Source organism: Carcharhinus amblyrhynchos, chromosome 12, assembly GCF_965287045.1.
Source record: "Carcharhinus amblyrhynchos chromosome 12, sCarAmb.v2.hapA, whole genome shotgun sequence".
Lineage (NCBI taxonomy): Eukaryota > Metazoa > Chordata > Chondrichthyes > Carcharhiniformes > Carcharhinidae > Carcharhinus > Carcharhinus amblyrhynchos.
Genome location: NC_137335.1, coordinates 85,219,909 through 85,291,650, shown reverse-complemented (window position 1 = coordinate 85,291,650; position 71,742 = coordinate 85,219,909). Strand labels below are relative to the sequence as shown.

Below are 71,742 nucleotides of genomic sequence, written 5' to 3'. Positions count from 1 at the left end.
ATTTTGTAATGCAGCTGTGAAGTGTCTCAGGCTGTTTAATTGTGTCAAAAGGAGCTACGTAAATGTTGTTGATTGAACTCTTCCAATCAGTGTTGGCGTGAAGCAGAAAAGTAAATTAAGGAGCAGTACAGTGGCACGGTGGTTAGCATTGCTGTTTCACAGCTCCAGGGACCCAGGTTCAATTCCGGCCTCAGGTGACTGTCTGTGCGGAGTTTGCACATTCTCCCCACGTCTGCGTGGGTTTCCTATGGGTGCCGTGAATTCAATAAAAAAAATCTGGAATTAAGAATCTACTGATGACCATGGAACAATTGTCAGAAAAAAACCATCTGGTTCACTCATGTCCTTCAGGGAAGGAAATCTGCCGTCCTTATCAGGTCTGGCCTACATGTGACTCCAGAGCCGTGGCAACGTGGTTGACTTTCAACTGCCCTTGGGCAACTAGGGATGGGCAACAAATGCTGGCCAGCCAGTGACGCCCGTGTCCCACGAGTGAATTAAAGAAAAGATTAAGATCCTTATTAAATGCAGATAGTTGTTGCTGCTTTTTTCTCCCCAACTCCATTCACCCTCCATGTTCTCCTGCGCAATAGTGAAGTTCAACAGTGACTTGCGGACGAAGGCAAGAAAGGTAATTTCAATCAATATCTTGTCCTCTGTGTCAATGTCTCTTTTGTGCTGATGAAGGGTTTTCTCGTTCCAGTCTCTCTGCCCGGAAAGAAGAAAGAGAGGAGACGGCGGGAAGACCTACAGAAGAAACGAAGATGGAAACTACCGTGGAGACGATTGAATCTACTGAAGAGAGGTCAGTCCAATGTCTTCCATCATGTTTTTTAAAGTGATCCTCATTTTTGACTCAGAGCAGCCTGCAGCTGAACCCAAAGGATAGCCCTAGTTACTGTCCATCCAACCAATCCCTAATTGTCCACAAGCCTAATTAACTTACTCTTATTAATGGAAGACTTAACTCACCCACAGAAAATCCCCTGTGCACAATATTAATGAGTTGTTGGCCTGTTATACTTGCCGGCTTTCCCTAATTAACCCGCATTTGCTCAAGCGAATATTAATTTTGTCCCAAGTCATTGTTTTCTAGAAGCTTCCACACCGCCGAGGTTAAAGTGACTGTGGCCTGTAGTTGCTGGGCTTCCCTTTACGCTATCTCCTGAACAAAGGATCATAGGAATAAGAGCAGGAGTAGGCCACTCAGCCCCTGGAACCTGCTCCACCATTCAATGAGATCTTGGCTGATTTTCTACTTCAACACAATTTTCCTGCACTATCCCCATGTCCCTCTGATATTTTTAGTACCTAGAAAGCAATCAGTCTCTATCTGGAATGTACTCCGGAGCCCTCTGGGGCAGAGAATTCCAAAGATTCATCGCCCCCTGATTGAAGAAATTCCTCCTCAGTCCTAAATGGCCCATCTTTTATTCCGAGACTGTGTCCCCTGGTTCGAGACATCTATGATGTGGAGATGCTGGCGTTGGACTGAGGTAAAAACGGTAAGAAGTCTCACAATACCAGTTTGGTATAGGTCTCTATATGCCCTGTTTGTGAATAGAATTCCTACTCACCTGACAAAGGGGCAGCAAGCGTTCTGAAAGCTAGTGGCTTTTGCTACCAAAATAAACCTGTTGGATTTTAACCTGGTGTTGTGAGACATCTTACTGTCGAGACACCCAGCCAGGGAACAGGGATGCAATGTTGGCAATTCTCCAGTCACCTGGAACTGCACTACCCCCCACTCCTTTCTCCCTCACTCCCTTAACCACACTCCCCTCGCCCCCACTCCGTTCTCCCCCCAACTCCCTTCCTCCCCCACTCACTTCACAAACACTCCCCCCTCCCCCCCCACCCCCCAGTCTCTCCGGCACCTCCAAGTATTTCCATTTTCACTTCCTTCAGTATCCTCGCATGTACCTCACCCGGTCCTGGGACCTTATCAGTTTTAAGTACAGGCAGCCTAACCAATATGTCTTTCCGATCAATTTTAAACACTCCAAGTGTTCACTTTACCCCCTGTTTCACCAGGATCTGTACAGCATATTCAGCCTTGGTAAAGACCGATGCAAAGTATTTATTTAATACCTCAGCCGTGCCCTCTGCTTACATATGTAAATCCGCTTTTCGGTTCCTGATCAGCCCCAAGCCTTCGTTTATCATCAAGTTACTATTTATGTGCCTGTAGAAGACTTTTGGATTCCCTTTTATGTTGGCTGCCAGTCTCTTCTCATATTATTTCTTTGTTTCTCTTATTTGCTTTTTCGCTCCCCCTCTGAACCTTTTACATTCAGCCTGGTTCTTGGCTGTATCCCACTGACATCTTTTAAAAGACAACTTATTCCTTAACCCATTCCCTATATCCAGACAGCCCTGGTCTTGGTTGCTCTACCTTTCCTCTTTGTGAAAATACACTTTGGTCCCGACAGAACTATCTCTTCTTTAAAGGAGCTCCAGTTTCGTCTGGCAATCTTTGGTTCCAGTTTATCTTGGTGAGATGCATCCTAATCGCATTGAAGCTGGCAGGGAGACACTGAGCGGAATCATTCAGTCAGTGGGCTGTGAAGACAGGAATGTCAGATAGCTCCTGAGGGAGCAGCAGATGTGTCAGCATCTCGGTGTTTAAAAAATGACAAAAAGTGGATTCATTTCACTCACTGAGCACAGCTGCTTCCAGCTGTTAATGATTTCCCGGTGTTTTGTTACATAAGCTCACTGGAACAGAAAAAGAAATCCCCAAAAGGTTTACAAGAATCGTTTTTGAAAAGCATCCTCTCTCTGCGCACTTTCTCTCCCTTACTCTTGTCCTTCTGTTCCCCCTTATCTCTCCCCTCTCTCTCTTATTCACAGTCTCATTCTCTCCTGTCATTCTGTCACTCATCGCAGCTTCTCTCCCATCTGTTTTTAGTCCTTTATCTCTCAATTTTCTCCCTTATCAATCCCTAATCCTTTCCTCTCTCTTCCTTCCTCCACGACCACTCCTATTTTTTTGTCCTCTTATTCCATCCCTTCTCATGCGAGCAAGCATGAGAGTGTGGCGACTAGGGGATTTTCACAATGGCTTCATTGCAGTGTTAACGTAAACCTACTTGTGACACAGGGCGGCATGGTAGCAGAGTGGTCAGAACTACTGCTTCAGAGCTCCAGGGACCCAGGTTCAGTTCCCTGCTTGGGTCACTGTCTGTGTGGAGTTTGCATGTTCTCCCCATGTCTGCATGGGTTTCCCCCACGTGCTCCGGTCTCCTCCCACATTCTGAAAGACGTGCTGGTTAAGTGCACCGACCTGAACAGGCGCCAGGCTGTGGTGACTATGGGAATTTCACAGTAACTTCATTGCAGTGTTAATGTAAACCTTACTTGCGACTCACAAGTAATAAATAAACTTTGACCTTTAAAACCTCAGTGTTGCCTGAAGCTTAGTGGATTGAACTATGGCCTCTAAATCCAAAAGTTGAGGGTCCAAGCAGCAGAGACATGGTCATATAACCTATGCAGACATTCCAGTGCGGTACGGAGAGAGTGCTGCACTGGTGGGTGGTGCTGGCTTTGCGATAAATTAAACAAGGTCCCATTGGCCCTCTCAGACAGATATAAAAGCTTGCTCAACCACTATTCAAAGAGTCCTTCCAGTGTTCTGGGCAATATTTACCCCTCAGCTCATATAACTGCCAGATGTGGCAGTATCTTCAAAGCTTCAGGTCTACAATCGATCATTAGAAGCTTACCTGAAACGTGATTCACTCTTCACAAATGCTGCCAGACATGCTGAGTATTTCCAGTATTTGCAGTTTTTATTTCTGATTCCCAGCAAACTGTATTTTGTTTTTGTATCACCAACGCATGATTTGATGATATTCTTGTTTTCCATTTGCACTGTTAGCCCCGATGGTTCTGAGATGTGATAGGTTGCTTAATAAGTGCACTATTAAATATAAAAATCTTCTGTGGTAATGACTGAGAATTGAAGTGCGACTTGGTGGATCATTGATTTGTCAGGCCATTATTAATACGGTGGATCACTCACTCTCTCCGCACACAGTGCCAGACGCTTAACCCATATTTTACAGTCACTTGTTCTGATCCAGAATGTACTGCCTGGAATGTGGTTGGAAACAATCTCTTCCAAAGGGAATTAGAAATAGGGCTGAAGAGGAGAAATTTTTGGCGCTATGGGGAAGCGAACAAGGGACTAATTGGATCATGTTTTTAAAGGTCCAGCACAGCCTGAGTGGATTAAACAAAGCCAAATGCTCTCCCGCACTGTGTTCTTGCCACTTTTAGGGATTTCTATTCTGTTGGTCAGCATTTTATTTTTTATTGATTCAGGGGATGTGGGTGTTGCTGGCCAGTCCAGTATTTATTGCCCAGGAGAAGATGGTGGTGGGCCACTTTCTTGAATCCATGTGGTGTAGGCACACCCACAATGCTGTTAGGGAGGGAGTTCCAGGAATTTGACCCAGTGAAGGAATGGTGGTATATTTTCAAGTTAGGATGGTGAGTGGCCTGGAGGGGAACTCAAAATTTGGCCTCAAAATAAAGGGGAGCAGATTTAGGACTGAGTCGAGGAGGAACTTCTTCACACAAAGGATTGTGAATCTGTGGAATTCCCTGCCTAGTGAAGCAGTTGATGCTACCTCATTGAATGGTTTTAAGGCAAGGATAGATACATTTTTGAACAATAAAGGAATTAAGAGTTACGGTGAGCGGGCAGGTAAGTGGAGCTAAGTCCACAAAAAGGTCAATCATGATCTTATTGAATGGCGGAGCAGGCTCGAGAGACCAGATGGCCTACTCCTGCTCCTAGTTCTTATGTTCTTATGAACTTGCAAGTGGTAGCATTCCCATGTGTCTGCTTCCTTTGTCTTTCCATGTGACAGAGGTTGAAGGTGCTGTCAAAGGAGCCTTGATGAGTTCCTGCATTGCATCTTGTGTACCTCACTGTGTTGGTGGTGAAGGAAGTGAATGTTTAAGGTGGTGGATGGGGTGCCAATCAAGTGGGGTTGTTTTGCTTGATTGGCAATGGTGTTGAGCTTTTTGGCTGTTGTTGGGGTTGCACTCATCCAGGCAATTGGAAAATATTCCATTGCATTCCTAATTTATGCCTTGTGAACAGACTTTGGGGAGTGAGGAGGTGGGTTACTGGCTTCAGAATTCTGAGCTTCTGACATGCTCTTGTAGCCACAGAACTGGTTCAGTTCAATTTCTAGTCAACTGTAACCGCCAGGATGTTGGTAGCGGGGGATTCAGTTATGGTAATGTCATTGAATATCATGGGGAGATGGTTAAATTCTCTCTTGTTGGAGATGGTTATTCCTGGCTTCCATGTCGTGTAACTTGTACTCGTTAGAGTTTAGAAGAATGAGGGGAGATCTCATTGAGACGTATAAGATGATGAATGGGATGGATAGAATAGAGGTGGAGAGACTCTTCCCGCTCAGAAAGGACAGTAGGACTAGGGGGCACAGCCTCAAGATAAAGGGGGGGCGGTTTAGAACGGAGTTGAGGAGGAACTTCTTCACTCAAAGGGTGGTGAATCTCTGGAATTCTCTGCCCGTTGAAGTGGTGGAGGCTGCCTCGCTAAATGTATTTAAGACGCGGGTTGATGGGTTTTTGATAAGCGAGGGGATTAAGGGTTATGGGGAGAGGGCGGGAATGTGGAACTGAACCACGACAGATCAGCCATGATCTTATTGAATGGCGGGGCAGGCTCGAAGGGCTAGATGGCCTACTCCTGCTCCTATTTCTTATGTTCTTATGTTCTTATGTAACGGTTACTTACAAGGCAATGACCATTTACTTAACAGGCCAAGCCCAAATATTGTCCTGTCTTTCTGCATGCTGTTTTAGTATCTGAGGAGTTACAAATGTTACTGAACACTGTGTGTAATCATCAGCGAACACTCTAAATCCTGACATATTGTTGGATAGAAGGTTTATTTATGAAGCAGTTGTAAATGATTGGGTCTTTAGAACACTCCCTGAGGAACTCCTGCTGTGAAGTCCTGGCACTGAGATGACTGATCCTCCAAAAACCACAACCATCCTCCTTTATGCCAAGCATGACTCCAACCAGTGGAGAGTTTACCCCCTGATTCCCATTGACTCCAGTGTTGCTCAGGCTCCTTGATGCAATACTTGTTCAAATGCTGCCTTGATGCACAAGGCCTCACCACTGGGGTTCAACCCTTTTGTCCATGTTTGGACCAAGGCTGCAATGAAGTCAGCCAGCTTCTGGGAGGGGGCTAGGAGGTAGGGCCTAGGGGCAGGGCCTAGGGTCGGGGCCTAAGGTGCAGGGCCTAGAGGGTGAGGCCTAGGGGCAGGGCATAGGGGGCAGGGCCTGGTGGGGCAATTGGTGGGGGTGAGGGAGTCTCACTGCCACATTGCATAGGAATCTGTGGGGGACAGAGGGAGGGAGGCCAGTGATTGAGATGGGCCATCAAAGTAGGGGGAGGGGTCAGCCTGCTGAGTGGGGCCGGGGATGCCGGGGGTGTGAGTTGTCGGGACTTCTTGGAGCGGGGTGAGGTAAGGGAACTGTGGGGGTGGGGTGGAAGCTGGGCAGGGGGCCAGTGATCGGGCAGCGGGGGCTGGAGGGCCAGCTTTGCAGGGGTCATTGAGCTGGCTAGCAATCGGGAGGCCAGCAATGCAGGCCCATTGTCCATGCACCAATCTCAGTGCTAGCAGATCGCCACACGCGCAGTGGCTCACTCAGCGCTATGCTGCTGGTCTCTCCATTGGGGATAGGCCCTGTCCACAGAATTCTGGAGTGAATCACACTAGTGCACTCTGCATTTTGAATCTCCTGCTGAGAAAACCAGCTTGATTTACTCCAGTTATCACACAAATTCGATACTTAGAATTGTTTGGGGAGAATATCGACCTGCGCCTTCACCCTGAGCCTGCATGGGTTTCCTGTAGGTTCTCCGGTTTTCTCCCGTGGTCCAAAGATGTGCTGATTAGATGGATTGGTCATGCTAAATTGTCCCTTACTGTCCCAAGATATGTAGATTCGGGGGATTGGCAGGATAAATACAGGATTGGGAGCTGGGTGGGATTGTTGTTGCAGTAAGCTCGATGGGCCAAATGGCCTCCTTCTGCACTGTGGGGATTCTATGGATGCTATGAAATTGACTGGAAGTTTCCGTTGCCCTCAATGTAATTACAGGTCAGTTCATGGGCAGCGAGGGCTGGTCACCATCTTGTCTTTTCATTTTCTCATCAAGAGTGGGGTGAATGGGGGATTGGAGCATTGACTGTGTGAGTTACCGGGAGTTCAGCTGAGAGTTTGCGGTGGCTTTGGTTTGGAGATTTCAGACCTAATGCTCTGTTTTCTTCCAAAGCATTTGCTTTGTTAGCTTTCCTCTGAGGACTCTCGTGTCTTGTGGCCCATGGGGCAGTGCCATCTGCACCTCAGCAGATGGGGATTGTGTACTCTGCTGGGGGGACCTTCTCCGAGGAGGAAGAGCGGGGCTGAAGGGAGAGGAGGCCAGGCGTCCACGCGCAGTGTTGACAGGGAGAGCCTGTGGGAGGAGGGACGTAGGCACAATGGGTGCACAGCCAGCAAATTCCCAGATTCTGCCATATTCCCAATTGCCAAGACTGTAGCTCAGCTGGATGGTTGGCTGCTGAATGATAAAGGATATCCCTTGAAGAGGTGGCTCACAATGCCAATCCAGCACCCTGGCACAGAGGTGGAGGAGAGATACAATTGGTGTCACACCTCCACAAGGGTGGTGGTTGAGAGGACATCAGGGCTGCTGAAGATGAGGTTCTGTTGCCTGGCCCATTTCTGGGGGTGCCCTGCAAAACCTTCCAGAGCAATTGTCGATTATTATTGTAGTCCGCTGCATCTGCACAACCTGAGTATAGGGAAGCAGTCAAGGAAACTGAGGCAGCGCTTCGGAGGAAAACTCCACAGATGAATATGATGAGGAGGCCAGACAGGTACAGTGTGAGGGTGAAGAGGCAGAATTGAACCCTCAGTGAGGCAGGGAAATCAGGGAGACTTGGATTCAATGCTTCTTCAGCTAGGCTACCAAGGCTTGCCTTCCATTTCAGTTGCCTCCTTTGCACTCATTTTTGACAATACCCCAAAGCCACCTCCACAACATTTTAAATAAAACGTGCTGCCCTGCAGTCTATCAGAAGGCACTGGTGAGGCCTAGCTACACCTATGGAAAACATGAAGAGCATTAGAGTGCACAGGCACTCATCCGAAAAATGGGAAGCAGAGGGCTCATCATCATTGCCCTCTCACCAGGCATGCCCAATAGGTAGTGAGACCAAAGCTGATGCCAATTTTTGTAGTCTCTCCTGGACAACTCGCTGAGTCTCCTTACCAATCATTGGCAGTTTTCTGAGATCTGCCTCTGCTGAATGTGACTCCCTCACCATGCCCCCATGGACCCAGTGCCTACTGTGCCCCCATGGACCAAGTGCCCACTATGCCCGCATAGATGCAGTGCCCACCATGCCCCCATGGACTCAGCACTCACCACACCCCCATGGACCCAGTGCTCACTGTGTCCCCATGGACTCAGCACTCAACACGCCCCCATGGACCCAGTGCTCACCGTGTCCCCATGGACTCAGCACTCAACATGCCCCCATGGACCCAGTGCCCACCATGTCTCCATGGACCCAGCACCCATTGTGTCCCCTGGACCCAGCGCCCACCGTGCCCCCATGAACCCAGCACCTGCCGTGCCTCCATGGACCCAACTGTGCCCCCACAGCTGCCAGCAGCACTGCGCCAATGTCTGGTTGCCTTTCACTCTGATCTAATTGACTAGCCTCTGTGAAATTACATTCAGGTTCTAACTGCGGCTCGAAGTGGCATTTGTGGCCACTGCCAATCATGTTGGCACAGTGTGGGCAAAGTTCAGGCCAAAGAAACACAGGAAGTGCTTGGAGTAGGTGTGAATGACAGAATGATGAAAAGCTGTTCTTCAAATGCAAAACACGAATACAACTTTGAAACATGCATAGCGGGGATGGTGGGACTGATGAATGAGGAGAGATTGACTAGGTTAGAATCGTTTTCACTGGAGTTCAAACGAACGAGGGGGGATTCTTATAAAATCCTGATAGGACTAGACAGGATAGATACAGGGAGGATATTCCCAATGGTGGGGCAGTCCAGAACCAGGGGTCACAGTCTGAGGATTCAGGGTAGACCATTTAGTATGAAGATGAGGAGACGAGAGGGGATTAAGGGTTATGGGGAGAGGGCGGGAAAGTGGAACTGAGCCACGACAGATCAGCCATGATCTTATTGAATGGCGGGGCAGGCTCGAAGGGCTAGATGGCCTACTCCTGCTCCTATTTCTTATGTTCTTATGTTCTTCACCCAAAGGGTGGTGAGCCTGTGGAATTCATTACCATAGGAAGTAGTTGATGCCAAAATATTGAATGTATTCAAGAGGCGGCTGGATATAGCACTTGGGGTGAGTGGGATCAAAGGCTATGGGGAGAAAGCAGGATTAGGCTATTGAGTTGGATGATGAGCCATGATTGTGATGAATGATGGAGCAGGCTTGAAGGGACGAATGGCCTCTTCCTCTTCCTATCTCCTATGTTCCTACGTTTCCATGTAAAAGGAAAAAAAAATGGGGTCGGAGATTAGGGTTTGGAACTGTTAAGTTGAGTTCAAAAGACTGTCACATGCCAAGTAAAAAGATGAGGTGCTGTTCAGTGAGCTAACGTTGAGCTGTGCAGGAGGCCGAGGTCAGAGTGGGGGAAGGTGAAGAATTAAAATGGCAGCTTGCTGACTGAATGGAGGTGTTCCACAAAGTGCTAACCCAATCCGTTCAGTATAGAGGAGCTCTGTGTTCACTGTGAGCAGCAAATCCAGTCAACTGAAAACAGTACATGTAAATCTCTGTTTCACCCGTTAAAATATCTGGGGCATTGCAAACTGAAGAGAAAAAGGGTAAAAGGGAAGATGTTGCACCTTATGCACTTGTCTGGAAAGCTGCCGTGCAAATGTGTTCCTTAGTGGTAATAACACTGGTCTAAGAATTCAGAGGCCCAGGCTAGATCTGTGAGGATATGTGTTCAAATTCCCTCATAACAGCTCATGGAATTTAAATTGAATTAATAAAAATAAATCTGGAATGTAAAGCTGGCTGTGATTATGAAATGATCATAGAATCATAGAATCCCTACAAGTGCAGAAGGCCATTCGGCCCATCGAGTTGCACTGACCACAATCCTACCCAGCCCCTATCTCCATAACCCCATATATTTACCCTGCTAGCGCCCCCCCCACCCCCCTGACACTAAGTGGCAATTTAACATGGACATTCAAACTAACCCAAACATCTTTGGATCAGCAATTGGCATAAAAACCATCTGGTTCACTAATGCCCGTTCAGGGAAGGAAATCTGCCATCCTTACCTGGTCTGGCCGACATGTGACTCTAGACCCACAGCAATGTGATTGACTTTAAATGCCCTGTAAAATCAAGGACAATTAGGGGTGGATAATATATGTGGAGAAAGTTAGTATATGAAACAAAGTCTCCCCATCCATTCCGTTAATAAGGTGGTTAGATCATTTATTTGGAATGGCTTCATATTCTGTTTATGCACCAATACCAGAGATTACAGGCTCAAACCCTGCCGCGCAAATTGTAAAACCAAATTCAATAAACCTACGATGGTTCCAAATCAAATTGGATGTCACAAAAATCACACTTAATTCCTTCAGGTCGGGGAGTCTGCTGCCACAACCCAACCATATACAACATACACAACCATGCACAATACCATGTTAATTCTTAGTGCGAACTGGCCAAACAATCCTTTCCATTGTGTTAACGATCGCTGCGCAGAAGGCCCACCAGCCTTCCAAGGCAATGAGGCACAGCCAAGCCCGCCAATGATGGCTACATCCCAGGAGGAAATAAGGTATAAACACAGAGGCATTACTTCACCTGTTATTAGAATCTTACAGCACGGGGGGGAAACCATTCTGCCGATTGTTGTGGGGCTTGAATCAATAGGCCACACTGCTTAAAGAGCCACAGTGAGCCAGGTGGGTCTCCCGGAATTTGAGTTTCATGGTCACTTTTACTGTAACAAATTTTTAATTCCAGATTTTTAATGAAACTGAATGCAAATTCTCAATCTGCTACAGTGAAATTTAGAATCATAGAATCCTACAGTCCAGCAGGAGGCCATTCGGCCCAGCGAGTCTGCACTGACCACAATCCCACCTTGCCCTCTCCCCATAACCCATGCACTGACCCAGCTAGTCCTCCTGACACGTAGGGACAATTTAGCATGGCCAATCTACCTACCCCACACATCTTTGGACTGTGAAAGGAAACCCACGCAGACATGGGGAGAATGTGCAGACTCCACACAGACAGTGACCCAAGCCGAGAATCGAACCCGAGACCCTAGCACTGTGAGGCAACAGTGCTAATCACTGTGCCATGAAGCCATGTCCTCGGATTATTGATCGAGTAACATAATCACAACACTACCATTGCTCATTTAAATACACAAGATTGCAACTTACAATGATTAGATGGGAGTACCAAATGATTTAATCAAATATTTGGGGAACATAATGTCTTCAGAGTTCCTTGGGAGAATGAAAATGGCTTAGCTAGAGAAAGAATCCAACAATAATGGAGTGTAATATGGAGTATAGATCAGACAACAGGTGAAAATCTAAGCGAACCCCTTCAGTTAATGAAATGTATTAAGTACCATCAACAACAGTAACTACCTCGGGGTCCTTGTGCATGAGTCGCAAAAACCCAGCTTGCAGGTGCAGCAGGTGGTCAGGAAGGCGAATGGGATGCTGGCCTTCATAGCGAGGGGGATTGAATATAAAAGTAGGGAGGTCTTGCTGCAGCTGTATAGGGCATTGGTGAGGCCACAGCTGGAGTACTGTGTGCAGTTTTGGGCGCCGTACTTACGCAAGGATATTTTGGCCTTGGAGGGAGTGCAGAGGAGGTTTACTAGGCTGATGCCGGAGTTGAGGGGGTTGAGCTATGAGGAGAGGCTGAATAAATTAGGCTTGTACTCGTTAGAGTTTAGAAGAATGAGGGGAGATCTCATTGAGACGTATAAGATGATGAATGGGATGGATAGGATAGAGGTGGAGAGACTCTTCCCGCTCAGAAAGGATAGTAGGACTAGGGGGCACAGCTTCAAGATAAAGCGGGGGGACGGTTTAGAACGGAGTTGAGGAGGAACTTCTTCACTCAAAGGGTGGTGAATCTCTGGAATTCTCTGCCCGTTGAAGTGGTAGAGGCTACCTCGCTAAATATTTTTACGACGCGGGTTGATAGGTTTTTGATAAGAGAGGGGATTAAGGGTTATGGGGAGAGGGCGGGAATGTGGAACTGAGCCACGACAGATCAGCCATGATCTTATTGAATGGCGGAGCAGGCTCGAAGGGCTAGATGGCCTACTCCTGCTCCTATTTCTTATGTTCTTATGTTCTTAGAGGACCCCTAACCTCGTCAAACCTCCCCAGGTCCTTTACAGGAGCATCAGCAAATACAATTGGAAACTGAGGCACAATAGGAGGTATTTAGGACAGATGGTCCAAGAGTGAAGTTCTGAGGAAAATCTTCAAGGAGGAGTAAGAGGTGAGGATGTTTCAGGAGGGCTTGCTGCATTATTAGTCTAGTGACATTACCAGCAAGTCACTGTGTCTTCCCCCGTAGTGGAAGGATAAGCATTTAAACTGGGTGTCGCTGGGCCGCCGGCCATTGTAAGTCAGTGAGTGGGGGGATAGGGGCAGGTAAAAGAGACTTGGTGAGAATCAGGGACACAGCCAGCAGATTTTGGATGGCCTTCAGGTTTTGGGGGATGGGAGATAGATGATCAGCCTGGAGAGAATTGGAATTGTCAAAGTGACAAAGGCCTGGCTGACAGAATGGGCAGTGGATAGACTGAGGCAGGGGTAGATTTGGGTGGTCTTAGGATGACCAAATGGATTTGTACATGGTCTGTGGAATGAATTACTGTGTGTGGTCTGTGTTTTCTAATACTGGCCTGTTCTACTTTATTAATCATGACCCCAATAGAAAAGGTAAGCTGTCTGGTAATAGAAGAGCAAAGTTTCTGACTCCTGGGTCATGGAGTGAGTGCCAGGAGGAAATACATGAGCGTTCGATAGATGCTGCTGATATACGGCAAGTAACTGAGCAGAGAATGGAAAGGGCTTTGCATTCTGTTGAGTACGTCCTTCTGTTAACTAGTTAAAGTGACTCAGTGATCCACATTGCTGTCCAGTCCAGCAGAAACACTTTTATGAGGACATTTATGAGGATATTTACTGCTTTTGGCAAAGTTGAGATCTTTCAGCTGTGTTTATTTTCCAGACTTTCAGAGTTTCACATTTTTATCCCCCTCCCTCCCAACCCCCTGCTCCCACTGAAATATTTGGTTTTCCTCAACCGCGGTCATCACTCCGTAAACATCTCTCAGTGTTGCTGTCCATTGTTAACCCTGAATGGTCGGGGCATGAAGTCCCCTATAAAAGGGCATGTTTGCATGTTTGAAGGGGTTTTTCCTACTCGCTGATGTCCCAATGAGCTTCATGAAGTATCTTTTTGAAGTGTAGAGACTGATGGAATATAGGAAATTCAACAATCAACTCGCTGACAGTAAACTCCTATAAATGAGATAATGGCTGGATAATCTGTTTTGTAGATATTGGTTGAGGGATAAATATTAGTCCAAGTCACTGAGGAAGAACTTTGCTGTTCTCAGGCATTTTATGAAGAAAGATTATGTAAAGTTTTGGTGACAACCCCACTTTGGTCAACGTTTGTGGTGACATTGTACAAAGACACAGTTGCATTATTGTTAAAAGTAACTTCATTACATTCCTTAAAAACGCCCAATTGCTCATCATGTCGAAGCGTAGTCACTCTTACAAAGAAACTAGAAGCAAGAGTGGGCCATTTGACCCTTTGAGCCTGCTCTGCCATTCATTTTAATCATGGCTGATCATCAAATTCATTATTCTGATCCCCCCTTCCTCCCATATCTCTTGATCGCTTTAGCCCCAAGAGCTATCTCTAATTCCTTCTTGTAATCAGAGAACGTCTTGACCTCAACTACTTTCTGTGGCAGTGAATTCCACACATTCACCACCTTCTGGGTGAAGAAATTCCTCCTCACCTTAGTTCAGAAAGGTTTACCCCCTTATCCTCAAACCATGATCCCCCTAGTTCTGGATTCCTCCACCAATGGGAACATTGTTTCTGGATCTACCCTGTCTAACCCTGTTAGAATTTTATAAGTTTCTATGAGATCCCCTCTCACTCTTCTAAACTCCAGTGAATATAGTTCTAACCAAATTAGTCTCTCCTCATATGACAGACCTGCCATCCCAGGAATCAGCCTGGTAAACCTTTATTATACTTCCTCTATAACAAGGACAGCTGAACACGGCAGTCATTTTGGTTCCACACACAGAACGTATGATTGGTTAAACACATCATGTGGCAAGAAGGGACAGAGGCTAAGACACTCAGATCACTCTGTGCTCTTCATATAGTGAACTCTTTGACAAGTAACTGAGCAATCAAAGAGAACTCAGTTTAGCATCGCTTCTGAAAAACAGAACTCCCAACTCTGCAGAAAGCCCAGAGTGCAATACTGAATTGTCGGCCTAGATTGTTTTATTCAGTGCCTGCAGTGGTAAAAGCACTTCAGTCTGAAAGGGAGAATCTTCACAAACACATTTACACAAACACATCAGCTCTGATGGTTTCGTGGTTCTGTTTTTGGACTAATAATCCCAAGAACTGAGAGTCCCAGGGATACACATAAATTAATCTTTGAGAGTGGCAGGACAAGTTGAGAAGACATTAAAAATAGAATATTGGGTCCTTGGCTTTAATAATAGAGGATGAGAGGTGCATTGGCCATGCTATATTTTCCCTCAGTGTACCCAAACAGGCACAGAAGTGTGACGACTGGGGGATTTTCACAGTAAATTCATTGCAGTGTGAACGTAAGCCTACTTGTGACTAATAAATAAACTGTACTTTAAGACAATCACCATCCTGACTTGGAAATATATCGCTGTTCCTTCATTACTGCTGGGTCAACATCCTGGAACTCACTCTCCAAGTGCCTACACCAAGTGGACTGCAGAGGTTCAAGAAGGCAGCTCACCACCACCTTCTCAAGGGCAATAAATATTGTCCAAGACAGCAACACTCACATCCTGTGAAATAATTTAAAAATTAATTTGTTGTTTGCTCATTCTTTCCTTGAGCAAATGCATTTTGTAATCCACAAATACGAGCCCTGAAACCAGCAGGCTTTGAAAGATTAGAACTAATGATTCTCCAGTTTCCTTTCCTACACGTGCTCGTGCCTGGGTATTTGTTTAGTTTTAAATCTCTTCCTTTATATATTGATCTCCAAATACCTTCCCTGAAAATAATCTCGAGAATGAGTTTGTTTCCTGCCCCATAGTTGAACAAAATATTCGTTTAGCATTTTTGTCACATGCTTGTCTTCCATTATTCTCCGTTGAATGGCGTATCATAGGGATGTCATTCAGTCCATCAGGTCTCTGCTGGATATTTGAAAGAGCTGTTCAATTAATCCCAATTCTGTTGCTGTTTCCTCTGGCCTGATAGACTTGTCCTCTTCAAAAATATATCCTTTGTCTTTTAAAGTTACTATTGAATCTATTGAATCCTATTCAGGTCCATGAAACAAATTCCTCCACATTTCCCCTGTTTTACAGCTAAACCCCACTTTAAACTGTCCTAAATACTCTTGGAAAGTGCTGTTGGCTTAAAAAAGCTGATCCTGCTGCCAGCCAACACATCCTTCTGGATTCGTGCTGAAGACTCTCTGTATGTCCAGGCCCAGACCTGACAGAGGAAAGGCCCGCAGCCACTCACATGCTACTTCTCCCTGGAAGATAATAATTTATTCATTTGTGGGACATGGGCATCAGTGGCTGGCCAACATTTAATCCCCATCCTAATTGCCCAAGGACAATTGAGAGTCAACCACATTGCTGTGGCTCTGGAGTCACATGTCAGCCAGACCAGGTAAGAATGGCAAATTTCCTTCCCGAAAGGACATTAGAGAACCAGATGAGTTTTTCTGACAATCAAAAATGGTTTCTCGGTCATCACTGGATTCTTAATTCTAGATATTTTTTATTGAATTCAAATTCCACATCTGCCGTGGTGGGATTTGAACCCGGGTGCCCAGAACATTAGCTGAGTTTCTGGATTAATAGTTTGGTAATAATACCACTAGGCCACCGCCTCCCCAATATCATGTTTAAATTGCCAACTGGGGCCAAAAATCTTTCATTGCAATGGCACCTCCTGCTATTATAAACATTCAACTCTTCAATTTAAGTCGTTTTACTTTAAGGAGTAGTTTCTATGAATGCATTTACAACTTAAAATGAAGTATTCCTGGATCTTAATTATCTGTCCTCTGGTTCTGTGAAAACTTATGGCGATTGACCCTATCAAAACTCTTCAGAATTTTCAATGTTAAATTTCCTGCTCCAAAGGGAACTATCCCAGCCTCTCCAATCTCTCTCCATAACTGCTTCTCATCCTGGTAAATCTCCTCTGCATCCTCTGTGAAACATTCAAATAATTTCTCTACTCTTTCTGAAATTGACTCCCAGTTGGATTTTCTGAAATCAATGTAAGTTCTGCCGACTTCAGAAAATAATCCGGTCAGTTAGATGTTAAACTGAGAAGAGCATGGTGGCACAGTGGTTCGCACTGCTGCCTCAGAGCACCAATGAATTGGGTTCAATTCCGGCTTCGAGTCACTGTCTGTGTGGAGTTTGCACATTCTCCCCGTGTCTGCGTGGGTTTCCTCTGGGTGCTCCAGTTTCCTCCCAAATTCCAAAGGTGTGCAGGTTAGGTTGATTGGCCATGCTAAATTGACCCTAATGTCAGGGGATAAGCAAGGTAAATATGTGAGGTTACAGGAATAGGACATGGGTGGAATTGTGGTCAGTGCAGACTCGATGGGCCAAATGACCTTTTTCCGCACAGTAGAGATTCCAGGATTCCTCTTCCATTTTATACATTCTTTTGAAAGAGAGATTGGACCCAAAGTTTGGACAAGAGCGCTTGAGTGTAACAAACAGACACAGTGGACAGAGCATTAATGTAGGCACAATAAATAGAATCTGTTCCAAAGTCTGATTGCAGTGCTTCTCCACTCTCTGTATCACCCATAGAGCCATCGAGTCTTAGAGATTTACAGCATGGAAACAGACCCCTCGGTCCTACTTGGTCACGCCACCCTTTTTGTCAAACCCCTAGGTTAGTCCCAATTGTCCGCATTTGGCCCTCTATACCCCTGTTGCCCATGTAACTGTCTAAATGCTTTTTAAAATACAAAACTGTGCCCGCCTCTATTACTGGCAGCTTGATCCAGACACTCACCACCCTCTGTGTGAAAAAAATTTCCTCTCTGGACACATCTGTATCTCTCCCCTCTCACCTTAAACCTATGTCTTCTAGTTGTAGACTCCCCTACCTTTGGGAAAAGATATTGACTCTCCAGCTGATCTGTGCCCCTCATTATTTTATAGACATATTCTGTATTTTATAGTCTGAATCACCCCATCTGTAATTCACAGACAGCAGCCCAGTTTATACTGAGTAACGAAATAATTGTATGTCAGCCGTGGCTCACCGTACTCACCTCTGAAGCAACCTTCAGGGTTCATGTCCCAGTCTAGCACAAAAGTCAAGGCTGACTCTTCAGTGCAGTACTGAAAATGAATCACACGCACGGCGACGTGGTCTTCTCAGATGAGACATTAAACCGAGGCCCTGTCTGCCCAGGTGGATGTAAAAGATCCCATGGCAATATTTCAAGGACATGCAGGGGATTTATCCCTGGTGTTCTGACCAATATTTGTTACTCAACCAGTATCACAACAGAGAAAAGATTATCTGGTCATTATAACATTGCCATTTGTGGGAGCTTGCTGTGTGTAAGTTAGCCGCTGGGTTTCCAACGTCGCCACAGTGAGCACACTTCAAGAAATACCTCATTAGTTGTGAAATACTTTGAGATGTCCGATGTACAAAGGACAACATAGATGCAAAACTTCCTCTCGCTTTGAAAGGAATGGTGTTTTTGGAGTGACAGTTGATGAAATTGCCGCCAGGATCTTGCAGTGTATGGGCGAGTCTCAGAATGTGTTGTCAAACATGTTTTGCTTGGAATGACAAAGATGTTTACGCAATAATACTTACCAGAGGTGACTGTTGTGTCAGACAGTTCAGGATCTCCCTCTGACATAGAACTGGCTGGCATTGTTTGAGTTTCAGTACTCAGAATCCACGTGTGATTTGACCAGGAAAGAAATGTTATCCTGCAGGGGAAGTAAGTTAGTTACTGTTCATGAGGCTCACTATTTCTCTTTCATTGACCCAAAAGCCCCAGACTAACACTCCTACAGCTGAGGGATAACAAGCAGCAATGAGGAGCATATCTGAAACCACACTCCTCACCCAAGTCAAAGAGAAAGAAAGACTTTCATTTTTATAGAACCTTTCATGACCTCAGAAGGTGCCAAAGTACTTTAAGCCAATGAAGTGCTTTAGAAGTGTAGTCACCAATGGAAACACAATGGCCAATTGACATACAGCAAGGTCCCACAAACAGCAATAAGATAAATGACCAGATAATGTTTGTGTAATAACTTTAAAGGTGACTTATGAACGCTTTATTATCAACAGTATTTATATGTGCATAAGTGAGGGTCTACAGTCCTGCAATACACATCCACTTTCTCCTTCCTGGCTCCAACTGAGATTCCGTCTCAATCCGGGGAGGATATGCAAGATACTCAGATATCCAAACCATCACTTTCCAGCTTTGCAGTGTCAGATAGGATTTTCTGATAATCAACAATGGTTTCATGGTCATCACAGTATGGAGATGCTGATGTTGGACTGGGATGGGCACAGTAAGAAATCTCACAACACCAGGTTAAAGTCCAACAGGTTTATTTGGAATCACGAGCTTTCAGAGTGAGTCACTCACTTGATGAAGGAGTAGCGCTCTGAAAGCTCATGCTGTCAAATAAACATGTTAGACTTTAACCTGGTTTGTGAGACTTTTTCATGGTCATCAGCAGATTCTTAATTACAGAATTTTTTTTATTGAATTCAAATTCCACCACCTGCAGTGGAGGGATTCGAACCCGGATCCCCAGAACATTAATTGGGCTTTTGCATTAATACCACTAGGCCATTGCCTCCCCTGTAATGTATAAGGACATTAACAGACAAAAAATAAATTGCTTTTAAAAAAAAACCCCAGGACAATTTGAGGAAAAGTAAATAGGGAAGATTGTTTTTCACGAGCAGATTGAGGTGACTGCACTTCCAGTTAAAGTGATTTTGCTTCACTGGGGAGAGTGGGTCCCTTGTGCTCCTTGGCAGATGAGATCTTTGAACTTTTTCCACTTTCCAGTGTGTTTCTGTCAGTTGAGCTGAGTTCCCCTTTGGGGAATTGAGCTTCTAACAGTGGCAGTGTTGTGGAGCTATGCGGCTGTTTATAGACTTGTTTGTGTGATGTACCTGGGCACATCCCATCGTTGTTTTTTGCTTGTCCACGTATCCATTACAAAAACAAGCATGTCACTCAATAAACAGGCGAGCCAACCTGGCCAATCACAGCAATCCCACAGCGAGAGTAACAGAGCTGACATAAAAAGAGAAAAGTGAAGCAAATCCGTCAGTGCTTGGGGGACAGAGAGACAGGGTAACAATTCAGGTGGTGATCCATTGCCGGGACTGAAAGAGAAATGGAGACAAATGGCGTTAAGAAAGGGACAAAAAAGAAGAAGACAAAGGATATCAACAGGTAAAAGTCCCATAGCTGAATCCTTCTGCTGTCCTTGAGATCTTGCGCATTGTTTACTAAACACTCAGATCTTAACTTCATAGGTTACCAGTTCAAGCAGTAATTTGAATGCTGAAACACATCACTTCCCTTGGCTATTGTGCCACCTGTCAGCTTTTGACTGTATCTGACTGAGTTTCACAGCTCACTCCCAATTGTTTGACAAGTAGGTAGCTGGATGGACTCACAGAGCTCAAGATAAAGTTTAAGTTTAAAGTTTATTTATTAGTGTCGCCAGTAGGCTTATATTAACACTGCAATGAAGTTCCTGTGAAAATCCAAGCTGATTCCCTCGAGGAGAGGTCCTTTCATTGTTTCAAAGTGGAGTATTTTTGTCATTTGTTGGTTCGGGCGAGTTTGGTGTTTGTTGTCCAGTCCTTGTTGCCCCCAGAAAGTGATAGTGAGCATTCTGCTTCAATTCCTGTAGCCCTGTGACGGTGCGGGTCCCTCCAATGGTGGTAGATAGGGGTGTGGTTCCAAGATATTGACAATGTACATGCAACTCAGGATGGGAATTTAAAGGAACTCTTAAAGGTTGTTCTCATGCTTTGTGGGAGTACAGGCCATGGGGCTGAGAGATAAGTCAATTTGATGAACTTTTATATAAGGTACAAACTATACCTTAAGCTCAGAGTGAAATGAATGGATTTGAAGTCAAGAGGCAATGACCAAATGAACTGCTCTGTCCCATAGAATCCATACAACGCAGAAGGAGGCCATTTGGTCCATCAACTCTGCACCAACTCTCTGAAAAAGCATCGTATCCATTTCACCTTCCCACCTTATCCCAGTAACCCTGCGCATTTAGCATGGCCAATCCACCTAACCTACACAATTTTGGACTGTGGGAGGAAACCGGAGCACCCAGACGAAACCCATGCAGACATGGGGGGAATGTTCAAATTCCATACAGACAGTGATCCAAGGCCAGAATCAAACCCTGGTGCTGTGAGGCAGCAGTGCTAACCACTGTGCTTCTTAAATGTTGCAGCAGTTACTCGTATCCAGACAAAGAGGGAGCATTTATTTTTCGTGCCTGACTTTACGTTGGACTTGGCTTTGAGGGGTGACAAGGGGATGTTTTTAAGTACTCAGTGTCTGCCTAATGTTGTAGTCAAGCTTTTGATGTGCCTGGTCCAAATTCAGCTTCTGATCAGTGCTGGCCACCCACTAGCACCACCCCACCCCTCCCCCAGGAACTAACTGTATGAATAGGTGGTGCCACTTGGAAGATTTTCTGTCTCCTGAATCTCAGCCATGTGAAATTAAATGAGCGTTTGTGTTGCATAATGATCAGAGGGAGAAATGTCCTGCTTTGTATTGAAATTGAAAGCAGCGTATGAAAAGCATGTTTGATTTTATTCTGAATAGAGAAACCTTTGATCATGATGGTGTGCGTCAGAACGAGCTTTCTGCTCAAAGGCTGAAGCAATATAGTATCTAAAAAGGAGTGATGGATAAACCCCTCACAATACACTAATTACTCTGATGTCAAATTGTGGGCAAAACCTTGGAATCTGTAATGAGATAAAATGCATGTGTATGGAGAAATGCATGGGTTAATTAAAGACAGATGATATGCACTTGTCAAATGAAAGCTGTATTTAACAAATCAAAATAGAAAGTGCTGGAAGTACTCAGCAGGCATGGCAGCAAACAGAGAGAGAAAAACTGAGTTAATGTTTCATCTCTATGACCTTTCATTGGAACTCTCATCAGTTGGTCATAGATATCAAACTCTCACCACAGACTTTTTTCCAGCACTTGCCATTTTTCTCTCAGATTTTCAGCATCTGCAGCATTTTGCTTTGGTCTAAGTTTGGCAAATGTCTTCAAAAGCTATTACCTGACTCCAAAGATGTGCAGGTTAGTTTGGATTGTTGGCAATGATAAATCGCACCTTAGTGTCCCAAGATATGTAGGTTAGATGGATTAGCCATGGTGAATGTGTGGGGTCTTGGGAATAGGGAGAGGGAGAGGGCTGGATAAGATAGTCAGAGTGTTGTTGCAGACTAAATGGGCTGAATGGCCTCCTTCAGCATTGTAGCAATTCCATGACTGAACAGGTAGGGAGTTACGGTTGGTGCTGTGAATATCGATTTCCAGAAGGCATTCAATAAAGTGCCTGATGAAAGGTTTCTGGATAGTATAAGATGGTAACAGCTTTGGGAAACATTGGTCAGGAGATCACAGCTGAAGAGTTAAGGTAAGTAATTGTTGCATCGACCCAAGAGGCCACACTGGAGCCATATCTGTTCTCTGTATCCATAGATAATCAGGACTTGAGCACAGGGCACACAATCTCAGTTTGTTGATGACAATAAGGTCATGCACAGGTTGGACAAACAGGTTTGCAAAAGACCTTTGGGAGATGTCAACAGGTTGGCAAAATGGGCAGCAAGATGGAAAAGTGTGAGGTAATCGACTTTGGGAAGGTAAACAAGAAGTGGGCGTGCATACTCAGCGGAACTCACTGCCAGGGAAAAGTGAACAGAGAGAATCAGGGGCGCAAAGGCAGAATTCCCCAAGGTTTCCACTGCAAGGATAGAGCCAGAGACAGCTGGATCATTGATGGAAACAGGAAGATATGGGAATGCAGAGAGGCTGTTGGACAGTTCTCACAAAGGGCCAGCACAGACATTTATGGGTCAAATGGCCTTTTTCTCTGCTCTCAATTTCTATAGTTTAACATGTAAGGAAAAGTTTCTTTTCTGACAGACTCTTTTTCTGGAATTTCCTTTCTGAATTGCTTAGATTGCTGGAGCTTTATCCTCAAGTGTTCTCAAATTAGGTTTCTGTTTAATTTCAGTAAAGGCAACTTAAGTTCAGTCTTTACACTGGTAAATGTTAGTATGAGTTTATTGATTTACCAAACCATCTGTTTCCTTTTATTAACTAGCAATCCTCTGCCCTCGTTGGAGGAAATCACGTCCTGGACTCAGGGTTTCGATAAGGTGATGAGGACTGAAGCGGGCAGGAATGTCTTCCGTGAGTTCTTGCGGACAGAGTACAGCGAGGAGAACATGCTCTTTTGGCTAGCGTGTGAAGACTTCAAAAAGGAAAAGAACATGAAGGTGGTTGCAGAAAGAGCAAGGACAATATATGAAGATTATATTTCAATACTGTCTCCAAGAGAGGTGAGAAAATTCCTGCAGGCAAACACAACACCCTCAGATAACATTAGAGATTGTTCTGTGTCCTTTCCTTCTGTAACAGATTGTATGTTGAAAGGAGAAGGTAAGTACTGTCAATGATTAATACCAGCAAAGATTAATACCATCAATAATTACTGATGTCAATTAGTAATGTTACTGAGTTATACTGTTAGTGATTAAGGTTTAGTATTGTCTGTAATGAGTTATATTAGTGAATAATTGATTGCATTGAGTACTCTCATTGGTTAGAAGTATAATAATTTGTTTTTGATCAACTTGTGATGACAACTAATTACTACAGTTACAGGTTAGTATTTAAGATTATATTGCCTGTGATTAATGCTCTCTATAATTTGTAATTTTGATCATGTTTAGTGTTTGTTCACATTATTGTCACAGATATGAGTATTACCTGTAAGTGATACTGACTGTTGTTAATGAAGAATATTGTTAGTGATACAAATATGAACAATTTAGCAATAATATCAATAATTGGGACCAGCCATGATTGGCACAGCCTCCAACTGTTAATGGCCAGGATCTCCACCCCGATTCCCTGCACTGACTGCCACCTTCTCTTTCCCCCTCTCCCAGGTTTTGCCTCTGCCAATGATAAGGAATAATCCATTGGCTGTAGATGCTATTCTATTTTTTATTTTAATTTTTAAATGTTTGTATTCATGAACTTCCATCTTTTAGAAGATAAAGATTAGATACATTGAGGCCAATTAAATCAGATCCCTTTAATTACAGTGCTTAAATTCTGCAGTCACAACCACAGTAAATGGACGATTTTGTTTTAAATTGGTGACTGATAGTACTGAGAATTAACAGGACACAATTGGCACCACAGCTCATTGTCAATAATGACCAGTAATATTGGCCATTGGCAATACTGACCACTGGTATTGGCCATTGACAATACTGACCAGTAGTATTGGCCATTGACAATACTGACCAGTAGTATTGGCCATTCACAATACTGACCACCTGCTCTGTCAGAATTCACAATAATACTGGGCACTGGCCATTCATTCTACTGACCACTCTCAACATTTACCACTCCTACTGACCTTGGTCTATTAGTAATAACCACTGATGGAGCAGCCATAATACTGACCAATGGGCATTCAAGGCATTGTCCATTCACTCCCACTGGTAGGAATACATTGAAATTAACCTTTCATCATACTGACCACTGGCAGCAGTGACCATTGCTATTGATAATGGGGACATTGAATAGTAACATCATTGACAATTGACATCACAGACATAATGACCATTAACGGCACTGGCCATTGGCCTTTGATAAGCATTAGTGAGGCTGACCATTGTGCTCTGGACAAGATTGAGGCCTTCCTGATTTGAATTTTATTATTGGATCTTTTTTAATAACTGGGCATTGTGTGAGGCCTGGGATAAAGCATGATTTGACCAGGTTTATCTCAGCCTCACTTCTCAGCAGTGAATCAAGATGTCTGCAGGGAAGCAATATGATACTGATGTTTTTATGATACAGATTTGACTATCAGTGTCCACTTTAAGCATGCATGATGCTCTTTAGGAGAGAGGCAGTTATGAGAATGGCGAGGAATGAGCTGAAATGAAGCATAAAGTTTATATCACCTCGATGCCGAATAGCTCTGTGGGAGATTGTGTAATAATTAAATGTGCACTTCAGTTATTTTCTTCTTTGTGCTGTTTGCAGGTGAGTCTTGACTCTCGTGTGCGAGAAATAGTGAACAGGAACTTGATGAATCCATGCCCTCTTATGTTTGAGGATGCTCAGCTCCAGATATACAGCCTAATGCACAGGGATTCCTTCCCTAGGTTCTTGAACTCTGAGATGTACAAGTCTCTCACTGAAAAACCTAAAACTTCCCCTGACACTAACCCTGAAGCTGAAAGCTAATCTTGGACCTCCCGAAAGCACAAAGATTGGGAATAGTGGAATTTGAACTCAGCTGCACACTCACATATGAAAGCATACACATACATACATGTACACTCTCATAGACACACATGCAAACATACATGCATCACCATTCACTAATATACACTCTTGCATGCATACATGAAAGCACATTTACCTTTGCATTTTCAAACACATATACTTACAGATGCTGACACCTGTGCATAAATTCACCATCACACTTGTGCATCGACCATCACACACAAGTGTGTAAATATTAATGACTAAAAAAAAAGCATTGTAAAACCCTGAAACTTGCTTCCTGGAGATCTCGGTTTAGTTTTACTCAGGGTGCAGCGACCAATGGAATTTCGAGCTCGCTTTTAAAAGAAATATATATATATATAGATTGGAATAAAAGATTTTTGCTTACTGCCTCAGTTACAAACGCAAAAAAAAGCCAAGAATGTTTGTTCCATTTGTAAAAAAAATAGATGTTTTGTCAGTTCTGCCAAGATGTTCCTGTAGCAGTGTCCTGCCAGGTTTGTTATTGGGAGAATAGGGTGTATAGTGTAGGTTTCTACAATGTCCCAATGGAGCAAAACATGGATAGAAGCGAGCGACTGAGCCGCTTGCCACAGGAGGGCGTCCAATGCCCCCCAGCGTGTCAGGTACTGAGTACTCGGCGGGACTGAGTGCAGGAGGCGACTGAACTCAGCATGCCAGTTCAACAGGGAATGTAAAGCTCTCTGGCACTCCCTGGGGCCGATCAGAGACCCAAACGTCTTTATTTCTTCGATAGCTGTCGGCAGGATTTCAATCAATTTTAATAAGCACAACATATTAAAATGCAGAATTGAGTTTGTGGCGGTGGGCTTCAGCCACAGTTATTCCAATCGTTTTCAGAAACAGCACCATATTTATTTGTCATGAAAGAGACAGCTATGTGTGTATATATATGTTAGTGAGTAAAAGCTCCGGAATCTCCGCTACCCAGCTGTATCTGTTACTAGGCGTCTTTCTGACTTCCCTCTATCCATCTCTCTAACACAGCCGCTAAACCATTCGTTTCAGAATGAATCTTGGTTGGATGTGGGCTGAGACACTCTTCCAAACTCACACTCCGGCAAAGCCTCCTGATATATGTACGTGAGGCTGATTTCCCCGGCGAAACGCAGAGTGGGGGTTAGTTTACACAGTGCAAACCCAAGTGATTGACAGCAGAGCGGTGGGCGGGGGGTGAGGAGGAGGGTGGGCTGGTGGGTGGATTCCAGGTATAATTAGCAAGAATATTTGCATTTATCGTCCGCACACTGCCCGAGATGTGTACTCTCATTATATACTTCTCGATTTTAAACGGGTTACCGATCATTGGGAGAAATGAGAGGCTGAATCGCTAGCGGGAATTTCTGGGCTTTTGTTTTTTTTTGTTTGCTTGTTCGTTTCTTAAAAAATCTGTATGTAATTTTCACACTTTATAATTAAAAAATGTTTCTAAATGAATACCATATAGATATCTATGTTGGGTAAAGTGTGCATGGGGGGCGGAGATGAATCTCTCTGTAGGAATCTCTCCTTTTTCCAGTTGCTAAATGCTGACAGATTGAGAAGGGAGTGTGTGCAGGTGGCGAACTCTACTCTGCAGTAAACTCGTGAGATTTAATTCCGGAGAATCTGGTTATGCATGGACCTGCAATCAGTGACCCTAAAAGGCTGTCGCTTTTTTAAAAAAATAAATCCAACAGTGGTTTAAGATTTGGGTTACCGATCAGTCCAATCCCACACTGGGTAGCTAACAATTAGTCAATGGGTTATAAATGTCAGCTTCGGCTCTGTCACTCACAACCTTAGGACGTTTTAAGAGATCTATTAAAAAATTCAGTCTGAGGATATTATAAATGAATATGACAGTCCCATATACTGCACATATCAACACAGCATATGGGAGATGTCTAACAAAGCCTTAACAGGAATTATGGCAATATTAGGGAACAAAATAAAATGAGCCTGGAGATTGGAACATTCGTGGTGGGGGAAGGGGTGGAGACTAACTCCCTCAGTGTCCGGGAAGAGTGTGGCTCAGGCCGGTTGAACTCGGTCCTAAGACCCCAGCAGCTCCGGGGCTGACTCTCAGACAGAGGTGACATACCGGAGAACAGGTGGTTACAGTAGTTAAAGGTAGCACCGTCAGCAGTATAACTGTGCTCCAAATGGGAGACTATCGCCACCCTCCTCCCCCCACTCCCTCCTCACTGTGGGGAAGGGGGGAACTGGTGAGGACAAAAACTTTTTTAAAAGCCAATTTTCAATAAAACTGCATACCGTCAGAGATTTAATATGCTTAATAACCTTAAACTGAATTTTAAACAGTTTTTTAAAAAATCCTTGCCTTGTGAGTAACACAGGCAAAACCGATATCCATTACTTATTTATTATTCATTGTAAACTACCCAGTGTGGGATTAAGGTGACCCAACTCTTAAATCAGGCCTTCGAAACTAAAATGACTCGAGCGAGGAGTATTTGGGAATAAGTGACTTTGTATAATCGGGTTTCTGCTAAGATTGTTGAAGTTTTCCCTTAAAAAAATTATCTTATCCACATTATGAACACTGGATTAACAGAAAGAAATTTGCAAGTCTGACAAAAGCGGGGAGATTATCTCGTGCAGGGGGGCCTGTTAAATCCCTTGTCTGATCAATGCGGCAAAATAAACCCAGTCACAAAGAGGGGAGAGAGCAGAAACCCCTTCCTCCCCCATCCCCAACAATAATCCCACATCCGCCAAGTGTCCATCATTCAATCTCCTCAGACCAGCAACAATATAACAATCCCTCTAAATTAACCTTTCATCAGCATTTGCAGCAAAGACTCAATTGTCTCACATCGACACACTGCTGAATACTTTGGGCACATCATTGGGCACATTGTCACTGACTTTTAACCAGCTGCGTTCTCAAGAACTTTCACTCAAACACCACCGGATTGCCGAAGGAAAATTAAACCTTGTGTTTATTCTTAATTTGGCGCCTCGAGTGCAGCCGGGCTTGGGGTACCAAAGAGTGGGACAGTCAGAGGGATGTTTATTCTGTGACCGAGCTGGATGACAGTGGATTTGGGAAGGTGGGGGGTGGGGGGGGGGGGGAAGCTTTGGCTAAAATGAACAGAGCAGAGGAAATCACTACTGCAGCAACAAGAGGGAAAGAAAGAAACAGCTGGAAACCCAGCGGTAAATGCTAAAAGCAGACAGCCTGAAAGGGCAGGTTATCCTTTGGGATTGTGAGGCCTTTACTCAGTTGGCTCTCTCTGAATCATTGATGTGTTCTTTCTGTACCTTCACACCACTGAGCTGTGGACTGACAGCCTGTGCACTGATAGCACTTTTTTTTCACCTCCCATCACAACTCTAACTGCCCTGCATTTATCCAGATTCCTGTTTCTTCCCCCCACCCCCCTCACTGAAATATTAAAAACTGTCCTTAACGCCGGAGTTTGCTTCATATTGTCCAAACCTTCTTGATTATACCGGGTTACTCAGCACTCCAGCCGTCAGCCTTCATTCAGAACCTTGAATGTTTGAACTGATGGAAGTCCTGACTTCCTCCAAACCGATATTGCTATAGACACGCCAAACACGTTCGATTCAGAAGTGTTTACCGATAAATTAAACATTATGCATAAAAAGTATTTTTAAACTTAAAATAACTACAATTATGATTTTATTGACAGCTGTCTATTTGCGGATCATAAGGAGTTTTGGGGTCGTGGGGAAGGGAGTTTTATAGCTGAGTGGAGACTTTTGGTTTACATTTGCTGCTTTGCTGGATTTACTGCCTTTAGAGAATTGTTGTCATTTTCTGCTGAGAAAAATGAGAAGGACGAAGGGGAAAAGAGTGGGAGGGGAGGTGGAGGGAGAAGACCGCCCCCTTTATTTAAAGGGACAGCGCTGTCTCACTTTGCATGCCTTCGAAGAATTACAAGTTGCTTATTTTGTACCACTGGGAATGCGTGAACCTCTCTGGCGTCTGTGAGAGAGAAAAACAATGTCAAAGTCCAAGCCTATTCAAAGTTTTCTGTTGGTGAACTAAATGTTGGTGAAAAGTAACTTGGAATGAGCTTTAATTTTAAACAAATTGTTGCTTAAGAAAATAAAAATGAGAGAAAACAAGACTGTCGACGAGAGGAATTCCCCGAAGTCTTTGAACATCTGCACAGTTTAAAAAAACATTTTTTTTTCCTTAAGGGAATGGTTGGGTTTAACCTGACATTGAAGGGAAGGTTAGAAACAACACCTTAAAAGGGGAAGACAACACTTGGTCATGTTAGAGAGTTAAATGGGCAGACAGAATGAGACAAAGGCCTCGATATTTTTAGGTAGGTGGGTAAAAGTACAAAAATAAATAGCCAGCCTACTGAAATGTATGGGCTAGGAGCTGGGGAGGCCATTCAGCCCCTCGACCTTGTTCCGTCATTCAGTAAATCCTGCATCAACTCTACTTTCCAATCCTATCTCCATCCTCACCCAGTGGGTAGGTGAAGGTATCTCCCACATCTCAGCGCTGGGATTGTTCCAGGAGACTGACCCGGGGCGTTCAGCCCTTTTAGGACGAGACTATGAAGTCTACTTCCTTGACCTTGTCCCCAAACCTGTGGATTGGCAAATCCACGTCACCTTCCTCGATCTGGGTGGGTCCAGTACCTGTAACCCGGAAAGCTGGACTAATAACCCAGGGACACTGGGTCAGCGGTGGAGTTTAAACCCAGCTCACACTTAAATCAGAGAAAACTACAAGTGCTGAGGTGAGCAGTGCCCTCCACCTCACCCCCCAACATTGCCCTGGGCAACTTTGGGCCTCATTGCATGCTCAAACCCAGGAAAGTGAAATCACCATACCTCCCGTCAGGTGTTAACGCTGGGTGTGAGGAGAGGGATAACCACCACCCCCCCACCCCCCGCACACACCCCCGAACACGGACATGGGGCAGTAATTATCACTCTGCTGCCGACAAAAAGGAACAAGATTCAATAAACTGTGTAGATGGTTTGACAGGACGAAATTGACTCTGGGGTAAACGCTACTGGAATAACTGTCTTTATTTCTGTGTAAATAGGAACTCGCTGCTTTAGTAATCCTCCACCAGTTGTTTGTCACTACCTTGCTGTGCCTACATTGAATCCGACTATCTTTTCTGCCTCTCTCTGTTAGATTCGATTTTTGGAACAAAATCATACGCTTTATTTATAAGCAACAACTCTTGTGTATATGTGTGTGTGTGTATGTGTATATATAGATTGTAAATGTAATATATATACCGTTAAAAACCTGAAATCGCAATTTGTTTGCCTCACTGAATTCACTTTAAGAGAATAAAGTAGCATGCCACTTTTTGTAATAGTTTTTTCTAACTGCTCCAAGGAATTCAGGAAACACGATGTTAAAAGGGCTATTTTTCATTTCCCTATGCAAAGATGTGCTGCCGTGGTGATGTCTGAAGATGTACAATTTGAGAAACCGTACAGACACTATATTAAAGAAATGTTTAGAGTTTACACAGAGAGATGATGGACCTCTCGAAGTTAATACTGTATTTCCACCAATGTGATTGTGATTTTAGAAGTAAAGAATTTCATATACCATATATATGTATATATACAGAGAGAGAGCATTAAAATATATGTTTGAAAGAACCCTTCGCTGAAATATTACTGTGTTTTTAAAAAGGGAGAGAATGATGTAAATCTCCTGCTGTAGAAACTGTGACTAAACGATTTGTGAATTACAATTGTCTGCTCCTATTTAAAGACCTCAGTAGGTTTCATACAGGAAATGTTTAAACTTGGCGGTTTACATGATGGAGGTGGGGGGAGGGGGCGGAGGAAAGAGGAAGTTTGGGTTTTAATTCACACATTCAGGGTTTATCCTGATGAGGAATGTAGAAGATGTTTTTTATTTCTCCCTTTATAGTGGAAATTTCCCTTCCTCGTAGCTCACGTTCCGGGAGTAACACCCCTCCCTCCCCACCCCTCCACCTCCAGCCTCAGTCCACGTCTTCCACCCTCTCTGTCCTGCTCAGGTTAAGTCAGCAGTCACTAGATTCCTGCTGGAGCCTGCGGAGACTTGGGCCTCCCCCCGCAAATCCTTCCCCTTTATGTAGAGGGAATCGTTGCCTTTAGCAGCTCGCACAGTTGAAAATAGGCAGCAGGATACACACAAGGGCGGTGTTTGAGTATAAAAGAGTTTGAGGAAGTGAGTTGAAAGGAAGGAGAAAATCCACAGTTGAGCGGCCGAGGGATAAATAAGGTTGAAGGAGAAAGGTTGATATTTCCCTGTTGTGAGGGCACAGGGAGGTCTGTCTGGTGAGGATATCGCTGGAAAAAAAGACATGTTGTTGAAGCTTTTTATTTTACACGCATCAGGACAGATGCGAAAATGTCAAAGGCAGCAACAATTTATACCGCAGGAGAAAAGGGTGCTGATTGGTTAGCAATTTGGCTTTGATTGGTCGAGGCCACGAGGTACATTTGACAGTGCCCACATGGTACATCTTACCGTAGTGATGTGATACCTCTTACAGTACCCACAATGTGCATCTTAGTGCCCATATGATACATCTAACAATCTCCTCCAGGCACATCTGATAGTACCTACATGAGATAGCTCACAATGCTCATATTGTACACGTCACAGTGCCCACATTACATCCTATAATGCCTACATGGTACATTTCACAATACCCATATTACACCACATACCACGCATGCTACATATTATAGTGCCAATCTGGTACATCCAAAGATGTGCAGGTTAGATGGATTGGCCATGCTAAATTGCTCCTTAGTGTTCCAAGATGTGTAGGTGATGGGAATTAGCGGGACAAATAGGTGGGGCTACAGGGATAGGGCCTGAATGAGATGCTATCAGAGTGTCAGTGCAGACTCGATAGTCAAATGGCCTCCTTTTGCACTGTATAGATTCTATGACAGTTCTCACATGTCACATTCGGCAGTGACCACATGTTGCATCTTACAATACCCACATTACATCCTACAGTGCCCTCAGGTACATCACTTTTAATTAAAATAGGAGACATTGATTTCATGCTAACCTGTTTAATCGCCCATTAGTAAGAGTGCATGGTGTGATTTCAGCTCCTCTGTCGTTTTCTCTAGATTGAGAAGGTCAGGGGGAGGGTCAGAGCCCATGGTGTAGGTGGGAGAGATAGCTGAAAATGGCAGGAGACAATCAGGAAGTTGTTGACACAAACTTGGGTTTTGAAAGGGGGCTGGAGGTGGAAAGAAATTATGTCAGGAAGGTGAGTTCCACAGATTTGACTTCAAAGGATCTCCTGTTACTGCACGAGGTGACTCTTGGATTTCAATACAAGGCAGAGAAAGAATGGAGATCTTGATGTAGGTGTGGAGGGTGGAATAGATACTTAGTGTACCCCTCCAGTTTAGAAAAAACAAAAAAAAGTATATATCTCAGAATCCACAGCCTCACTCTCCCTTCCTGCTCCTACCTCCTCCTGACAATTTGGATCTTCCCCTAAAAGAAATTGTGAAAACAAGATTTGAAGGCAGACTGGCTGTCAATCCAGAGCAGTGCTCTGAACTATCCTCTTTAAAATGAAATTATCATGGGTGCGCTGTTCCTTCTTTTTGCTTGGCAGCTAATGAAAGGGTGTGGGCGGGCGGGGGGGGGGGGGGGTGTGGTTGGAGGGAGTTGATGGGGGAGAGAGGTAATGAAGACAGTCTAATTTTCTTAAAGGACCTCTGCCTTGCCAGAGGAGTGAATGTCAAACACGTTCATTTGTTTTGTCACAAGGATAGCAGCATTTCCATGATCTGTAGGGGGCTGGTGATGAATTTCCACTTGGCTGCGTGACATTCCTTCACCACTTTACAGTCAGAGATGTGAACAGTTGTTTTTTTTTGTTCTTTCAAGGGATATGGGTGTCATTGGCTGAGTCAGGATTTATTGCCCATCCCTAATTGCCCCTTGAGATGGTGGTGAGCCACCTTCTTGCACTGCCACAGTCTGTTTGAAGTAGATCATAGAATCCCTACAGTACAGAAGGAGGCCATACGGCCCATTGAGTCTGTACGGACCACAATCCCACCCAGGCCCAATTCCCATAACCCCACATATTTATCCTGCTAATCCCCCTGACACTAGGGACAATTTAGCATGGCCAATCCATCTAACCTGCACATCTTTGGAGTGTGGGAGGAAACCAGAGCACCCAGACATGGGAAGAATGTGCAAACTCCACACAGATAGTGACCCAAGGCCGGAACTGAACCCAGGACCCCGACACTGTGAGACAGCAGTGCTAACCACTGTGCTGCCCCTAATGATGGCTTGTTGGTCTAGAGGCATGATTCTCGCTTTGGGTGTTAAAATCTGCAAGCTCGCGAGAGGACTCATGTTCGAATTCTGGACAAGCCCTTGTCTTGTACTGGACAAGTTATGAATTTTTCTTCTTGGTTGGTACGGTAGCACAGTAGTTAGCAGTGCTGACTCACAGTACCAGGGACTCCGGTTCGATTCCAGCCTCAGGTCACTGTCTGTGTGGAGTTTGAACATCCTCCCTGAGTCTACATGGGTTTCCTCTGGGTACTCCGGTTTCCTCCGGCAGTCCAAAGATGTGCAGGTTAGGTTGATTGCTATGCTAATTTGACCTTAGTATCAGAGGGATTAGCAGGATAAATATGTGGGGTTACGGAGATAGGTCCTGGATGGGATTGTTGTTGGCGCAGGCCCGATGGGCTAATGGCCTCCTTCTGCCCTGTAGGGATTCTATGATTCCATGAATAGTTACCCTGACTATAGTGTCTCATCTTTTCCAAAGGGCCAGCATAGGTTTAATGGGCCCAATGACACCCCTGCTCCACAACCCCACCCTCCTCCTTCCTCTGCTCTCCCTTTCCACACCCACTCTATGTTCCGTGATTGTGAGATAACATTTTCAAAATTTTGAGCAGATTTTAAATGAAATATTCTCTGAAAAATGTCACAATTTCTAATGCCAATTTTATTGGAACATGATGATGCATTGACTTACTACCAGAACAAATAATGATGCATCCAAGTCAGTTTCATATTTTTTTTAAACAAATATATATATATATCTAAATGCCAACTGTGAAATTGACACAGAAATTTCATTCATGGGCTATCAAATCTATTTATAACTGTTGGAATAAATTGTTCGTCATTTGTCAAAATGATGTAATTGTTAGCAAAAATATATTCTGATTTATAATCAATACAGAGAACAATGCTATGGATTTTTTTGCCTGTTGGTTTTCAGGTACAAGAAGGCTGTCTCCTAATGTACAGTTTTTGCCAATTTTCAATGTAACATTAAGCACCATGTAAATAAATTGCTTGTTGAGAAAAGAAAACTTGCCTCTTGGTCACTGAGTCACATTTAGTATGAAACATTTATTCAGCTGTTTTTCACACTGAAATTTCCCAAGTTTTACCCTCGAAATGCATTAATTGTTGCTTGTCAGAAAGCAAGTGTATCTTGTATTTTTTATGCCTGAAATGTGTGTCAGCTAGACTGAGTTGCCTCCGAATCACAAAGTTCTGGGTCTGAGTTCTACTTTAGGGTTTTAACAAAAATCCAGGCTGACGGTACAGTACCATAGAAAAATCAAACCTGTCCATATAATTTAATCATTTTTGTCCTGGTTTCACATTGGGTAAAATCAAACGTCAGATCAAGCCCAAGATGGGGTGCAATACTTTATCTTGTCAGCGTGGATCCTGTATGTCTCTCTGATAGGGACCATGAATTGGATTCAATCTGAATTTGAACTTGGTTTTTAGAACAAGCAAGGAATGGATTTGAATTTGCCCAGTCCATTCTGAGCATTGATTTTGTACTTTTAAGGATGGACCAAAAGAAATGTTTTGGTTTCAGTCTGGCCTGCTCCTTTCAAAGATCAATTATTCTTTCCTGAGGTGCCATGCTCAGACTGAATGCAATTATCTGGAATGGGGTTTAGCAAGTGCACCTGACCACTGAGGGCAGCTGAAGAGTGGTAATAAAAAAGCAGCCTTGCCCCCTACACCCGAAGCCCCTTCCACCAAGTCTATGCCAGCTTCCTGTCAAACAATGAACTTGTTCACCTTCTCCCCTCTACCCCCGCAGGCCTGAAAGTTTATTTTCTACAAGCCGCCAAACAATTAACCATCATTCACCAACTCCACTTTCACTGCCCTTGCAAGCAGTAAACTCCAATTATTTTGGTAAAAGGTGAACCCTTCCAAATGCATAAACATGATGCCACAAACTGCACCCATTCTTGAACAGGTCACCTCATCTTTAGATCATACAGCAAACACTTCAGGTGAAAAAAAAAACTGAAACGCAGCTATTCAAAAACTTCCCTGAAATATGTTGTTGTTTCAAAGTCAGGTCACTGTCTTTATTTGATGATCACAGTCCCTAACAGGCCGGTGATGGGAATTCCAGGCTGTCACCCAAGTATTCAAATCCTCTTACACCAGAATGTTTGTCTCCCCTCCGCCCAGAAGTGCTGCTGGACTTATCCCACCTTTTGCAGTTACCTCGAGGAGAGAAATTATTAGAGATCCACTGTACATAACAGCTCATGACCCTCTGTAATGTTCACCATTATCTCTGCGTTCCACTCCATTACTTGCTCCTCTCCATCCTGGGGTTTCAGATTCCCAGCATGATTAAAGTTTATTTATTAGTCACATTTAAGGCTTACGTGAACACTGCAATGAAGTGACTGTGAAATTCCCCCAGTCACCACAGTTCGGGTCAATTCATCCAACCACTTCGTCTTTCAAAATGTAGGAGGAAACCAGAACACCCGGGGGGATATCACACAGACACATGGAGAACGTGCAAACTCCGCATAGACAATTACCCAAGCCAGGAATCGAACCCAGTGTCCCTAGCGTTGTGAGGCAGTAGTGCTAACCACTGTGTCACTCAGTGAACTTCCCTGATGCCTCATTTATAAATCGCCCACCTTATTGTTTTGATGCGTGGTTAGCCGTACATTAACTGGGATTTATGTTCCCGCAAAAGGTGACAGCAGAACAACATTCAGCCGCCAGTCAACAAGTCACTCCCACTTTATTTTGCCAACATTTGCTCTTTACAACTCAGCATTGGTATCTGTGTTGATACCTTGTCTTAATGGCAGGAATTAATCATACATTGCTGGGTAGAATATCAACACTTTACAGGATATAGAGACAGGTTAACAAACCTCCTGCAGAGCGAAAGGGAAAAAAAATGATGAGTCACATGACGAGGATGCGAAGATCACGTGAATTATACATCACAGCATCGTGGTCCAATCAGTGGCGGTGGGATTTAAATTCTCTCCTCCCAGCTTCCTCGCTTCTTGAGCATTTCCAACATTTTCGTTTTTAGTTCCAACTTCTCTTCACTCCTGGATGTTAAATTTCGGTTTTATACTTTAAACGGAACACAGAAAAATAGATTAGAACTGTGCTTTAAGAACAATAATGACTTCCGCATGACTGTTTTGGTAGATTGGATCACGGAAGCTAGAGTATCAAATCCAATAAGTCTGAGATATAAAGATATTTTTACCAGGACACTGGCTGCCGTGCTGATTCCGGTGTTGGAACCGGAAACAGCCGCCGTTATGAGAGATGACCCTCCCGTAACGCCCTGCGGTAATGGTGGCGGCCTCTCCCACAATGCCGCGCGGCTGGGAAAGTGGTCTATGCTCGGAGTGGGCGGAGAGCATTGTGGGAAGGCGGCGAGGCCTGGGCAGTCAGCCGGGGATCGCGGAGGCAGGTGGGTGTAGAGTGGGGGAGAGGCTGGTGGGTGTAGAGTGGGGGAGAGGCTGGTGCCGGAGCCCCCTCCCGGGGCAAGCTAGCCCCCTCCCGGTGTCCCCGCCCGCACCGTCCCCGGGGACAGGCACTCTCCGCATCCCCACAGCCCCTGGTCACTGGGACGGGAGGCTCTGGGTTCAAGTCCCAGACAAGAACACCCATTGTAGCCCTGAGAGAGAGTGTGCTTAATGCTCTGTACAATATAATTGTACAATTAGAGCAATAGGAGGAGGCCATTCGGGCCTTCGAACTTGTCCTGCTATTCAATATGCTCATGGCTGATCGTCCAACTCAGTAGCCTGATCCCACCTCCCACCCATCCTATATCCTTTGATCCCCTTTTTAGTCCCAGCTGCTATATTTATTTGATTTATTATTGCCGCATGTATTATCATACAGTGAAAAGTATTGTTTCTTGTGCACTATGCAGACAAAGCATACTGTTGATAGAGAAGGAAAGGAGAGAACAAGAACAAAGAACAACACAGCTCAGGAAACAGGCCCAACGAGCCCGTGCCGCCATTTTAACATTTTTGAGTGCCCTCCTCTACCCATGACCTATGTCCACACCTATTGGGGAAGATTGAGGGGAGACTAATTTAGGGACAATTTGTTACACCAATCAGCCTAAGAGCATATTTTTTGGGATGTGGGAGGAAACCGGAGAAAACCCACGCAATCACGGGAAGAATGTGCAAACTCGCGCAGACACTGGCCCAAATCCATGTATCTGCACAGCAAACAGTGATAGTCACGGGTGTAGAATGTAGTGTTACAGTCATAACTAGGGTGTAGAGAAAAATCAACTTAATGCAAGGTAGGTCCATTCAAAAGTCTGGCAACAGCAGGGAAGAAGCTGTTTTTGAATTGGTTGATACGTGACCTCAGACTTTTGTATCTTTTTCCCAATGGAAGAGAAAATGTCTGGGGTGCTGCTGCTTCTTGGAAACATAGTGTTTTGGCCTAACTGCTTTCTGTGGCAGTGAGTTCTACAGGCTGGCCACTCTCTGGGTGAAGAAATTTCTCCTCATTGAATTATGACAGTGCAGAAAGAGACCATTTGGCCTTTGGTGTCTGCACCAATTCTCCGAAAGAGCATCTTATGTAGATGTTCCCCCCTCCCCACAAATTACATGGGATCATAGAATCCCCATAGTGCAGAAGGAGGCCATCCAGAGGCCCTGACTACAATCCCACCCAGGCCCTATTCCCCATTACCCCATGCATTTACCCTGCTAATCCCCACTGACACTAAGGGTCAGTTCAGCACATGGCCAGCCAACCTAACCTGCACATCTTTGGACTGTGGGAGGAAACTGAAGCACCCGGGGGAAACCCACGCAGACACAGGGAGAATGTGCAAACTCCACACAGACAGTAACCCAAGCCGGGAATTGAACCCAGGTCACTGGCGCTGTGAGGCGGTAGTGCTAACCACTGTGCCACCCATGCTTGTCTTCATCAGCTGGGGCATTGAATACAGGAGTTGGGAAATCATGTTGCAGCTCAACAGGTAGGGAATAGAGAGATATGGTCTGAGTAAGGGCATCATGATTGATGCTGACTTGGAGGGCCGAAGGGCCCATTCCTTTTCTTTGTTCTCCGAAAGATGGGATAAGCCGGGGTTGTCCTGCTTGGATCAGAGGAGGCTGAATGGAGATTTGATTGAGGTGTACAAGATTGTGAAGGGCCCGGTTGGAGTGGATAGGAATGGCCTGTTTCCCTTAGCAGACAGGCCAGTGAGTAGGGGGCATTGATATAAAATGATTGTTAGAAAGTTTAGAGGAGAGATGAGGAAAGGTTCTTTCACCCAGAATGTTGTAGGGGTCTGAAAGCCACTACCTGAAAGGCTAGCGGAGATAGAAACCCTCACTTAAGCATCTGGATTTGCTCCCTAAGTTCGATAATCTGGAGAGTCACAGACCAAATGCTGGAAAATCGGATTGGTTTGGATGGCTTGTTTCTGTGCAGACACAATGGACAGAGTGGCCTCATTCTGTATTGTAAAAGTTTCTACATTTTCTAAGTATCTGAAAAGGTGAAATGTTCAGGGATGTGGGGAAGGGGCATGCAGTGATTTGTTCCTTAGGAGAGCCAGAATGAACATAGTGGGCTGAATGGACTTTGGCATTACAATGATTCTTGGATGAATGAAATGTATGTTTGTGTGCATTTTTTCCCCTGCAGCTCAGAAATCTTGCAGAATTCATTTGGACTGGAATCTTCCTGATGCATCATTAAGCAAGGCTGTTTCGCTTGCGTGCTGTGCCACTGAGGGGCCTGATGCCTCTGTGTGAGGAACATGCTGATTATTGGTCGAACTCTCCTCGTCACCTTGAATGCCACTGGCGGCCGAACTCGCATATTGAGCTGCCTCGCAAAGCACCCGCTCGCGTGCGTCAGGAGGTGTTTTCAGCTGAAGGTCAGGCATGGATTTCCGAGGCCCGTGTCCGCCAACCTCCCTGCTGGCATTCTGGAGCCTGCTCGTACCTTCAGTGCCAGCGTGCAGACGGTGGAAGGACTCTTTGAGCGGAGCTCATTACAGCGTTACCTGAGAGACCTGGAGCAGGAGCACGCAGAGTCTGTGCAGAGGCTCAGTTCTACCCAGGCATCTCTGGAGGGGGCTGATGAGGAGGAAAGGGTGAAAGTGTTGAGGAGGAGAGTGACTGAACTGACACCAGTGATAACGGAATTACAGCAACTGAGAATGAAAATGCAGGATCTAGAGGATATTGGGAGCTTGCTGAAAGGTAAAAGACTCATTTCATTTACCACTTGCTTCAGGGCTTGTATTCCCTGTGAAGCTGACTTTAATACTCGCTGTAATGCAGGAAGTCCAGCAACCAATTTGCACACAGCAAGGTCCCACAAACAGTAATGTGATAATGACCAGATTATCTGGTTTTACAATAGTGCCATCAGATCATTTATGTCCACCTGAGGTAGAAAGAGCTTTTGTTACACGTTCAAACCAGATCCTTGGGACCCTCCCACAGCGTAAGACTCCCTCAGTACTGCACTGGGAGTTGGTGCCGATTTAATGGGCCGAATGGCCTCTTTCTGCTTTGTAGAGATTCTAGTGTTAGCCTGGATTATCTGCTCCTGGCTCCCAAATAGAACTTAAACCCATAACCTTCTGACCCAGGGACAGGACTGTTACCCACTGACCACAGCTTTCTGCTAATCAGTGTGGAGAATGATTTGAAGGGGTTGCTGCTGATGTTGATTAAGACCCGGTTAGATATTGTAAAGCTGCAGGATTGATCTGCACAAGTTAAAAGTCTACACCTTTCTCCACCTTCTGACCCAGTTTCCTTGCAGCCCCTATTAATTATCCACTCGTTCCCGTACATAAACCAATAACTCCCTCCTTGTGTTTGAAGAACAGTGTCTAACTCTTACTCTGCATTGAGCTCTCGGTGTTTGGTGAGATCGGAGTCATCGAAAATGCTGGTCATTTTCCTGTTACAGATGAGGATACTGATTTGAAGAAACTTGCTGAAAGTGAAGAGAGCTCCTGCCTGGAAACTATCCGTGCTCTAAAGTCTAAGGTAATAATCAGAGCCCGAATGTTCAATTGCCTGAAAAATGAGAAGCAGGGAATGGGAAAAGAGTGCTTGGCCCCTTCCGACACCTGGCTGTCTCCGAGCTTCTAGGACCAAGTTGGGAAAGGCAATGAGAAACTAACGTTCTTTAGGGAAGCAAACCTGCCATCCCTTACCCGGCCTGGGCTACATGTGACTCCAGAGCCACAGCAATGTGGTTAACTTTTAGCTGCCCTGTGAAATGGCTGATCATGCCACTCAGTTTATGGGCACTTAGAGCTGGGCAACAAATGCTGATCTTGCCAGCGACGCCCACATCCCTTGAAAGAATACATTTTCAAAAATCTGTCATTGTGGTTTTAGAGTTGAATGTAGGCCAGACAAAGTAAGGATGCCAATTTCCTTCAGTGAGTTAGACGGGTTTGCAATTGATGCAAGTTGTCATGGTGTCATTATGATTGTATTTTTATTCCAGATTTATTATTGAACTAAAATTCTAGTAGCTGCAATAGTGGGATTTGAACCCAAATCTCCAGAGCATTAGCCTGGGCCTCTGCATGACGAGTCAACTGTCATTACCATTACACCACCATCTCCCCTGACAGTGCCTTCAACTTAACATCTCAAATGAACACCTCCAACCATGTGAGAGTTTATCTTTGGTAGGTCTCAAAGCCAAGCTTTCAGTGAAGAGAATGTTGCTAATGCAACATTGCAAATTGAGGAAGGGAGAGTTAATGCTGGTACAAAATTGATGCTGCTTAGTAGAAGGTGTGAGTGTTGGAGTGATTTGATTTGTTATTGTCACATGTATTAGTATACAGTGAAAAGTATTGTTTCTTTCATGCTTTACAAAGCATACCATTCATAGAGAAGGAAAGGAGAGATTGTAGAATGTAGTGTTACAGTCATAACTAGAGTGTAGAGAAAGATCTACTTAATGCGAGGTAGATCCATTCATCTTCACAATGAAGAGGAAGCTTTCTGGAGGATCATTCCAGAGGTTGCGACAGGGAACGTGTTTGGAAGGCTTGGCCTGTTGGCAGATCCTCTCTTATCTCCAGCTTCTGGTGATTTTTGAAATGTCATTTTTCTTTTATCTCTGTCCTGTGGCCAACCCGCCCACCACCCTCTCTCATTTCAGATCATTTCACTCCTGATCCCGCCTGAAGAAGCAGATGACAACGACCTGATCCTGGAGGTGACGGCAGGAGTTGGGGGACAGGAGTCCATGCTGTTCACTGCAGAGATGTTCCAAATGTACCAGAACTACGCAGCCTACAAGAACTGGCATTTTGAGGTCCTGGAGTACTGTCACAGTGATCTAGGTACACAGTGCGGCTTCCGAATACTTGCAGTTCAAGAAGGCACCTCAGCACCACTCCTCAAGGGCAATTGGGAATGAGCAATAAATGCTGACCTTGCCAGCAATACCCACGTCCCATCATTAGCAGAGCCGGTGCAGATACGATGAGCCAAATGGCCTCGTCCCACGCTGTAACAATTCTGTGATTCTTTGGAAGAATTTTCAAAAATACACACTTCACGTCCCCACATGGCCAAGAATTGGAACACTGGAGCTGGAACAGATTCCAGAGATATGGAGATTCCGAGATATCTCTGTGATTTCTTCCAGCCGTACAGCCTCCTTCACTCCTCCAATTTGGCTTCCTGAGCATTCCCAAATTTCATCAGTCCATCACAGGCTGAAGAACATGTTACAACACCAGCTTAGAATCATAGGATCCTAGAGTGAAGAATGGGGCCATTCGGCCCATCGAGTCTGCACCGACCACAATTCCTCCCACAGCCCCATGGCTTTTACCCTGTCTAGTCCCCCTGACACAAAGGGGCAACTTAGCACGGCCGATCCACCTAACCCGCATGTTTTTGGACTTGCGTTTACATAATAAAATGGAAAATGCTGGATATGCTCGGCAGCACCTGTGCAGAGAAAAACACAGTTGACGTCTCGAGTCAAGTCAGCAGAATTGATGAAAGTTCCTCGTTTTACCAGATTTTCAGCATCTGCAGGACTTTACTTTTAAACTTGCATTTATTTATTTTTAATTCTTTCATGGACTGTTGGTATCAGCAAAATTTCCCTTAAACTGAGTGGCTAAATCATTTCAGAAGGCAGTTAAGAGCCAACCAGAGTGGTGTGGAGTCACATGTAGGCCTGACTAGCTTTATATTGTAGATTATTAACTGCTGCCTTGGTGAGATTTCAACCTGTGTCCCCAGAACATTACCTGCTCTTCTGGACTACCTGTCCAGAGACATGAGCACTATGCCATTGTCTCCCTTTCCATTGAGCTCTTAACCTAGTCAAAAGGGGAGATACAGAAGTGTCAGAAAGCAACGTTTTCAATGAGTCATGAAAGGAAATATTAAATAAGGTGATTAAAATCTTGATCACAAGCTCAGGTTCCACAGGGGAAAGTAAAGTGGGGGGTGAGGGATTTAGGGAGGTAATTCCAGACCCCAGACAACTGAAGGTACACCTGCCAATGTTGTCATAACTAAAATTGGGACAGTGCAAAGAGACCAGAATTGGAGAAGCGCAGATATCCTGCAACGTTGAGGGACTGGTGAAAGATATGAATGAGGGGAGAGACCTTGGTAAGGATTTGAACAGAAGGATGAGAATTTTAAATGCAGTTTTACTGTTCTTTTAAGCTGGTATTAATCGTGGTCTTTGCTCCACAGGGGGTCTGCGGCACGCTACAGCCAGTGTGAGTGGCCAGGAGTCCTACAAGCACATGAAGTACGAGGGGGGAGTGCACAGAGTCCAACGGGTTCCCAAAACAGAAAAACAAGGCAGGACTCACACCAGCACAATGACCGTGGCCGTATTACCACAGCCTACTGAGGTACCTACAGTGATCCCCATCAATCCGAGCTGGTCAAAATGGCAGGACCCCAAAAACCCTGGCCAAAGGTTTTATAAAATGCTTAAAGGAGGAGCGAGAGAGGCCAAGAGGTTCAGGGAAGAAACAGCAAAGCTCAGGATCTGTGTAGCTGAAAGCACAGCCACAGGTGGTAGAATGATAAAAGGCAGGATGTAGACCAGACCAGCTCTGTTTCACTCTCCACACAAATGGCCACATGTTATTTATTTGTTTTACTTATTGTGTCACAAGTGGGTTTATATTAACGCTGCAATCAAGTTACTGTGAAAATCCCCTCGTCGCCACCATCGGGTGTCAGTTCAGGTACACTAAGCAAGATGTTAGCACGGTCAGTACAGCTAACCCACACACCTTTTGGACTGTGGGAGGAAACCCATGTAGGCATGGGGTAAATGTGCCAACTCTGCACAGACACTGACCCAAGCCATGAATCGAATCAGATCCCTGGCACAGTGAGGCAGCAGTGCTAACCACTGTGCCACCATGCATTCAGGGTATTTCTAGTATTTTCTGTTTTAATGTACAAATCAGACATGCACAAAAAGATTGGAGGATTAGACACAGAGTAAAGCTCCCTCGACACTGTCTCCATCAAACACTCCCAAGACAGGTACAGCACGGGGTTAGATACAGAGTCAAGCTCCCTCTACACTGTCCCCATCAAACATTTCCTGGACAGGTACAGCAAGGGGTTAGATACAGAGTAAAGCTCCCTCTACACTGTCCCCATCAAACATTTCCTGGACAGGTACAGCAAGGGGTTAGATACAGAGTAAAGCTCCCTCTACACTGTCCCCATCAAACATTTCCTGGACAGGTACAGCACGGGGTTAGATACAGAGTAAAGCTCCCTCTGAACTGTCCCCATCAAACATTTCCTGGACAGGTACAGCAAGGGGTTAGATACAGAGTAAAGCTCCCTCTACACTGTTCCCATCAAACACTCCCAGGAGACACTGTTGGAGAATCTGAATTCTTCTTAAAAAATAACCCTTGATTTACCAGTGAATGTATTACAAGACACCACTTGGTAATACTTACTTGTTCTAGTTTATATGTGACTCCAGTCCCACACCAACATGTTTGACTCTTAATGTTGCCTGAATTGGCTTATTAAGTTGCTCAATTAGAGGTGTGAGAGACAATACAGAAAGTTGGGGATGAGCAAGAAGCTGGAATTTGATCGTCTGGGACTGCTGGACACTGACACGTGGGTTCTACAGTTTGATTAAACAACGTTACCTTGGTATTCTTCCAATCAGATTGACATGACCATCAATCCCAAAGAACTGCGGATCGAGACAAAACGTGCGAGTGGAGCTGGGGGTCAGCACGTGAACACCACAGACAGTGCGGTTCGCATTCTGCACATCCCAACAGGTAACGCCCGTACCTAGCTCTCGAGCAACAGTGCACCTTTGTATACACTGCCATTTACTGAAAGATTCTGACTGTGACACAGAGGGTGAAAGCAGTAATGTTGTTATTTCTGTTGTGTCTTTTTCTTAGGGTGGGGAGGGAGGAGCGTTGTTGCAGGGTCAGAATGTGGAAAATGTTGTCTGGGGATGGTCAATGGGGTGGGGATATCAATGGAGAGGAAATGAAACACCTTCCAGCAATGAGTTGGCTGCAAGTTTCCTTTATCACAACCGCGACTACAGTAACTACTTGTGTTTCATAGTCTGCGTGGCGCTGTGGGATGCTGGGACTCGCTCTAAACTGGAGATGGTCGCTTGGTAATAATGTCACTGAACTAGCAATCCAGAAAACTAGGCTAATAGTCTGGTAGCTGGCAGGATTCATATCTGGAATATTAAGCTGGCCTCAGTAATGGTGTCCATGATAACTTTTATCGATTGTTGTAAAAACCCATCTGGTTCAGTAATGCCCCCTGGAGGAGGAAATCTGCTGTCCTTACCTGGTCTGGCCGACGTTTGATTCAGATCCCAGCAATATGGATGGGAGCATTGGACAGAGATGAGTAGATTTTTTTTTGAGTGCCTTGAGTCTTTGGAATTCTCTTCCTCAGAATGCAGCGGAAGCAGAGCTTTTGATTTTCTAAGGCAGACTTATTTAGTTTATTGATCAACAAGGGGTTGAAAGGTTATCGGGGGGTAGGCAGGAATGTCGGGTTGAGGTTACAATCAGATTAACCATAATATTGAATGGTGGAGCAGGCACGAGCGGCCAAGTGGCCTTACTCCTGCACCTGATTTGTATGTTTATATGTAATGTGGTCGACTCTTGACTGTGCTCTGAAATATCCTAGCAAGTCATTCGGAACATGGGCAATTAGTGACAGTAACAAACGCTGCTCTTGCCAACAATATCCACATCCCATGAAATAACTGGTTCATTCTGTTGCCCGGCAGGAGTGGTAGCTGAGTGCCAACAGGAAAGGTCACAGCTAAAGAACCGAGAGAAAGCAATGCAGATGCTGCGAGCTAAACTATACACCATGAAGCTGGAGGAACAGACTAACAAACGATATAATGCTCGAAAGATTCAGGTACCTGTGGCCTTGTCTTCAACTCCTCCTGTGTCTCCCCACCACCCCCCCCACCTTACTGCCATTGCTCATGCTGCAGCCAGTCACCTCACCCAGCAGGCCCAGTCTCTCTGTGAGTGCTCAGACAGATGAGTGTTGGGCTGTTTGACTTGGGAGGAATCACAGGGAACCCAGTCCTGGCCCTCATCTGACTCTGCAGGGATTACTGCTCTGTGATCCCTCTCTGCTTTTATTTCCCCAATTCCTGTTTCCTGCCTCACTGTTCATGGTTTCAGGATATCCTGAAGTGTTTCACAGCCAATGAAGTGTTGTGATCCAGGTACAATACCTCAAATCCAGCAACCTTTCAGACTGAGGCTGTACAGGAGAGCGGATATTACCAAAGTATAAGTTGGGGGTGTGGGGGGGTTTGGGCTGTGGGCTGTTCAGGTCTAGCTGCATTGGGTGGGGTTAAGGATTGCTTTGAACGTAGAAGAGAGCCGTGTGCAAAGTGACAAAGCTGATAGCTAGTTCGGAGGTGTACCGTGCAAATACAGCACCTGTCCAGCTAAGTGTTTTTTTTAAATTTTATTCACAGTGATGTATAGAACAGTGTCCAGTTTTTGGACAGCCTGATCTCAGACACTGTATTAAACAACAAGATCCAAGAATAGAGAGAAGGGTAACTAGAAGCTGGTAACTTTAGTTGCACTACAGAGGATTTCCAGCATTTTCTGTTTTTATTTCAGGTTCCCAGCACCTGCAGGACCTGTACAAGGATCACACAGACTCAAAACTTTAACTCTGTTTCTCTCTCCACAGATGCCTCCACACCAGCTGATTTTTTTCCAGCATTTTCTGTTCTTATTTCAGGTTTCCAGCATCTGCAGTATCTTGCTTGTTTAAATAACCAGATTATCTATTAAAGAATGTTAAAACTTCTAAGGAGTTTTTTTTTGTGTTGCGTCTCTGCCGACTCTTTGAAAGAGTTCTTCAATTGTTCTCACTCCACAATGTCTCCAGTATTTTCCATATGTATATATTATTTAGATGTAAATGTTAACAGATTTCTCTTTATCACTCGCCTCTTATCATTTAACCACTCTTTAACACAAATCTCTCCCTTTTGTTTCTTCCGTGATTGAATTTACTTAAAGGCTGCTTGTTTCTAAACTCTTCCCATTATGATGAAATGCCATGAACCTGAAACATTTTCTTTCTCCACCGTTGCCAGACCTGCTGAATTGATGTTGATTGAGGGGAGAACTTCTCTGCTCTCCTACAAAATGGAACCAGAAAATCTTCTGTCTCCTCTTGAGGGGGGGGCGGAGATGGTGCCTCGGTTTAATGCCTCTTACCTGGGGGTGTAATACTGTCTCAGTGCTCCAGGATGGGTGTCTGTGCTTAAACTCTGGAGTGGGAATTTTCAACCTTCTGAGTCATAGGACAAGCATGCTGATCTCAGCTGATAATCTTGTTAAAGTACAAATCTGTTTAAGCTCCTTATCCAAGAGCTTTAATACTGAGGCTCCGGAATTGCAGATAGTTTGACAAGTAAAACATGAAGTTTACATTTTTGTGCAGCCTATTTTAGAAATCTAATCGGGCATGTACATGATAGATTTACCCAGGAGTTATCAGAGATAGGAAGCTACAGTCCTGTGTGGGGATGCGAAATACTTGGGCAGTTGAGCAGACAAGGTTAAGAGGAAATTTGAATTGGATTTTCTAGTTGTAGGGTAATGGGTTTCAAGGGATTTGGAGCAAAAATGTTAAGTGAAACTCCAGGTTTAAGCGGCTGAATCACTTCTTCCTCTTTCTGTGGTTAACACGGGGGTGAGGTTCGAATAAAAGCAAAATACTGCGGATGCTGGAACTCTGAAATAAAAATAGAAAATGCTGGAGAAACTCAGCCAGTCTGGCAGCTTCTGTAAGGAGAGAAACAAGAGTGAATGTTTTGTGTCTGAATAATGCGATAGAAGTTCTAATGTTATTTGAGTGATTGGTCAGATCATTGTGAGGGGAAGTTTATCCTGGAAGTATTGTGATGAAATAATACATGATTTAAAAAAAGGGGGTAGAAAGATGCCCTTTGAACCTGTTCTGTCTTCCAGTTCCTTCAGGGCTGATCAATATCTTCACTCTATTTATCCACCTTGGTTCTGTACTCCTGAATGCCCCCGCTAACAAAAATCTACCATGAAATGTTCAACTGACCACCCCACCCCCCCAGTCTTAGCAGCTTGTCTTGGGGGAGAGAGTTCCAGATTTCCGCTGAAACTTCCTCACCTCAACCCTCTCCAGTTCTACTTTCAAGCTCATGGCTCCTCTTTCTGTCCACCCTCACAAAAGGAAATCGTTTCAGTCTGTCTGTAAGTTACAGGTTATCCGCCAACTTTACCCCCTCCAATTCTTTCCCCAGATTGGGACCAAGGGAAGGTCGGAAAAAATCCGAACGTACAATTTTCCGCAGGATAGGATTACGGATCATCGGATTGGAAAGTCACTTCATGACCTGAGGAGCTTCATGATGGGGAAGGAGCTGCTGGATGAGATGGTTGAGGAGCTGAAGGGCTTGGCAGACAGTGAGTCTCTCCTTGAGTTACTGGAACAGCGCTCACCCAGCCAGCAGAGTGAGCACAGGCATCAGTGAGGACTCCATCAAATCCCTACGGTGCAGAAGTAGATCATTCGATCAATGGAGTCTGCACCGACCACAATCGCAGCCGTATTTACCCTGCTGGTGTCCCTGACACTAAAGTGGCAATTTAACATGGTCAATCAACCTGACCTGCACATCTTTTGGACTCAACAAGGCAACTTTCTAAATCTGAACCCTGGCCCATTTCCTGCCTGCCTCAGCCCGAGCTCCTGCTGAAACCCTCATCCATGCACTTGTCACCTCCAGACTCAACTCGGCGTTATTCCCCAGCCAGCTTCCCAGATTTCACTCCGGAATTCCTCGTAGTATTTTCACCAGACGGACTGCAATGGTTTAAGGATTCAGTTTGTTACCAACTTCTCGAGGGCAACAAGGGATGCAGAATAAATGCTGACCCTGTCATCAAACTAAAAACTAATAAATAAATGTTTAAAAAATGCAAATGTACTTTCCTGATATATTTTTATTATTTCCAGCCTCAAATACGCTTAACTTTCTCTTTACCAGCCTCCCATCTTCCACCCTTCATAATTTTAAACTTACCCAAAACTCTCTATCTGCCTGCGTCCTAACTCACATTCACCACCATCCCTGTCTGCTCACTGACAGTTCCTGTTCTGACAACGCTGCAGTTTAAAAATTCCGATCCTTCTTTTAAAACCTCTCTGCAGTCTTGCCATTCCCCATCTCTGGTACCTCTAGCCGCACAAACCTGTGCGACCTCTGCACTCCCCCAGTGGTGACATCTGCAGCATTCTGATTTTTAAACCACCATTTGCAGCCATGCCTTCCTGGAGCCTGGGGCCTGAGCCTTGGAATTCCATCCTTAAACCTCTCCACCCTGCTTTTCTCCTTTAAGATACTCCTTAAGACCCACCTACCTATTCAGTGTGACTCGCTGCCAATTGAATAATTCTACAGTGATACTTGTGGAAAGTATTTTGCGACGTTTTCCTGTGTTAAAGGTGCTATATAAATGCAAGTTATTGTTGGGGCCTAAATAAACGGAAATGAGTGAGTGCCTCCTATAATCCCATTGGGATACTGAAGCAATATGGAGCAGGAAATGCCAGGCTCCAGTGCTGTTGGTGTTGAGGTCGCTTTTGTGGGTTGGAGGTGCTGGATGGATGTGAAGAGAGAGGGGATATCTGTGGTTGTTTCCTCTGTCCAGCGACCCCCTGAAAATAAATCAGCTGTGCCGAGTTGCTGTGGAAACCACGGAGCTGTGTTACGATCACCTGACTGAATGTGGCTGACTATTGGTAAGTGCCAGAGAACGACAGCAGCTGAGTCTCTGAAAATGGACCAAAGACCCATCTCCCAGTCACACATCAAACGGTGCATTTGAATAGTACGCAAGTGTCTGTGAAGCACTCTGGGATACACCAAGGTGGTGAAAGGTGCTATAGAAATGCAAGACTTCTTTCTTTACTGTGTTAGTGTGGTGTTCCCACATTGAAGATATGCTGCTATCTGCCAGTTCAACAGACTGTTGCTACAGCCCTGAAAGCAGCTTGAAAGAAGTGAGCATCTCACAACCAATTCAGTACTTAGTTTATTATTAGTCACAGGTAGGCTTACATTAACACTGCAATTAAGTTATTGTGAAAATCCCCAAGTTGCCACACAGATACACTGAGGGAGAATTTGGCACGGCCAATGCACCTAACCCGCACATCTTTCAGACTGTGGGAGGAAGCCCACGCAGACACAGAGAGAACGTGCAAACTCTCACAGACAGTGACCCAAGCCAGGAATCGAACTCGGGTCCCTGGAGCTGTGAGGTAGCAGTGCCAACCACCATGCCACCCCACGTGGTTCAAGTGTTGTCACTGTTATAAAGTAGGAGACTTGAGAGCCAATTTACACATGGTAAGAATTCTTAAGTAGGCCTCAGAAACTGTCAATATAAATCAACAGATAGTGTTTGTTGGATAATTATGAGCAGGATATTGGGAAAACCACTCTGATCTTCCACAAGGTGCTATAGGATCTTATATATCCACTTGAGATGACATATTTCTTCTGAAAGACTGCAGTGTAAGACTTCTACCTATGACCGTGAACTCCAGTTTTAGTCCCAAGCTAGTATCCCTCAACTAAAACCTACTTCTGGTTTGAAAATTATCCCATTCTTATTCATGACTCTGTGCCCTGGGTGAAAGAGGTGGCAATCTGATGGATGTTCTTGCTGCCCCTGTCCAGGGATCACTGCTCCATGTGATGTGAAGACAACATCCCAAGTTTGGCTATGATGTGCTGACCCCTGTGGTCAAATAGCATTATCGTCATCATTGGCAGTCCTTCGATTCGAGGATGACATTCGCTGAAGGTTGCGGGTTTTGTGACAGAACAGGTTCATTCTCAATCTACAGGTCTTTGGGCACATGAAGCTCATGTGTGGTCAGATAGCACAATGATAATTACTGATTAAATACTGAACACGTGGGAAAGATACGGGGGGAGGACTAGGAAACAAGGTTGTAAAGTATCAGCACTTGCTGAATGTGGCAACATATAATAATGACATTGGAATTAAAAACGATTCCAGGACTCATTGAAAGCAAGTCATTTTGGATCCTGAGGGACTGCCTAAGGAGAAGGATTGAGACATATGAACTGAGCTCCCTGCGGACTTGAGTGCTGATAGTCACCTTAATTTTATAAATGGTTTGTGGATTCAGTAGCAGATTGCAACTAAATTCAAGTTCACTTGAGCTTTAAAGTGACAGAAACTGAGGCTGAGATTCCAAGGTTTGGGGTAAGCTGCCTCTTTTCCATGCTATTAAAATTAATGAGATGTTTGCCCAACAGGGGAAGGGATCAACTGGACTAGTCTATCATCCTAGTCAAAGTCTGGAACACGGTTGCCTCGTGGTGCAGCTCTCCCCCGCCTGGAGTAGCAGTTACTGTTTGAGAGCTGCTGCTCAGGAATCTGTTCCTATGCCTATATAGCTTCCAGTGGTTGGCGGAGAGAAAATCTGTGGACGGTGGGGTGACCACGGTTGGGGAAGTGCTGGGTGGTGGAGGAATGGGCTGGATGACACCCCACAATCTCATCGAGCATGCTGGGGCGGAGGGCGGGCACATGGCCAATGCCATCCAAGATCTTAGAACAGTCATGCTCAGACCCAAAGTCATACATGGTCTCGAGGAGTGGCAACTGCGGTGGGTTCCCGCCTGAGCATATCCCTGCTCGGATGAAATTTCACATTGACCCCAAGCCTAGACCTTCCTCCCTAGGTCAGGCTCCCCACAGCTTGAGCCGCCTCACGGAAGTGCCCCCCCATCCCCTTTGTCACTGCACACCTTCCTCACCCGGATACACCTTGGCGGGTCTTGTTGCTGACTGGCAGTGGAGGTCCCTCTAGGAGGGATCCTCTCCTACTATCTTCAGGACCTGGGGTGGAGGCTGGTGCATGCAGCAGTTCCGTACAATCATAGGTTGCACCGGTTCATGGGCTCCCAAGAGATGTGTCCTTTTTGCAATCTTGCAGAGTCCGTGGATCATGTCTACGTTATAGACTGCACATCCTTTTTAGTTATCTTAAAAACATTTTATAGATGTTTTGTTTGCACTTCAGTCCCATGCTCCTGATCTATCTGACGTGCAGTGGGCAGGGAAGGCAGGGGACCTCCTTGTGAATCTGCCTCAGGGCCTGGCCAAACTCATCATCTACAGGTCCAGGCATCGGGCAACACAAGGGGATTGTCTGTCCTGACCATCTGCCCCTCTAGCACGACTACATTTGCGGCCAAGTGTCCCTGGAAAAAGACCATGCAATGCCTGAAGGCACAAGGCACTATTGAGGCCTTCCATGCCCATTGGGCACTGCAGGAGCTGGGGTGCATTATCAACCCCACTAATCACATTTTAATTTTAATGCTGCAAGTTTCCTTCCTGGTTTGTGTTTTGTTTGGGTGGCTCCACGTTTTTTTTTGGAGGGCTACCCTTTTAATTTGTCCCTCAGTTAATTTGATTTAGTTTAATTGTTTAGTCAAAAAGATTGATGAGCCTATCACACAGGCAGTGAGGTTAATATAACAGCATTCCCATCCCACTCCCAGCTCACCCCCAGAAACCAGAACATCATGAGACTGTTCTTCAATAAGGAAAGAACAACTTACATTTATATTGTCTCACCATTTCAGGACATCCCAAAGCACTTCACAGCCAATGATATACTTTTATATGTGCAGTTAGTCTTGTAACATGGGACATTTTGGCACAGCCAATGTGTGCACAGCAAGCTGCCACTACAAGAACAAAGGGCAAAAGACTAACAAGGGAGAGAGTAGGGCCTCTTAAGGATCAACAAGGTCATCTATGTGTGGATCCACAAGAGATGGGTGAGATCCTAAATGAATATTTCTCATCAGTATTTACTGTTGAGGAAAGCATAGATATAAAGAACTTGGGGAAATAAATAATGATGTCTTGAGGAGTGTACATAATACAGAGAAGGAGGTGCTGGAAGTCTTAAAGCGCATCAAAATAGATAAATCCCCTGATGAAGTGTATCCTAGGACATTGTGGGAGACTAGGGAGGAAATTGTGGGTCCCCTAGCTGAGATATTTGTATCATTGATAGTAGCAGGTGAGGTGCCTGAAGATTGGAGAGTGGCAAATGTCGTGCCTTTGTTTAAAAAGGGCTGCAGGAAAAAGCCTGGGAACTACAGGCCAATGAGCCTCACATCTGTGGTGGGTAAATTGTTGGAAAGTATTTTGAAAGACAGGATCTACAGGCATTTAGAGACACAAATTCTGATTAGGGACAATCAGCATGGCTTTGTGAGTGGAAAATCATGTCTCACAAATTTGATTGAATTTTTTGAATGGGTAACCAAGAAGGTAGATGAGGGCAGTGCAGTTGATGTTGTCTGCATGGACTTTTGCAAGGCCTCTGACAAGGTACCACATGGTAGCTTGTTGCGTAAGGTTAAATCTCACGGGATCCAGGGTGAGGTATCTAAATGGATACAAAATTTGCTTCTTGACAGAAGCCAGAGGGTGGTTGTAGGGAATTGTTTTTCAAACTGGGGCCTATAACCAGCAGTTTGCCTCAGGGATCAGTGCTGGGTCCACTGTTATTTGTCATTTATATTAATGATTTGGATGAGAATATAGGAGGCATGGTTAGTAAGTTTGCAGATGACACTAAGATTGGTGACATAGTGGATAGTGAAGAAAGTTATCTCCAACTGCAATGGGATCTTGATCAATTGGACCAGTGGGCTGGCAAATGGCAGATGGAGTTTAATTTAGACAAATGCGAGGTGATGCATTTTGGTAGATTGAACCAGGGCAGGACTTACTCAGTTAATGCTAGGGCACTGGGGAGAGTTACAGAACAAAGAGATCTAGGGGTACATAGCTTCTTGAAAGTGGAGTCATAGGTGGGCAGAGTGGTGAAGAAAGTATTCAGCATGCTTGATTTCATCGGTCAGAACATTGAATACAGGAGTTGGGATGTCTTGTTGAAGTTGTACAAGACATTGGTAAGGCCACGCTTGGAATACTGTGTGTAATTCTGGTCACCCTATTACAGAAAGGATATTATTAAACTAGAAAGAGTGCAGAAAAGATTTACTAGGATGCTACCAGGACTTGATGGATTGAGTTATAAGGAGAGGCTGGATAGACTGGGACTTTTTTCTCTGGAGCGTAGGAGGCTAAGGGGTGATCTTATAGAGGTTTATAGAATAATGAGGGACACAGATCAGCTAGATAATCAATATCTTTTCCCAAAGGTAGGGGAGTCTAAAACTAGAGGACATAGATTTAAGGTGAGAGGGGAGAGATACAAAAAAATCCAGATGGGCAATTTTTTCACACAGAGGGTGGTGAGTGTCTGGAATGAACTGCCAGAGGTAGTAGTCGAGGCGGGTACAATTTTATCTTTTAAGAATCATTTAGATAGTTACATGGATATGATGGGTATAGAGGGATATGAGCCAAAGGCAGGTAATTGTGATTGTCTTAGGGGTTTTTAAAAAAAGTGCGGCATAGACAAGTTGGGGCGAAGGGCTTGTTTCCATGACTCTATAAGAACAAGATAATGACCAGATCACCTGAGGCTTTTTTGTTGGTGTTGATTAACAGAAATGGTAATACTTGTTTAATCTAAATGTTCAGCGGTCAAATGGCAATGCGCAGCTGGAAAAAGACTCGTTCAACATTTGTTACTTAGCCACTGGTGGCGGGGGGTGGGGGAGGGGGGGAGGTGGGGGCAAGGTCAGAAAGTGGTGCCTTTTGGACCATTAAGGATGGTCGTGTTGGCTAAATGATGCAAGTGGTGTGATAGACTGATTTTCATGCTGACATTGGCTGGTGCTGTGTATTAACAATTTGCATTGATATAGCACCACCAAGAGCAAATAACATACTGCCAGGAATGAGGGGTTAGGAGGAGTGATCTGGATTTGAAGAGGGGTCTTAGAAGGACCTTAGGAGGGTAGAGGTGACAGGGTTTAGAGAAAAAAAATTCAGAGATAAGGCTGAGGTAGCTGAAGACACACATAAACATATTGGAGCAAATGGAGGGGGGTCTCAGGAGGCCAAAGTCTGAGATATTAGGAGGAGTGGGAAAGGTTGTACAGTTGGAGAAGGTTACAGACATGGGCAGAAGTGGGGATTTTAAATATGCTTCAAGAATTATGCACAAGTATAGACCAGAGATGACAGTGATGGGTTAGTAGGTGTAGATGTGCTGAAATTGCCAGCAGACAGAGACTGGGAGGTTAGATGGGACATTGCAGAATTCCTGGGAGTAGAGGAGGGGTGAGTGGACTGGTGCTTGGGATTGGAAATTACTAATTGATACATAGCCAGTGAAGTGATCTTTATTTCCTGTAACACCTTGAAAGAAGAAAGAGAGACAGGAGAAACTTAAGGAGGGAATTCTGAAGCTTAGAACCTAGGCAGCTGACAGCATGGCCACTAATAGCAGAAAAATTAAAATGCTCAAGAAGCCAGGATTAAGGGAGAAAAGCTATTTGGGAGAATTGTGGGGCTGAAGGAGATGACAGGGATGGGGTGGGATGTGGCCATGAAGAGATTTAGAAATGGGGTTAAAATTTTAATTAGGGTGTGATATTGAACCAGGAACCAGTGCAGGTAAGCTCAGGGGAGGGGATGGCGGGGGTGGAGTGGAGGGGGATGGCATGAACAGGACTTGGTAGCAGATGCGTGGGAACACCATCAGACGCTAAATCTCCCCCAAACCATGTACCAACCTGCCTTGGAAATATATTGCCATTCCTTCACTGTCGCTGGGTCAAATTCCTGGAACTCCCTCTGTAACAGCGCTGTCCAGAAGTAACAAACGTCACGGTGGGTTTCAGCAATGGTGAGCACTCAGGTAAAGTTATGGAAGCAGAAATCAGCAGTCTTATAATCATAGAATCCTTACAGGAAGAACCCATTCAGCCAGTCAAAGCTGCACCAACAGTAATCCCACCCAGGCCCTATCTCAGTAACTCTACATATTTATCCTGCTAATTCCCCCTGACACTAAGGGACAATAAACCTACCCTGCACATCGTTGGAGTGTGGGAGGAAACCCACGCAGACACGGGGAGAATGTGCATAGTCCACACAGACACTCACCCAAAGCCGCAATTGAACCCAGATCCCTGGTGCTGTGGGACAGAAGTGCGGCCATTGTGCAAGGAAAATTCCTGTTTTCTCCTATTTAAAGTTCTCACTCCAATTTTCACTTTGCCCAATGAAGACGGATCCGTCAGTCACCAGGTCTCTGGGATACTCTTCCAAGATCAATTTGTACGCCAGTTGTCTCACGCTTTCAAAAAGACTCCTGAGGATCCCTTTCTCTGTTCTGTTTGATGTCCCCTGGCATAACTTGGAACTTACCCATGGCTAAGATTTTGGAGAGAATTATGTTGATGAGAGAATTATGAGAGAATTATGTCTTTCACAACAAAATGAATTTGCACAGGGTTTTAAAACGGAAATTGCAACAGGCTGCAGGCATGGAAGATATGCATTCAAAGCAAATGACTTTCTATACTGCAGCCAAGACAATGAGAGACAACTGATTCATATGAGACTCAAGTCCCTGCTGTATTTATTCATCCTGAGATATTAAACTGATAAGGACAGAAACTACACTTGATCTTAGCCGAGAAGCGATGAGAATTGTAGGAAAGGTGTATGAAGCCACAACCCAAAAAGAGCGACTTGTTAGTTCGCGATTGGTGGATCAAGTGTGATACCAGGACTGGTAAAGCCGCAGGGAGAATAAATAATAAATGTAGAATCAGTCAGATCAGCCAGGCTGACTGTGCCGCTCCGGAAGCTGCATCTTTCATTTAACTTTTAAAACTTTTCAAAGGTTCGCGGCTTCCGGGTCTGCTTTCTCCTGATTGGCTGGCTCGACTGTTACAATGATGATTGGGTGGCATTGCAGCCAATCAGAAAAGTTAGGCAGGAAATTCGGATTTTGAAGCGGTGGCGGTGAATTTCAGCGCCTTTTTCATCAGCCAGAATCCAGCCCAGAGAGATCCAGCCCGGAGAGAGAGGGATCCAGCCCAGAGAGATCCAGCCCGGAGAGAGAGGGATCCAGCCCAGAGAGATCCAGCCTGGTGAGAGAGAGAGAGAGATCTAGCCCGGGGAGAGAGGGATCCAACCCGGTGGGAGAGAGATTCAGCCCAGGGAGGGATCCAGCCCGGGGAGAGAGGGATCCAGTCCGAACAGAGAGAGATCTAGTCCGGGGAGAGAGAGAGAGATCCAGCCCGGGGAGAGAGATCCAGCCCAGGGAGAGAGGGATCCAGTCCCGGGTGAGATCAAGTCCTGAGTAGTTTGGTTCTGAGTGAAGGAAGATGTGTGGTCGGAGGAGCATGTGGATCTGGGGTGAGGGTCTAAGGGCGCTGGGGTCTTTCTGTCTGGGGATCGGAGAGGTCTGGGATCTGTGTGGGGATTTGTGTGTGTGAGCGTGTTGTTTGTGTGGCGACCTAGGGATATGTCTGGGGATTTGGGGATATGTTTGGGGATTTGGGGCTATGCCCAAAGATGTGCAGTTTGGATGGATTGGCCATGCTAAATTGCCCCTTAGTGTCCCAAGGTGTGTAAGTTAGCGAGGTAAATACGTGGGGGGATTGAGGTTGTGGGAGGGGGGGGGCTAGGTAAGATACTCTGTCAGAGTTGGTGCAGACTCGATGGGCTGAATGGCCTCAGGTCTCTTCCCCCTCACTTTTCTCCTAATCAGATGCTCCTTTTGACTTGCCTATTTGACCACATTTTAATCACCTGTGCCAGTATCACCCTGTGTACTGCCCTGGACACCAGGAGAACTCCTGCTTCCCAATAGCCATGAGATCTATCACATCTGCCTGGGAGGGCCTTGATCTAACATAAGAACATAAACATAAGAACATAAGAAATAGGAGCAGGAGTAGGCCATCTAGCCCTTCGAGCCTGCCCCGCCAACTCCATGCGCCCTTACCTTCTGCAATAACCTCTTGTGAGGTACCTTGTCAAACGCCTTCTGAAAATCAAGAAAGACCACATCCACCGGCTCTCCTCTATCCACTGCCCTAGACACATTCTCATAGAACTCCAATAAATTCATCAGACATGTTGTGCAGAAGATGGCGTCCCAACAGTGCAGCACTCCTTCAGTACCGCACTGACGTGTTCAGCCTTTATCATGGCCAGAATGTTATGACCATTCATACCAGCAGGATTTGCTCATTCTAGTGCAGTGAATGAAGTCTTGGCTGAGCACCAAGTTCTCTGACCTCGCTGCAGTGAGAGCCCGTGGTGTGAGCGGTCGGTAAGATCGCATCCGATATGTTTGTGTGTCCGGCTTAGAGTCCTAACCCCTGACCCAATATCTCATTACATGAAGTATCTCAAACTTTGAGCTACGATTGGTCATCTCTAATTAGCTCCGCATTGGATGGACAGTTAGTTGATTTTCTCTCAGTCAGGTTTTAAATGATGTTTTTATTTAAAATAAAATTTCTTTTTGGTTTCAGTGTTGTGAGAAACGGCCAGGAAGATTGTGACGACCCACATCCCTTTGACAATGAAGTGCACAATTGCTGTCACCCCCTCGGCCCCCTTTAAGGTCCGTACGGTCAGCGGTACCGATGATGGACAGAAGGTGGAGACATGCCCCAGGATGAAGAGCAGCCTTCAGCATGACTCAGATTGTCCGCAGCGCTGCCACAACTCAGAGTCTGCAGGCTTCACATTCATATCCTCCGCTGTGGGTGAACTGAGTGGCACTGAGACTCCCAAAGCAAACCCTCATCTTAAACCACCGGGATGTTTTTGTGACTCTTCTGATTCTAATCACTCTCGGGACAGTGGCTACCACTCTCGGGACAGTGGCTACCTGTCTCAGGACAGTGACTACCACTCTCAGGACAGTGACTACCACTCTCGGGACAGTGGCTACCACTCTCGGGACAGTGGCTACCACTCTCGGAACAGTGGCTACCTGTCTCGGGACAGTGGCTACCACTCTCAGGACAGTGGCTACCACTCTCAGGACAGTGGCTACCACTCTCGGAACAGTGGCTACCTGTCTCGGGACAGTGGCTACCACTCTCGGGACAGTGGCTACCTGTCTCGGGACAGTAGTTACCTGTCTCCACTGAATCAGCCCTCTCTCTTGGCTGAGGACGAAGTGCAGCTTGTTCCAGATGGCAGTCACCAAGCTGGGAGCTCATCTGAAGGCCGAGATTGCTCTGGGGAGCAGCCTTGGAACCGGACTTTGGGGAAGGAGATGGAAGATCCCACAACTTTGTCCAGTGCACACAGTGTGGTGGCGAATCTCAAACTCGAGGAGAAAGCTGTAAAGTCACCTGAGAAAAGCTGTGCGCCTGCTGAGTGGAAAATGCTGCCCGCCCTGAGGGCTGGGTGGTTAGCTTGCCAAGCTGTGGATCGTGAAAAAGGCAAACAGAAGGAAACAATACAGGGGCAAAACTGCAATGTCAAGAAACTCATTGGCAGGAAGATGGGGCTAGAATATGTGGACATTTGTAAAGAGCTTTTACACAGCGGAGTCCCTGCACTTCTGGAAAAAATCAAGGGGTATCTGCCTCTCACTGACCTCCTGAAGTAAGTTTCATGTACCAGTTTACTCCTACCTAACCCCTGTGTAGTGTGCTGTATCGATCCTTGGTTAGGTAACCCATGAAGCACTGAGTAGTTGTGGTCTCCACAAGGGATATGGAGGCATTGGCAAAATTACAAATGATTGCGAGGATGATCCACTTTTTCGAAGGCTGAACAAGCTGTGAATATTATAGCTAAAAAAGAGGAAGCTGAGTGCTCTTATAAAAGCAGATTTCAACAGTAAAGTGGGAGGCTTTATTAAACTGCCTGAGATTTCTGCCTCCATAGGCAGAGTCACGTCATAGTCACATAACTAGAATCATAGAAACCTTAGAGTGCAGAAAGAGGCCCTTCGGCCCATTGAGTCTGCACCGACGAAATCCCACCCAGGCCCTACCCCCATATCCCTACATATTTTACCTGCTAATCCCTTTAACCTATACATCTCAGGACAATAAGGGGCAATTTTAGCATGGCCAGTTAACCTAACCCACACATCTTTGGACTGTGGGAGGAAACCGGAGCACCCGGAGGGAACTCACGCAGACACGAGGAGAATGTGCAAACTCCACACAGACAGTGACCCAAGCCAGGAATTGAACCCAGGCCACTGGATCTGTGAAGCAGCAGTGCTAACCACTGTGCTACCCTGCTGCCCGATGGACGAATAGACATCAGAAAGTCAGACATGTCGATCAGACTGGTTACATTTCAAAATCCAAACACTGATTTGATTTCATTTATTACTGTCACTTGTATTAACATACAGTGAAAAGTATTGTTTCTTGCACGCTGTACAAAGCATACCGTTCATAGAGAAGGAAAGGGAGAGTGCAGAATGTAGGGTTTCAGTCATAGCTAGAGTGTTGCAAGGTAAGTCCATTCAAAAGTCCGACAGCAGCAGGGAAAAAGCTGTTCTTGAGTCAGTTGGTATGTGACTTCAGACTTTTGTATGTTTTTCCCAACAGAAGAAGATGGAAGAGAGAATGTCCGGGATGCATAGGGTCCTTAATTATGTTGGCTGTTTTGCCGAGGCAGTGGGAAATGTAGACAGAGTCAATGGATGGAAGACTGGTTTGTGTGATGGATTGGGCTACATTCATGAGCTTTTGTAGTTCCTTGCGGTCTTGGGTAGAGCAGGAGTCATACCAAGCTGTGATACAACCAGAAAGAGTGCTTTCTAGGGTGCATCTGTAAAAGTTGGTGGGAGTCATCGCTGACATGCCAAATTTCCTTAGTCTTCTGAGAAAGTAGAGGTATTGGTGGGCTTTCTGAATTATAGTGTCGGCATGGAGGGACCATGACAGGTTGTTGGTGATCTGGACACCTAAAAGGTTGCAGCTCTCGACCCTTTCTACATCACCCCACACTTTTCAGGGTTAAATTCCTTTTGCCTCTGCTCTGCCCATCTGACCAGCTTGTCTATATCATCCAGTAATCTAAGGCTTTCCTCCTCTCTTTATTACGCCACCAATTTTAGTGCAAACTTATGGATCATAACCCCTACATTCACATCTAGATCATAATACAAGCAGCAAGGGATACAACACTGACCCCTATGGTGCACTATTGGACACAGGCTTCCAGTCATAAAAACAATTTTCATCATCTCTGCCTCTCCCCACGAGGCCAGTTTTGGATCCAAACTGCCTTGGATCCCATGGGCTTTTACTTTATGGATCAGTTTCCCGTATGGTTCCTTGTCAAGGTTTCCTGAAATTCATGTCAACTACATCAAATGCACTCATCTACACACTTATTCACCTCCTTGGAAAATTCAATTAAGTTTGTTAGATATGATCTCCCCCTGATAAAGCCACACTGACTGTGAAGCCACAATTTTATTTGTAAAGCTACAGTAGCTGAAACCATGACTTTCGTTGTTCTTTCTCAACAGATGTGCCAAGGTGAGCAAGACTTGGAGAAGGATTATTTTTGGCAATAAAACACGAAGGCAGTTCGTGAAGGAGGTTTCTCACTTAGAAAGAGTAGGTCATTTTTCTTCACTTCCTTTTCAAGCTGGGAATCCTGGTAAACACTGGTAGAGTTGATGGGCAAACCTTGGTAGACTGCTCCACAATGTGGCAATGACGAGGTGGAGCGGGCGGGGGGGGAAGAGATTCCTCTGATCCGGTTACAAGGGCTTTAGGATAGAATCCAGGGGATACAGTGATATTTCCAGGTGGTCGCTGTAGAGGTTTGACCATTTGCTCAAATGGCCAATCGTAATTTTGTCGGGTTGTTTAACTACGAACAGTGAGTGACTGGGTGGGTCACAGGTTCTCTGTTTATTGGACGTGAGTTTATAATCCTCATCTCCTCATTCATTCATAGCCTGCCCCACCCCTATAGCATGGTTGGCTAGTATTTGCTTGTTCAGAAGAATAAGGAATCATCTGATCAAGATGTTCCACCTGGTTGGGAGCGAAGGCGGAGAAGGAGCAAAGCCTCCTTGTGAACCTGCTTCTGGGCCTGGCAAAGCTTGCCTTCTACAAGACCAGGCAGCGGGCAACTGAGGGGGTTATTTGACACAACTGCCTGCCCCTCTATGGCGGCTATTTTCATGACTAGGTGTTCCTGGAGAGGGAGAATGTGGTATCTGAGGCACCGTTAATGCCTTCCGTGCCCGCTGGGCACCGCTGGGACTGAGGGTGCATTATTGACCCCTCTGATCACATTTTAATTTGATGTTTCATGTTTCCTTCCACTTTGTCCTTTGTTTCAGGCGGTTCCCCTTCTTAAGTTCCCCACGTTAAGTTGATTTAGTTTACTTGGTTGGCCAAAAAGATTGGTGTTCAAAATATTACTGGGATTTAATAGGGACTACTTCCCCTGGCGGAGGAGGCCTGGATTAAGGGGCAGGTTGTTCAGGGTGGAACGCCAGGAAGAACTGCTTCACACAAAGAGTGGTGACAATCTGGAACTCTGCCCTTCAAGAGGTTATGGATTCTGGGGAGATAATTGGAGTGTTCCAGGCTGAAGTTGACCAATTTTTGTTGAGCAAAAGCAAATGGAATTGGTGTAAAAGATTATTCTAATTAAAAGACAGCCTGGAGGGGCTGAATGGCCCTCTTGTTCCTGAAGCTCTTCCACACTTGTATTCAATTTTCCGGATGCTCTTCATCCTGTTATGTTTTTGCCGTTTTGTTTTAACCAGTGTTTTTCTTTCCCACACATTGTCAGATGTCGGCTGCTGACGTTCCGGGTGACAAAACCATCCGCAGGTACACTGTTTCCCGAGGAGCGTTGTCTGCTGTGCAACGTCTGGGCACAAATTCCCCTCAGAAAAGCTCGATTCAGACCTCCAGCCCTGACAAGCTCAAACCCAGTTCCAAAAATTGGATACGGAACCAACAGGTAACTTAATTTTCCGCTACCCTTTTTGTAACAAAGTTCTTCCTGATTTCACTCCTCACTCTGCTTGGCACTTGTACTAAAATTATTTTAAATTTATTTGTTAGTGTCACAAGTAGGTTTACATTAACACTACGACGAAGTTGCCGTGAAATTCCTCTAGTCACCACACTCCGACATGCTTGGGTACACCGAGGGAATATTAAACACAGCCAATGGGGTGCCTAACCAGCACGTCCTTTGGACCGTGTGAGGAAACTGGAGCACTCCGAGGAAACCTATGCAGACATGGGGAGAAAGTGCAAACTTAACACAGACAGTCACCCAAGCCGGGAATTGAACCTAGTTCTCAGGCACTGTGAGGCAGCAGTGCTAACCACTGTGCCACAGTGCCATTATATTTCTTTGTTCTGATCTTTCCCACCAGATAAACGTTTCTCTCTATCTCTCTAACTCATCAAACCACTTGGTTATTTTTAAGGACCTCAATTAGATCATCTCTGTTGTCTAAACTCAAGGGAATGCGAGTCTGAGTGCATGCATCATTATTAATCCATTACACCCCAGCATCAACCCAGTGAATCTGCCCTGTACCCTCCTCCAACTCCAGAGTCTGATCTGGTCCCTGTACAAACTAAGAGTCAGTTCCTCACAGTTATAGGTGGAGCTGCCTCGTTTTACAAAGTGAACAGGTTTTATTTTCAAAGTCAAGAGGCGGGATGGACTTGTCCGTGGGGATCCAGTCCAGCCCAAACAGACTGAACATTCTGCCTGGGATGAATGTGGGCCTGAAAGAAAGACTCCCTATTGCTCCCCACGGTGGCCAGGGAGTTAACACTGCTGCCTCACAGCGCCGGGGACTGGGGTTCGAATCCGGACTTGAGTCACTGTCTGTGTGGAGTCTGCAAGTTCTCCCCATGTCTGCGTGGGTTTTCTCCAGGTGCTACGGTTTCCTCCCACAGTCCGGATGACATGCTGGTTAGGTGCATAGGCTAAATTGTCCCTCCATGTACCCGAGCAAACACCAGAGTGTGGCGACTAGGAGATTTTCACAGTAACTTCATTGCACTGTTAATGTAAGCCTACTTGTGACACTAATAAACAAACTTAAACTAGCTCCTGATGTCTGTTTTGTGTTTTAAACTTGCCACAGTGATTTCCTGAATGTGGCCACCTACACTTAGTAAATGCACTGTGGTTTTTCTCTCTCTTTTTCCCCCACCTCCAGCTCGTGAAGCTCATCAAGCCTGAGGAGACCCTCAAGACCTGCCCTATGTGCAGCTCACTGGCTAGGTTTTTGCCTTCTGAGCAGAGGGCGACCTGCAGTAGCAAGGACTGCTCCTACGATTACTGTTCGCTCTGTTTCAATACCTATCACGGTTCTAAGGAGTGTGATCACCGCCGTTTCAGGAAAAGGTCCCAGTTACACCCACAAGCTGGCAGCAAAAAGAGCAAGCAGAACTTAAAACGGTTATGACGGAGGATAGCAAGTGTGCGTGTCTGTGTATGTGCGTGTGTTAAATGTAAATACGTTTTGTCCATTCGAAGAAAAAGAATTTCAGAAAAAAATAAATTGTGCTTTAAAACAGCTTTATGGGGAATGTTTTATTTTAAAATCTAGAAAGTTTGCTTTAAAAAATTTTTAAAAATTAATTTATAAATATATATATATATGCCAATGATTGTTGTAACGCAGAATGAACATGTCATGCAGACATTTTAATAATGTAAAAGTTTCCTGGTAAATTGTAACTTCCAGTGATCAGAGATAAGCTGTCTGTATTTATTTACATAATTGACTCAGGACTTTTAATATTCTGTCTGGCCCATTGTTCAATGTGTAGTTTCTGTTGTCCGTTTGCTACCCTGTTTACTGTCGTAAATTATTTTGTAAAATTTATATCACTTTTCTTTTGTCATGTGAAGTATTCGCTGTTCAATAAATGCATAAGAACCTGGCTACTTTGGATTTTTTTTAAAAACTGAAACAGGTGATTATTGCTGCTGGGGGGGGCGGAGGGTGGGGGGGGCGGAGGGTGGGGGGGGTGGTGAGGGAAGTGCGGTAAATTGTGGGGTGAATGAGACTAAGAAGTTGTCTTGAACTGGGGTAGAGTGAACCTGATAATGTTACAAACAGGAAGACCAAGGGCACTCAAGAATTGCTTGATTTTGTAGCCAGGAGATGGAGAGAATGTAATTCAAGTGCATTTAACAACTCGAGTGCTTTTGATTTAATGTAATGTTGGTCAGAAAACCTGAGCCAGGAAATTTATGTTGCAACAGGAGAAGAACATTCACCCTCTTGGGCATCCTCTGCCCTTTACTGAGATCATGGCTAATCTGTCTCATAATGTCACCTTCTCTCCATATCCTCAGCTGAAAATCACTGATGAGATTGTGTGAGGAAATATTTCCTGATTTCAGAATGGACTGGCTCCAATTTTAAATTTGTGCCAATTACTTACTAGCTAAAAATTTTTCTTTCAGTTGCAATCTGTAACCTTGATTGGGGAAGTTTACCTTTTTTCAATTCATTCATGGGACATGGATGTCACTAGCTGGCCAACATTTATTCCCTGTTCCTAGTTGTCCGTGGAGGGCAGTTAACCGCATTGCTGTGAGTTTGAAGTCACATGTAGGCCAGACCAGGTAAGGATGGCAGATTTCCTTCCCTAAAGGACATTAATGAACCAGCTGGGTTTTTCTGACAACTGGCGACAGTTTCATGGTCTTCAATAGATTCTTAAATTGCAGATTTTTTTTATTGAATTCAATTTCCACCATCTACTGTGACGGGATTTGAACCCAGATCTCCAGAACATTAGCTGAGTTTTCAGATTAATATTCTAGCGATAATACCACTAGCCCATCACCTTCTTGACATAGTGAATAATGTCCCTGCCTCTAAGTCAGAGGTTCCAGGCCTGTTCCCCCGTCTAGGATTCAATGGTCGAGGAAGCTGTGTTCATTATGTGGTCAGAGAGATTGAATATGAATCTGTAAATCTTTCCAACACACCAATGGCACCTGTAAAAGTGAGAGGGATTCATAGAATTCCTACAGTGCCAGAGGAGGCCATTCAGCCCATCAAGTCTGCAGTGATACTGCCCCAGTCAGGTCCTATCCCCACTTAACTACCCTGCTAATCCCTCTAACCTATCACATCCCAGGACACTAAGCATGAACAATCAACCTAACCTTTGGACTGTGGGAGGAAACTGGAGCAAACACGGGGAGAATGCGAAAACAGATACAGTGACCCAAGCTGGGAATCAAACCCAGCTCCTTGGAGCTGTGAGACAGCAGTGCTAACCACTGCACCACCATGCTGCCCCTGTCTGACAGACACAATGTTGGTGCCTTGGCCATCAGTGTCCATAGCTCCAGATTACAACATGCAGGGAAAAATCCATGTTGTTATAGCAACTCGGACTGAGTGCACAATAAGACAACAGAACCACACCTTGTTCAGAACAAGCCCTCAATCTACAGGAATACAATTTATAGAACGCAACGAAATAGAAATATTTCAATGTAGATGTGACATTGGCATATTTTCAAATTATTTCCTCTGGTGAGGGGAATTTAAAGCAAAGAGAAATGAACGTAAGCTCAGAGCAAGGCTGCTTAATGGTGACATCAGGCTCACGAAGACCGGTGGAAATCTTTAACTCTCAGTTCGAAAGGCTGTCGATTCTGGGAGAAATTACTGATGATTTTCAGACTGAGGTGGACGGGTTTTTGTTCAGTAAGTTTATCCGAGTGGAGGCCTTGTGAAGGAGGGGGAAGAATCCCTGCCTCTGAACCAGAGGCTGCAGGTTCGAGACCCACTTCAGGATTTGATGACCAAGGAAGGTGTATTCATAAAGCAGCCAAACAGCTTGAGCATCCACCCACAAATCCTTCCCATACACACAGCAGACAGTAAAAATCAGTGAGTGTCCTGGTTAGCCAGAAACTGGCCCAGTAGCACAGTGGCACAGTGTTTGGCACTGCTGTCTCACAGCTCCAGGGACCTGGGTTCAATTCCCGACTTGGGTCATTGTCTGTGTGGAGTCTGCAGGTTCTCCCTGTGCCTACGTGAGTTTCCTCTGGGTGCTCCGGTTTTCTCCCAGAGTGACACCAATAAATAAACTTTAAAATAAGGCACATTGCTGCGATACCTTATCAAACATAACCATGAACAGAGCAGCGCAGTTAGCCCTGCTGCCTCAGAGTGTCAGAGACCCGGGTTCAATTCCCAGCTTGGGTCGCTGTCTATGTGGAGTTTGCACATCCTCCTTGTGTCTGCATGGGTTTCCCTAGGTACTCTGGTCTCCTCCCACAGTCCAAAGATGTGCAGGTTAGATGAATTGGCCATGCTAAATTTTCTCTCAGTGTACCCAAACAGGCGCCGGAGTGTGGCAACTCAGGGATTTTCACAGTATCTTCATTGCAGTGTTAATGTCAGCCTATTTGTGATTAATAAATAAACTTTATGTTCATCAGTGTCCTGTCTGGTGAAGAGTGAAGGTATAGAGAACAAAGGGGGTGGGGCGGGTGGGGGGATAAATGGCGTTGAGATACAGATCAGCCATGATCTAACTGAATGGGTTAGGCTTGTGGGGGCTGAATGGCCTCTTCCCCTTTCTAATCCTCGGTGTAAACTCAAATATCTGTTGGCAGAAATGTGACCAAACGAGCTCAAATTGTGGTCTAGTACCAGCTTCATCCAAATCTCAGAGTTTCCCAGAGAGAGGTACATATAAGGAGGAAATGGAACATGTTAATGTGGGCCTGGAGTCACATAGAAAGCCCAGACTGGATCAGTACAGCAAGTTTCCTTCCAGCAAAGACGTGAGTGAACAAGTTCAGTTTTTATGACAACCTGAAGGTTGTTTTTACTGACACTGAATTTAAAAAGAAAATTTTAATTCAAGTCCCCAAACTTCCATGGTGGGATTTAAACTCCTGTTTAACTCTGTGATTATGAATCCAGGGTTTATCTTTGTGATAAAATGCACCGGGCCTGATGTTAATGTAATGCACTATCTTGTCACTAGATGTCACCCCATTATAGTTTTGGAGAAAGCAGGGAAGAGGAAACTTCCTGATTGGCCCAGTATTAACGTCTTGTGGCAACTCATTTGAAATAAATAATCAGGAAATCTGGGGTTAAAATTGCATCAATCACCATAGGTTCAAATTGAAGAAACATCTCTCTCCATCTGTCCAAAACAACCCAAGCGCAGACACATAATGAATTACTATGAAGCAGATCATTTACGCACAGCAAGATTCCACAAACAATGTTGAAATGAATGGTCAAATAGTTAGGCAATACGAGTTGAAAATCAAATGGGCCAAGACATTGGAGATGTCCTTCAAACATTGCTGTAGAATAAGTAGATAAGAAATGGGAGCAGGAGTAGGCCAGCCAACTTTTTGAAATCGCTCTGCCATTCAGTAAGTCTCTGGATGATCTGCCCTGGCCCCACCTTTCTGCAGTGTGCCCATATTATTAATTCCACAGGAGTCCTGAATGCACTCACTCAGCGTCCACAGCTCTCCCAGATTCTAGAGAACTTCAAAGATTCACAACTCCTTGAGTGAAGGCATTTCTTCTTTATCTCAGTCCTAATTGATTGACTGTTTAATCTGAAACTGATGGCTTAGGCATCGTTTCAAAATCTTATCTGAAAAATCACCACCTCCTGGGAGAGTCTAAACCCCCGTGAAATAATTCTGCTTTAAGTACCCGGAGATGCACCAAGTATGACATTGAGATGGCACAGTCTGATTAAGTAACCACAATGTCCGATTTTGAAAGGTAATTTTATTATCTCGGGTATTAGACCTAAAGAATCCGTGTCTGATTGTTGCATTCAGAAACAAAGATTGAATTATAATCCAAGTTTTGTAAATTGTAACCATCAGTTAATACTGAGGAAGGCTGTGACAAAATACATGAACACATGGATTAACACACAGAGCTCCCTCTCTTACTGCACTGTGGGTTACACCACATAGACTGCAGAGGTTCAATAAAGCAGCTCAGCACCACCTTCTCAAGGGCAATTAGGGATGGACAATAAATGCTGGCCCAGCCATTGACACCCACATTCCATCAAAAAGGAAGAATGGAGAGGTGAATGACAATGATTTTCAACACAGGTAAGTTTTTAACAATTCTTCCATGGGAAGTGGGCATCACAGGCTGGTCCTGCATTTGTTAACCATCCTTAATTGAACTGAGTGGCTTGTGAGACCATTTCAGAAGGCAGATTCCTGTGGAGCTAGAGTCACGTATAGGGGAGACCAGGTGTGGATGGCACATCTCCTTGCCTGAAGGATCTTAGTGAACCAGATGCACAAATAGAAAATGTAGGAAGATCTCAACAGGTCTGACAGCATCCGTAGAGAGACAATATAGCTAACATTTCCAGTCTGGATGACTTTTTGTCGGAGCTCTGAACCTGATAATAGTTTCATGGTCACCACCAGTGAGACAAGACTTCAATTCCAGTTGAGTTTCAACTCCCCCAACTATTGTGGTTGAATTTGGACTCATGTCCACCTGGACCTCTAGATCACTGGTCCGGTAACATTACCACAGTTCCAACATGGGTCAGCATGGTGGCACAGTAGTTAGCACTGCTGCCTCACAGCACCCGGGTTTGATTCCCGGCTTGGGTCATTGTCTGTGGGGTGTCTACATTTTCTCCCTGTGTCTGCATGGGTTTCTTTCCACAGTCTAAAGATGTGCAGATTAGATGAATTGTGCTAAGATTCTCCCTCAGTGTACCCAAACAGGCACTGGAGTGTGGCAACTAAGGGCTTTTCACAGTAACTTTATTGCAGTGTTAATGTAAGCCTATTTGTGACTAATAAATAAACCTTAAAACTTTACATGTCCACCCGTGTGTGAGGCAGCATATTTTGGTAAGGGAGGCGACATATAACGTGGAAAGTAAGAGTCTAATTAGGTCAAAGCCTCAGAGGGATCGAATGATATGTAAACCGATGAGAAGAAGCAGAAAATGAACTGGGGTTAATATCCAGAGGAATGAAATTGAAAAGCAAAATAGACATGTTAAACTTGTACAGAGCTGCAGTTAGACCACACTCATCCTGGGAAGGGATTAAGTCTGATATAATTTTAAGTCAGGATGTTGTGTGGATTGGAGAGAACCTGCAGGGGTGATGATCCCATGTGTCTACTGTCCTTGTAACCCTCATTGATGGAGCTCATGGGATTGGACCATATTGTTCAAAGATTAAACTGTGATAAAAAGCTACGCACAATCCGATTCATTTTACAAGTTTACAATTACAGGCAATGTTCTGGGCTCACAATAAAAGACAAAGCTTTTACTTTTCTCTCTCCAAGAGTCTGTTGACATTGCAATTCAAAGCAATGTGCTTTTCTTTCTAAAGCAAACTTTGAACCTCACAGAGGGTCAGTCTTAAACATTGAGAGCAGCCATTTGGACCATTAATGAGTGAGTGCTGAATGAAAGTGAAAGGTTTGAAGGAACACTCACCAGTAACGTCATATTCTGTTACAGCTTCAGAATAGAAATACAGCAACAACGTAATTCATTTCCAGTGACTGAAACAACAATGAGTTGTGGAAAGTCAGAGGGAACTGGTCACTAATCAGCACTCAGTGTACGTCCTTTCACAATCCTTGGAAGGACAGGAGAGAGTGCGAACAAGTCCAAATAGGGAAGGAGAAAGAGTCAAGAAGCAGAACTCAAGTAGCCACATCAATACAGTGGCTACCAGAGCAGGTAAAAGGCTAGCAATCTTGCAGCAAGTAACTCAACTCCTGATTCCCATCTGCAAGGCACTAATCAGGAGTGTAATGTATTACTTTCCACTGGCCTAAATGAGTGTAGCTCCAACAACACTCAAGAACCTCAACGCCATCCAGAACAAAGCAGGCTGATGGAGTGGCCCCCCCATCACCCCTCCATCACATTAAAGTGTCAGCCGTGTGTATCAGCTACAAGGTTCACTGCAGAAACTCACCAAGGCTCCTTCAATATCACCTTCCAAACTTGCGACAGCTACTAATTAGGACAAGGGAAACAGACACATGGGAACACCACCACCTGGACGTTCCCCTCCAAGTCACTCACCATCCTTACGTAGAAATATATCGGCCATTCCTTCGCTGTCACTGGGTCAAAATCCTAGAACTCCTGCCCTAACAGCACTGTGGGTGTACCTACACCCCATGGACTGCAGCCATTCCAGAAGGCAGCTCAACAACACCTTATCACAGGGACAATTAGAGAGCATCAATAAGTGCAGGCCTGATCAGAGACACCCACATCCCACGGAGACCTGAATTAAGGTCTACAAATAGAAAATATTAAATCCAATGTGGAATTCAGGTGAAATATCTTTACCCAGAGAGTCACTCTCATTACCAGATGGAGTCATTGAGGTGAATGGTATGGGTGCATTGAAAGAGGAACTGGATCTGGGCACAGGAGAAAAGGATAGAAGGAAATGCTGAAGGGATGTGATGAAGATGGTTGGGGATTGGGGTGGTGGGTGGCAGGAGGCTTCTGTAGACCACAACAACGAGCAGAGATCTCTTGGGCTGAATGGGCTATTTCAGTCCTGTACACTCAAAGTAATTCCATGGATAACTTTTCTTGCAGTTCCCAGCAATGAAGGACATTCTAGATTTCACCCTGCCCCTTTTTAAATCCATTCTGCCAGCTTGGGAGAACATGCAGGACGTCTCAAATGATAAGATTACTCTGGAAGGACCATAACTTGGTAATAAAACAACACAAAGACATTTAATGATCAAATTGCCTCGGTCTGCGAGTCCCTAATGTGATTAGATGTAAACCTGGCTGCACTATTA

The 71,742-nt window shown here is 44.9% G+C and overlaps 3 protein-coding genes across 3 annotated transcripts in view; all 3 read left to right on the top strand.

The window, feature by feature from the left end:
- LOC145350656 (regulator of G-protein signaling 17-like) overlaps positions 1-26,187 on the top strand; it is a 27,052-nt gene extending 865 nt beyond the window's left edge. The window contains exons 2-4 of the mRNA XM_080199868.1: positions 704-805; positions 22,805-23,042; positions 24,769-26,187. Of these exons, the coding sequence (XP_080055994.1) occupies positions 704-805; positions 22,805-23,042; positions 24,769-24,972 (544 nt within the window). The 3' untranslated portion in view covers positions 24,973-26,187. The remainder of the gene's footprint in view (positions 1-703; positions 806-22,804; positions 23,043-24,768) is intronic.
- A 10,544-nt stretch (positions 26,188-36,731) lies between these two features.
- Positions 36,732-48,861, top strand: mtrf1l (mitochondrial translational release factor 1-like). The gene is made up of 8 exons (XM_080200860.1): positions 36,732-36,791; positions 39,017-39,579; positions 40,301-40,380; positions 41,519-41,702; positions 43,084-43,247; positions 44,549-44,666; positions 45,659-45,795; positions 48,197-48,861. The coding sequence occupies exons 2-8, from the start codon at positions 39,132-39,134 to the stop codon at positions 48,425-48,427; spliced, it is 1,362 nt and encodes a 453-aa protein (XP_080056986.1). The 5' UTR covers positions 36,732-36,791; positions 39,017-39,131; the 3' UTR covers positions 48,428-48,861.
- Positions 48,862-58,485: 9,624 nt separating this feature from the next.
- On the top strand, positions 58,486-64,373 carry LOC145350478 (uncharacterized). The gene is made up of 4 exons (XM_080199677.1): positions 58,486-59,525; positions 61,420-61,510; positions 62,706-62,879; positions 64,105-64,373. The coding sequence occupies exons 1-4, from the start codon at positions 58,486-58,488 to the stop codon at positions 64,351-64,353; spliced, it is 1,554 nt and encodes a 517-aa protein (XP_080055803.1). The 3' UTR covers positions 64,354-64,373.
- The last annotated feature ends 7,369 nt before the right edge of the window (positions 64,374-71,742 follow it).

What these genes read in the sequence shown, in the direction of transcription:
- mtrf1l (XM_080200860.1), top strand. Translation starts at nt 39,132, where the DNA reads ATGCTGATTATTGGTCGAACTCTCCTCGTCACCTTGAATGCCACTGGC. An exon ending in TCCGTGCTCTAAAGTCTAAG is followed by an intron (nt 40,381 to 41,518) that starts GTAATAATCAGA and finishes CTCTCATTTCAG; the next exon opens with ATCATTTCACTCCTGATCCC. An exon ending in TATTACCACAGCCTACTGAG is followed by an intron (nt 43,248 to 44,548) that starts GTACCTACAGTG and finishes TCTTCCAATCAG; the next exon opens with ATTGACATGACCATCAATCC.
- LOC145350478 (XM_080199677.1), top strand. Translation starts at nt 58,486, where the DNA reads ATGAAGTGCACAATTGCTGTCACCCCCTCGGCCCCCTTTAAGGTCCGT. An exon ending in CCTCTCACTGACCTCCTGAA is followed by an intron (nt 59,526 to 61,419) that starts GTAAGTTTCATG and finishes CTTTCTCAACAG; the next exon opens with ATGTGCCAAGGTGAGCAAGA. An exon ending in AGGTTTCTCACTTAGAAAGA is followed by an intron (nt 61,511 to 62,705) that starts GTAGGTCATTTT and finishes ACACATTGTCAG; the next exon opens with ATGTCGGCTGCTGACGTTCC.